We start from the raw sequence: 72,089 nt of genomic DNA on the forward strand, positions 1-72,089 counted from the left end.
CATGCTGAGTAGCGGCTAGCAGAACAGGGGAGAGAAAGCCAGTGTTGACCCATTAGGGAGCTGCATTCCTTTCCTCGCCAGCTTAACAAGGCGAGGAGAAGAAGCAACATAGAAGTACTGTGGAGGGTACATCGCGTGTGGGCTGAGCTCCTTTGGACGGGTGACGTCTGTATTTTGTATACTAAACAATGAAAAACTGTTGTGTAGTAAAAGACAAAAATGGCTCTGCGCACTATGGGGTTAAGATCTGAGGTCATCAGTGCCCTAGAACTTAGAACTACTTAAACCTAACTAACCTAAGGACATCACACACATCCATGCCCGAGGCAGGATTCGAACCTGCGAGTAGTAAAAGACAGCACATTCACTCTGCATCGGAGTGTGCGCTGTTAATGAAAGATCCTGGCAGATTAAAACTGTGTGCCGGACTGAGACTCGAACTCGGGACTTTTTCGTATTGCAGGAACTTGCCCGGGAAAGGCAAAGTTTCCGAGTTCGAGTCTCAGTCCGGCGCACAATTTTAATCTGCTACGAAGATTCAAGACATGTAATGTGGAGTGAGACGATCCGGCTCTTTTGTGCTTGACGTTATGGCATCCACAGACGTCAAGTCGGCTCCTAGATAATTAAATTGTTGTCGACCCTGATAAGGCAGAGTAAGAGCAAACACTACTGGATAATATAAATAAATTCCGTAGTGGCAGAACCAAATTTGCTCGTGCATATGGGCAGAGGACTTAACTGGCTGAAACATGAAATAGGCGGTGGACAGAGACTGTCTGTTTCTGAGGACTGTCACTAAAACTCCCACAGTCGGTTTATTACATTAAAGCTGAGTATGTAGAGAACATTGGGTTCAAAAATGGTTCAAATGGCTGTAGGCACTATGGGACTCAACATCTGAGGTCATCAATCCCCTAGAACTTAGAACTACTTAAACCTAACTAACCTAAGGTCATCACACACACCCATCACCGAGGCAGGATTCGAACCTGCCACCGTAGCAGCAGCGCGGTTCCGGACTGAAGAGGCTAGAACGGCTTGGCTACAGCGGCCGGCGGAAGATTGGGGCCATATTAGATAGATCTTAGATTCTGGAGTGACCGGAGCCGTAGGAGACACTCACCAAGAAAAATTTCTGTTTCTTGCTGGGTGTACTTTGTGGAATCGAGGACTCGACAGGGAGATTCTGGACTCACTGAATTCTTAGGGACGCACTCAAAAAGAAATAGCTCTTTCACCATGTGCGAGTCGACAGCAGATGCTTCCGATTTGGGAGGGTCTTGGATTCTGGACTCATGAGGAAGGCACTCAAAAAGAAATGGTTCAGTTTCCATCAGGACTCCATGAAAGATTCTGGACTAACTGAACTCATAGGGAGGCGCTCAAAATGAAATAGTTCACTTTCCATCGGTGAGTCGACAGGAGGTGCTTCAGATCCGGGAGGGGCATGGATTCTGGACTCATAATGGAGTCACTCAAAAAGCAATGGTTCAGTTTCCATCGGGTACTCGACAGGGAGATTCTGGATTCACTGGACACGTACAAAGGCGCTCAAAAAAAAAAATAGTTCTGTTTCCATAGGCGAGTCGACAGGAGGTGCTTCAGATCCGGGAGGGGCATGGATTCTGGACTCATAATGGAGGCACTCAAAAAGAAATGGTTCAGTTTCCATCGGGTACTCGATAGGGAGATTCTGGATTCACTGGACACTAAGGGAGACGCTCAAAGATAAATAGTTCTGTTTCCATCGGCGAGTGGACAGGAGGTGCTTCAGACCCGGGAGGGGCGTGGATTCAGGACTCATAATGGAGGCACTCAAAAAGAAATGGTTCAGTTTCCATCGGGTACTCGATAGGGAGATTCTAGATTCACTGGACACGTACAGAGGCGCTGAAAAAGAAATAGGTTTGTTTCCATCGGCGAGTCGACAGGAGGTGCTTCAGATCCAGATCAGATATCTACAGTTTTTCTATATATATGATATGTTGTTAAATTTGCAGAATCTTGTAACCTTATCAGTTGCTGATCCAAAGTACATAGAGAGCAGTCGAATTTTCATATATCCCTCATTTCACGCTTTCAGTCACTCCCAAGTACTAGCCGCGCTGGGTAGCCGCGAGATCTCAGGTGCTTCGTCACGGTCCGCACGGGTCCCCTCGCCAGAGGTTAGAGTCCTCCCTCGCGCATGGGTCTGTGTGTTGTCCTTAGCGTAAGTTAGTTTAAGTTAGATTAAGTAGTTCGTAAGCTTAGGGACCGATGACCTCAGCATTTTGATCTTACCACAAATTTCCAAATTTTCCCACGTACTCCCACAATAAAGTGTAGTGAATTTTAATTTTAAAAGATTCCAATACTATGTCAAATAAAGATTACGTGTGTTATATAGTGAAAGATTCTATTTAATTGATTTTTAGGGGCTGAACGTTTCAAAATAGCTCCATATGTAGTAAAAAAATAATCTTTTGCCGTAAATAGATAATTTTTGAAATACCAGAATTTTTTTTGTGACGTTTAGGTAACATTTTGTATCTTCGTAACTATGGTATATAATGAAATAAAATTAGGACAGTATCACTTTAGCAATAACAAAAAGCACTATGTAAAGTTTGTAAGACTGAACAACGTAGTTCATTTAGAGTAAAAAGGAGTATAAATGTTCGTAGCGTTCTTCTGGTAGGCTGAGTCGTTGCGACTGACGGCATCTGATATAGATGCGTCAGCTCCGTCGTAACAAAACAAAACAAATAAACAAAGAAAGCGTATCTCCTGAAGTTACTGAGACGGAGGCTCTCATGGCTCCTTATTTTACTGCCTCTATGATAACACGGAATAGCTTGCTGCGTTACTCACCCGTATGAACCTAAAATTACTTTTAAGTGCATTTAAGGTTCATATGACAGCAAGGTTATTACGAAGGACTCTGTGACATTGAATTAATGGACACAAAAATTTAAACATGAGCCTTTTTTAACAAAACTTTTTCCTACCTAAGATTTTCCAAATGACACTAAATATTTTACGGTTATGCATTAAATTTCTGGCGCGTAGACTTCATAGCAGTACATCGAAATTAATTTACCAAACTTTTTTTTAACAAAAACGATGTTTTTCTAAAAATTTCGCATTTTATCCGTATTGAGAAATCAGTATTTTTAACAAATACAACACCGTTACAAATTTTAAGCCTTTCCCGAATTAACTTTTATTTAAATAATTACATTTAAACCTTCCACCCATTTTTTTGGATAAAACACCTTGCATTATGATTAAGAGAATCGCTAACACGTTACTATGCAAAACTTCGCATTAGCCAGCGCCTTTCAACAAAAATTTTCTCGCAAGACAACATTAACTTCAGAATACATCGTTGACTTAGTACATATTTTCCATCCTTCGCAACAATGACACTATCTTCACTTAATATCCACGAAATCGCTGTAGTCAGGGTCCACGAACACATACTTTAACAACGCCCATTCCTGGATGTATTAGTCAAGAGGAAGGCTGATGGCACATTTGGACACAGTGTGTACCCCAAACCGACACACAATGAATTACACCTGCAAGCCAAACTGCCACCATCTGGGACAGATCAACGGAGTGCTCATAACTCTAGTCCACAGAGCACGTACTCTGTCAGACCCCCACAGTTTAGCGATGGAAATAGAACACTTACAGTCGGTGTTCAACAAGAATGAATTCTCATTTAGAGACATCCAGAAGGCACTTCGACCTGCCAGTCAACCACAGGATTCAGTAGAAGGACCAGAAGAGGCCAAGATGGTGGCATACTTGCTATATGCTGGACCGATTTCTGCTAAGATCAGCAGAATTCTCATGAGAAATGGTATCAAGAAAGTATTTCGCTCACCCAAAAGATTGGGCCAATGTTGGGGAATGCAAAGGATAACCTGGGGTTATGGAAGCCAGGCATTTCAACCTACCATACGAGTGTGGGATAACATACATCGGCCAGACCACCAGGACTGCGGACATCAGGTGTAAAGAACACCAAAGGCACACTACACTGAGGCAGGCAAGCAAATCAGCCATAGCAGAACCCTGTCTAGAGCTCAGTTATTCGATGACTACAGTTACACCAAGTTTGTTACACAGACCCCTAGATACTGTCATAAAAGGGTCCATCGAGATCAAGATTACGGAGAATCACATCAACCGTGACACTGGATACCAGCTCAGCACAGCCTGGCATCCGCCTCAACGCAAAACACATCGAGATGTGACAAGAAACAGAAGTGGAGACCGAGAAAACAGCCACGATACAGAGCACCAGACACTACAGATTTGTCCTGACACTCCCGAGATGACGACCAAGACCCTAAAAGACGTCGAAGTCGGGCGCGGACGGCGGTCGGAACACCAGTGACCAGATGGGACCATAGGAGCCGGGCCTGACGGGCGCGGACCGCGCAAGAAACACTCGACGCGGTGCTAACCATTTACGAAGCGCCCAGCAAGGAACAGAAGTAGAGACCAAGGTACCAGTCAGGATACAGAGCACCAGACACTACAGACGACGATCGCGACCCCAGAGATCGGCCGAGCCGGGCACGGACAGCAATGGGAGCACCAGCGACCAGCGAGGACCATGGGAGCCGCGTCTGGCGGGCGCGGGATGCGGAAGGAACACCTGATGCTGCGCGGACCGACTAGGGAGAGCCCAACACCTTACAGGCATCAATACTGGACTCGATCTGCCCAAGGACCATCATGATCCCCAAACCAGACAAACGTAGGAAACACCATAAATCATACAGACCCATATCCTTCATACTGCACGTGATTGGAAAGACATACGAACGAATAATAACTGACCGCATAAGAACTCACGTTGAAAGACCTATTTCCCCTCACACAAACAGGATTCAGACACAACCGCTCTACTGGCAAACACGTATTTTGACAGTATCTCATTCCTCTTCCACAATACGTTTTTCTACTGTACCAGTATTAAGACTTTCAGATGGTGGTTGTCTTACAAAGGGTTTTGCTAGTAGATTTAAGCTATGCTGCTGCAGCATGTAAACGCTATCACCATCACAGGTTGCTACTAGTTCTCCTTGTCTCCTAAGCAGTCATAGAAACTGGCATTATGTTCGAATGACTGCCTTTGCCGCTCCGCCCAGTCAGCTGACTCGATATTTCCGCTTCTGTCATTGAATCGCTTCCAGCTGCCTCGGTGCCTTCCTCTAAAGCTCCCAGTTAATTGCACCGCTAATCTTATCACATGTGCCTCGCTTCTGTTCTTATTTGGACCAACGGAAAGCCTGAAAACTCCATTAGCATTCTCCACCTCCTCTAGGAGATCTTTTACTCTTTCAAGATAATGTATAAATTTATCATTATTATCCCTAGGTGCTGAACTGATCTTATTTATCCATCATAAGGACAATTAACCCTCTACCCACCACAACAATCAGTTGTTTCCACTATAGTGCACAAACAGGACAAAGCTCTTATCCACTTTTGCACATATCTCTTAATATTATTTTTCTTCATATCGTACTTTTTCCACATATTCCTTAATTTGGAAATTTTGTCATCTATTCTACCTTCAAGTGCTTTTTGTATATTACTTGGTACACTTCCGAAACAAACCCATGAATTTCAGAACTCACAGAACTTTTTACCTCAGTAATAATTTAATTTATTTTGGAATTCATAACAGAACCTAATAACTTTTTTAATTAGAGCTCATTTAATTCATTTTAGTAAAATCTCAGAACACATGCCCCCTATTTTTTCATCATACTATCCTACATTTCTTCAATGCCCTTCAAATTTTTTCATCATAGTAACCAACATTGTTTCAATACTGTCTTTCCGTTTAAAAACTTTGATACTGGCTGACTTCTAGGTTATGGAATAACAACAGGTGTAATTTTAACATGTGCCTCAGATTACGTTTCTCTTTTCACTCCACGGACAGGTATTGCTGTAAAGTTTTCAACCATGTCAAACTTTGTCTCGCTTTTTATCCTCTGAACACGAAGTGATTCGCACCAGGTCATGTACATTATCTGACCCCTCATTAGAAATAATATAATATGCTAAGCCACGATAATTTGCTTGTGATATGTCAAAATTAAATTTACCTGACCTTGCAACAACTGCAGGTCTTAACTCTTTCAAAATGACCCCTATTTTTCGTCATTTATCGCTCTATTACAGCTTCCTGCCAGATTCACAAGATTCACAGTACACATGCACGATAAACGAAGGAAAACAGTACTTAAGTTCTCACTTCCGTCGACTGCATGGCGTGGTGTTACTGCGGTCCGTTCTCCTGGCTCTGCACTAACCTTTTGTTCTGAATGACAGCTCAGATCATTCTTTCTAGATGAGTCTCGCGGCAAAACCCCCTGTTACCCAAGCACAATTTAGAAAGAAAAATTACGTAACTAAAACTTCTAATTATAACATTAGATATAATTACATAGCAATTAAGCTATGGAAGTGATGACATCACCTGCCGTGAAAGCCTTCCTTCTATGATCAAGGTATGGAATACTTCCAGAATTAAATAACAAACTTCTTCCGATCCTAGCTTCTTTTCTGGTGGACTTTTACAAAAGCGTGCTCACTTAAATGTACGTCAGATGACTCGTGGTTCTTCCCAGGCAATTTTCCCACGGCTTGTACACTACTGGCTATTCAAATTGCTACACCACGAAGATGACGTACTACAGACGCAAAATTTAAAAGACAGGAAGAAGATGCTGTGATATGCAAATGATCAGCTTTTCAGGGCATTCACACAAGGTTGGCGCCGGTGGCGTCAACTTCAACGTGCTGGCATGAGGAAAGTTTCTAACCGATTTCCCATACACAAACAGAAGTTGACTGGCGTTGCCTGGCGAAACGTTGTTGTGATGCCTCGTGTAAGGAGGAGAAATGCGTACCATCACGTTTCCGACTTTGATAAAGGTTTATCGTATCGCGATATTGCTGCTCGCGTTGATCGAGATAAAATGGTTCAAATGGCTCTGAGCACTATGGGACTTAAACTCTGAGGTCAACAGTCCCCTATAACTTAGAACTATTTAAACCTAATTAACCTAAGGACATCACACATATCAATGCCCGAGGCAGGATTTGAACGTTCGACCGTAGCGGTCGCGCAGTTTCAGACTGTAGCACCCAGAACCACTCGGCCACCCCGACCGGAACGCCGTGCTGGATCCCAACGGCCTCGTATCACTAGCAGTCTCGATCCCTGAGTCAACAGATGGGGACGTTTGCAAGACAACAACCATCTGCACGAACAGTTCGACAACGATTTCAGCAGCGTGGACTATCAGCTCGGAGACCTTGGCTGCGGTTATCCTCGACGCTGTATCACAGACAGGAGCGCCTGCGATAATGTACTCAACGACGAACCTGGGCGCACGAATGGCAAAACGTCATTTTTTCGTATGAATCCAGGTTATGTTTACAGCATCATGATGGTCGAATCCGTGTTTGGCGACATCGCGGTGAACGCACATTGGAAGCGTGTATTCGTCATCGCCATAGTGGCGTGTCACCCGGTGTGATGGTATGGGGAGCCATTGGTTACACGTATCGGTTACCCCTTGTTCGGATTGACGGTACTTTGAACAGTGGACGTTACATTTAAGATGTGTTACGACCTGTGGCTCTACCCTTCACTCCATCCCTGCGAATACTACATTTCAGCAGGATATATCACGACCGCATGTTGCAGGTCCTGTCCGGGCCTTTCTGGACACAGGAAATGTTTGACTGCTGCCCTGGCCAGCACATTCTCCAAGTCTCACCAATTGAAATCGTCTGGTCAACGGTGGCTGAGCAACTGGCTCGTCACAATACGCCAGTGACTACTCTTGATGAACTGTGGTATTGTGTTGAAGGTGCATGGGCAGTTATACGTGTACACGCCATCCAAGCTCCGTTTGACTCAATGCCCAGGCGTATCAAGGCCGTTATTACGGCCAGAGGTGGTTGTTCTGGGTACAGATTTCTCTGGATCTGTGCACCCAAATTGCGTGAAAATGTAATCACATGTCAGTTCTAGTATAATATATTTGTATTTCTTCTTGGTGTAGCAATTTTAATGGCTAGTAGTGTATTTCACCTAGATCCGCACAACAAAAAACATTTCGAATCTACTTACGTCACTCATTCACTGTCTCAATTACTCCCACCCAGTCGCGTAACAAAATAAAACTCAATATTAATTTTATAAGACGTTAAGTCAAATAAAAGTAACATATATTATAAAATTACAATTTATAGTTAATTGATTTTTAGGAGCTGAACTTTTCATAACAGCTCCTTGGATGTTAAAAGTTAATCTTTTGCTGTTACTAGAATAGTTTTTAAATACCAGAATGGTTTTTTTTATTTTTAAGTACAATTTCCTATCCTCGTAAATATGATAAGTAACGTAGTGGTATTTGGACTGTACGATTTTAGCAATAACAAAAAGCAGAGAGTAGGTAATGCCGTTTATTCAGATACATAGGGAGCGTTCTTCTACACGTGCGACTCGCTGTTACTGGCGGCATCCGATACACGTCCGTTAGCTGCGTTCTCACTATAGAGAAAAACCGGACGCATCTTCTGCAGCTACTGACTCCGAGGTGGTCACGGCTCCATGCTTCACTACAGCTGTGATAACACGAATAACTTGCTATGTTACAGTCTCGGAAGCAAACTCTTTTCGTTGTAAGTTTCACGTTGGCAGAAAAAAATGTTGTTGTGACGGTAGTATTATTTCGTTCTATCCGATATTTCGTTCATGTATATGTAAATAGCGAACCTGGCAATGGTTCGCATTTGGCAAATACGTGGAGCTGACCAAAGTAATGGGATAGTGATATGCGCATATACACTCCTGGAAATGGAAAAAAGAACACATTGACACCGGTGTGTCAGACCCACCATACTTTCTCCGGACACTGCGAGAGGGCTGTGCAAGCAATGATCACACGCACGGCACAGCGGACACACCAGGAACCGCGGTGTTGGCCGTCGAATGGCGCTAGCTGCGCAGCATTTGTGCACCGCCGCCGTCAGTGTCAGCCAGTTTGCCGTGGCATACGGGGCTCCATCGCAGTATTTAACACTGGTAGCATGCCGCGACAGCGTGGACGTGAACCGTATGTGCAGTTGGCGGACTTTGAGCGAGGGCGTATAGTGGGCATGCGGGAGGCCGGGTGGACGTACCGCCGAATTGCTCAACACGTGGGGCGTGAGGTCTCCACAGTACATCGATGTTGTCGCCAGTGGTCGGCGGAAGGTGCACGTGCCCGTCGACCTGGGACCGGACCGCAGCGACGCACGGATGCACGCCAAGACCGTAGGATCCTACGCAGTGCCGTAGGGGACCGCACCGCCACTTCCCAGCAAATTAGGGACACTGTTGCACCTGGGGTATCGGCGAGGACCATTCGCAACCGTCTCCATGAAGCTGGGCTACGGTCCCGCACACCGTTAGGCCGTCTTCCGCTCACGCCCCAACATCGTGCAGCCCGCCTCCAGTGGTGTCGCGACAGGCGTGAATGGAGGGACGAATGGAGACGTGTCGTCTTCAGCGATGAGAGTCGCTTCTGCCTTGGTGCCAATGATGGTCGTATGCGTGTTTGGCGCCGTGCAGGTGAGCGCCACAATCAGGACTGCATACGACCGAGGCACACAGGGCCACACCCGGCATCATGGTGTGGGGAGCGATCTCCTACACTGGCCGTACACCACTGGTGATCGTCGAGGGGACACTGAATAGTGCACGGTACATCCAAACCGTCATCGAACCCATCGTTCTACCATTCCTAGACCGGCAAGGGAACTTGCTGTTCCAACAGGACAATGCACGTCCGCATGTATCCCATGCCACCCAACGTGCTCTAGAAGGTGTAAGTCAACTACCCTGGCCAGCAAGATCTCCGGATCTGTCCCCCATTGAGCATGTTTGGGACTGGATGAAGCGTCGCCTCACGCGGTCTGCACGTCCAGCACGAACGCTGGTCCAACTGAGGCGCCAGGTGGAAATGGCATGGCAAACCGTTCCACAGGACTACATCCAGCATCTCTACGATCGTCTCCATGGCAGAATAGCAGCCTGCATTGCTGCGAAAGTTGGATATACACTGTACTAGTGCCGAAATTGTGCATGCTCTGTTGACTGTGTCTATGTGCCTGTGGTTCTGTCAGTGTGATCATGTGATGTATCTGACCCGAGGAATGTGTCAATAAAGTTTCCCCTTCCTGGGACAATGAATTCACGGTGTTCTTATTTCAATTTCCAGAAGTGTACATATGGCGGTAGTGTTGCTGTCACAAGTTGCAAAAGGGCAGTGCATTGGCTGAGCAGTCATTTGTACTCAAGTGACTCACGTGAAATTGTTTCCGACGTGATTACGGCCACGCGGCGGGGATGAACAAACTTTGAATGGAGAATGGTCGTTGGAGCTAGACGCATGGGACATTTTGTTTCGGGTATTGTTAGGGAATTCAATATTCCGAGATCCACAGTGTCAAGAGCGTGCCGAGAACAGCAAACTTTAAGCATTTCCTGTCACCACAGACAACGCAGTGACCTATGGCCCTCACTCGATGACCGGGAGCGGTGGCGTTTGGTCAGATGTGTCGGTGCTAACAGACAAGCAACACTATCAGCTATAACAGCAGAAATCATTGCGAGACATACGGCGAATGTATCAGTTAGCACAGCGTGGCCAAATCTCGCATTAAAGGGCTACAGAAGCAGACGAACGACGTTAGTACCTTTGCTAACAGCACGACATCGCCTGCAGCGCCTCGCCAGGGCTCGTGACCATATCGGTTGGACCCTAGACGACTTGAAACGGTGGACTGATCATATTACTGGTGTAGGTTGTGTTTACGTGGAATGGACTGGATGTTTTGGTCCAATTGAACCTAACACTGCCGGCAAATGGTTACGTTCTGGTGCATGGAGGCCTTTTGTAGCCATTCATGGCTTTATGTTCCCAAACAACGATGAAATATGCGCCATGTCGCCTGACCAGAACTGTTCGCAATTGTTTAGACGAACATTCAGGACAATTTAAGAGAATCATTTGGCCAGCCAGATCGTCCCTCATGAATCCCATCGAAAATTAGTGGAACACAATCGAGAGGTTAGTTCGTGCTCAAAATCCTACACCGGCTAGGCATTCGTGATTATGGACGGCTATAGGGGCAGTACGGCTCTATATTTCTGCAAAAAACTACCAACGACTTGCTGATTCCATGCCACGTCGAGTTGTAGCACTACGCCGGGCAAAAGGAGGTTCGACACGATATTACGACATATCTCATTTCTTTTGTCACCTCCGGATGTGTCTATGGGGATTGGATGTACGCCGAAATCTTCTTCTTCTCCCCCTCTCTGTCCATCACATCCACGCTCTCTCGGGTCATCTTTCTCCACATCCTCCTCCTCCTCCTCTACATCTACACTCCTGGAAATGGAAAAAAGAATTCTTTGACACCGGTGTGTCAGACCCACCATACTTTCTCCGGACACTGCGAGAGGGCTGTACAAGCAACGATCACACGCACGGCACAGCGGACACACCAGGAACCGCGGTGTTGGCCGTCGAATGGCGCTAGCTGCGCAGCATTTGTGCACCGCCGCCGTCAGTGTCAGCCAGTTTGCCGTGGCATACGGAGCTCCATCGCAGTCTTTAACACTGGTAGCATGCCGCGACAGCGTGGACGTGAACCGTATGTGCAGTTGACGGACTTTGAGCGAGGGCGTATAGTGGGCATGCGGGAGGCCGGGTGGACGTACCGCCAAATTGCTCAACACGTGGGGCGTAAGGTCTCCACAGTACATCGATGTTGTCGCCAGTGGTCGGCGGAAGGTGCACGTGCCCGTCGACCTGGGACCGGACCGCAGCGACGCACGGATGCACGCCATGACCGTAGGATCCTACGCAGTGCCGTAGGGGACCGCACCGCCACTTCCCAGCAAATTAGGGACACTGTTGCTCCTGGGGTATCGGCGAGGACCATTCGCAACCGTCTCCATAAAGCTGGGTTACGGTCCCGCACACCGTTAGGCCGTCTTCCGCTCACGCCCCAACATCGTGCAGCCCGCCTCCAGTGGTGTCGCGACAGGCGTGAATGGAGGGACGAATGGAGACGTGTCGTCTTCAGCGATGAGAGTCACTTCTGCCTTGGTGCCAATGATGGTCGTATGCGTGTTTGGCGCCGTGCAGGTGAGCGCCACAATCAGGACTGCATACGACCGAGGCACACAGGGCCAACACCCGGCATCATGGTGTGGGGAGCGATCTCCTACACTGGCCGTACACCACTGGTGATCGTCGAGGGGACACTGAATAGTGCACGGTACATCCAAACCGTCATCGAACCCATCGTTCTACCATTCCTAGACCGGCAAGGGAACTTGCTGTTCCAACAGGACAATGCACGTCCGCATGTATCCCGTGCCACCAAACATGCTCTAGAAGGTGTAAGTCAACTACCCTGGCCAGCAAGATCTCCGGATCTGTCCCCCATTGAGCATGTTTGGGATTGGATGAAGCGTCGTCTCACGCGGTCTGCACGTCCAGCACGAACGCTGGTCCAACTGAGGCGCCAGGTGGAAATGGCATGGCAAGCCGTTCCACAGGACTACATCCAGCATCTCTACGATCGTCTCCATGGGAGAATAGCAGCCTGCATTGCTGCGAAAGGTGGATATACACTGTACTAGTGCCGACATTGTGCATGCTCTGTTGCCTGTGTCTATGTGCCTGTGGTTCTGTCAGTGTGATCATGTGATGTATCTGACCCCAGGAATGTGTCAATTAAGTTCCCCCTTCCTGGGACAATGAATTCACGGTGTTCTTATTTCAGTTTCCAGGATTGTACATCTACCTACTTAGTCCGCAATCCACCATACGGTGCGTGGCGGAGGGTACCTCGTACCACAACTAGCATCTTCTCTCCCTGTTCCACTCCCAAACAGAAGGAGGGAAAAATGACTGCCTATGCGCCTCTATACGAGCCCTAATCTCTCTTATCTTTGTGGTCTTTCCGCGAAATGTAAGTTGGTCTCGGAGGGTACATCGTACCACAACTAGCATCTTCTCTCCCTGTTCCACTCCCAAACAGAACGAGGGAAAAATGACTGCCTATATGCCTCTGTACGAGCCCTAATTTCTCTTATCTTTGTGGTCTTTCCGCGAAATGTAAGTTGGCGGCAGTAGAATTCTACTTTAATCAGCCTCAAATGCTAGTTCTCTAAACCTCCTTATTCTCTAGGTCCTACTCGTCATTTTCACCCTCTATGCCCATACCCCTCCCTCTCTGTCCATCTCATCTTCCCCGTTCTCACTGATCTAGGGCATTGTTTACTGCTGTAGCCAACGAAACCTCAATTGGGAACTCAAGTCCCTTAAAATTAATGGGTATATCGGTTCAGATCGTTGCTACACTTGAAACACCTCACCTGGTGCTGGATCTGTGAACCGAGCTCGGTACCACAGTGTTTAACAGGACTCGTATTCGATAGGTCGACGTTCCAAATCTACGTCCGGCCATCTTGATTTAGGTTTTCTATGATATAGCAAGTCGATTCAGGCAAATGCCGGGTTGGTTCCTTTGAAAGAGCATTGTCAATTTCCTACCCCATCCTTGAATCATTCCGACCTTGTGTTCCGTCTCAATTCAACTTGATGTCGATGGGAGGTTAACAATTGCCTTGCTTCCCTGGATCTCTGAGAACTGTAGCTTCAATGTCAGTATTTCGCGTGGTTATAATCTGCAAACAGGTAGGATTACAAAGTTTCAGACGACTCAGATTCCACAGTAGCATTCCAATCACAAGTGGACAAGCTGTATATACAGTTTTCCTGTTCTCTCTTAAAACCAAATGAGAGGGATAAATAAATCAACTGATAGATGTGTATAGATTTTTCGCTGAAAATTGTACATAAGGACAAAAAATATATATGTGGGGGAAACAATTTGGCTAATGTTTCAAATAATGTGTATAGATTTTTTGTTAAAAATTATACATAAGGAGAATGAATGTACATATGGAGGAAACGATTTGCCTGTTTTAAATTATGTGTATAGGTTTTTTGTGGGAAATTTTACGTAAGGAGAAAGAACAGATAGGGAATAAAAAATTTGTCTAATGTTTTAAATACATTGCTATCGAAGGTACAATTAAATGAAAATGAAATCGCACATTTTCACAGCTCAATATTTTCTCTTTCGCAGTAGCTTTTGAGAGAAACCTATACATTATTGTTTCAGTAGAAGAGTTTAACGTAGTCAATTATTGTTAATAGATTGCATTACAGAGTTTCGACGATTCAGATACTGTTGTAGCATCCAAACCATAAGCCGACATGCAATAAACGATTTGCCTGTTTTAAATTATGTGTATAGGTTATTTGTGGGAAATTTTACGTAAGGAGAAAGAACAGATAGAGAGTAAAAAATTTGTCTAATGTTTTAAATACATTGCTATCGAAGGTACAATTAACTGAAAATGAAATAGTACATTTTCACAGCTCAATATTTTCTCTCTCGCAGTCGCTTTTGAGAGAAACCTATACATTATTGTTTCAGTAGAAGAATTTAACGTAGTCAAATATTGTTAATGGATTGCATTACAGAGTTTCGACGATTCAGATACTGTTGTAGCATCCAAACCCTAAGCCTACATGCAATAAATATAAATTTCCTGTTTTATGTTGAATCCGGCCAAGAAGAAGAAATCGAAATAGCTCGTAACTGCGTGAAGATTTTGATGAAAATTATATATAAGGAGAAAGAAGAAAACCATTTGTGTAGCGTTTTAAATGCACTGGTATCGTAGCTGCAACTGAGTGAAGTCAAAACTGCTAATTTTAACAGCACAACATTTTCTCTCTCGCACTAGGATTTAACAGATAGCCTATACACTGTGTATTCAGAAAATGTCCATCTGGATGCTTATTAAAAAACCGCATAGGATTTCAAGTAAGTATATCAAGCACTTTTCGTTGGAAGACAATCGGTCAGGAACTACTCGAGATTGTTGCTCATAAAGTTTACCCTGTAAACAGGTTTATCTTCCGTACATATTAAAAATATATATGGCTTACATCCTTCCATATGTGTATTAAAGAGTATCGTGTAAAACGTTGAAGTAAATATATCAAGAACGTTTCGAGATATTTACCAAAAATATTTCTCCTTTATATGATATATGTTCATTTATATACCATATACATTTAAAAAATTTGTAGGCTATGTCCGTCACAACCGTTATTACACATCGTGTGACAATCTGAATTAAATCGGTTAAGAGCTTTCCGAGAATTTGGGTAACATCCTTAAACAACGATCTGTCATTGTGTAACATTACAACGGTTTTTTTATGGTTCACTTGAAATTATTTATGAAGAAATCTTTCGTAAACCCTCAGTGTTGAAATAACACTTCATGGCTAAATGTAAGGAAAACAATGTGCCATGAAAGCAGCGTACACAGTGGCCCGCAGGCCTGTGGGAGTTGTCTCGCTCAAGTGGTTGGCTGCCGCTGCGGCTAGCTGCCGTGGGAGGGGAGGATATTGCCTGGTCGGGCCAAGGCGGGGGCGGCTGCGCTTATAGAAAAATAATCTCCTTCCCCCCGCGTGGAATCCAATTACATCCCCAGGGCAACGCATTTCTGGACAAAAAGTAATCTTCTGTTAATATACAGAAATCCGTAATTGAGGATATAGATCAAAATGACTATTACGAGACAAAGGAAATGAGACCACTAAGCAACAATAATCCGGCGTGCCCCTGTGCGGAGGGAGGCGCTGCCGCGGGCAATTTACATCTCGCGGAAGTTAAGCAGAAACGTAATAATGCCGCTCGTGAGAAAAGTTCCGTTCCCTTTCTGTTTGCCACAGCGTCAGCCACCAGCCACAGCGTTCCGTGTCACTGACCGAATAAAGAAAATACGTGTTTTCAAAATGCAAACTGGTATGTGTCGTGCGCCTGCTATATCTGCCACTAGATACAAAAAAAAATTATGACAAAAAAGGTGAGAGCAAACGTACCTTTCAGCTTGAGAACACGAAAAACGGTATGAACACTATACTAGGTGACAGTAACTTCACTAATGTAGACTAACACGGTCCGTGTTACTATAAGACATTCTCTTGAATAACAATCACGTTCACTTTTCGACGTCTTTGCATCTGAATTGTTCAGCAGTCTTCCTATCTTCTACTTAAAGAATAGACATTAGGAGAAGACATTTAATAGGATACCGTCTACGACATGGAAAGGGTGATGAGACTACTATTGCAGTTATTAGTATTATTTATATTGTCAACAGTAACAATGGTAATATTTACAGTAATAGTTATGGTAGTAGTAAAAAGGCATTCAAATTTATGGGTAGGGTATATAACGCAGCATACAATATACTCTACTTGCATTTGGTAAAGATAAAAGGCACTAGACGGCAATGGATGATGGCTTCCTAAGTACACCTACCACGAATGAACCAAACAAACTGATCGAGCAAATACAGCTCTATTTTCTGGGGCAAAGAGAATTAAAATTAAAACAATGCAGCTTTTGTTTCCTGTGGTTGTATGGGAACTTTAAAAAATGAGGATCGTAAACCAAAACATCCAAGGTTGCGTATTTCTACAAGAAACTAGGAACAAGCCAACATTTCCAACGAAATCCAAGGCCGAAAACTGCAAAAAAATAGTCGAAAGGAGGAAAGCTCGCAGAAAATGAGTAAAACAATTCGGAGTTAAAGGTTAGAGGTGAAGGGAAGTTACAGATGAAGTAATATGATATGTAGCTGTTTGAAACGAAAGAAGAGGTCAAAGATGGGCGGTTAGGGGCCAAAAATCTTGTACTATGAGTGACACAAAATCATATAACTGCCTTTAGAGGCTCCAAAGTTAGATCGTACGCTTAACTGGTTAAACCAGAGATTGGTCTCTTGCCAAGTGGAGGAAAAGCGGACTAAAAAGCAAGAACAGGGATAAAATAAAGCATCTACAACAATATGGAGGATGTCAAAAACTCTCACCAGAATTGCCTAAAAAATTAACGCATCGGAAAGATTCAAAACATCTACATGAAACGAAGCGTTCTCTTAGCAGCCGCCTATAATAGGGTATGTAGCATACGTCCTACTTCACTCACTTAGAGCTATGTTGACCACCGAGTGAGTATCGATACCCCCGCAAATATGCACTTCTCTGTAGCGAGGTCAAGCATGTTTGCACATCTCGTTCGGGTGGATATTCGAAACTGCCAATCAACAATGAGCCACGGTTTTAGCCGCACAGACACACAATGGGCCTTAAATGTGACATTCATCAGAGTCTGCTCGTGTTCTAGTCAGTCTATGCAGGACGTCTGTTCGCTTATCATAGCGCCGTAGATTTTGTGACAGCGTATTTAGGTTAAATTACGGTTAGCGTCATGCGTTTCAGAGTTGTTTGGATCGTTTCGAGTGAAATTCTAGTCTTACCTAATGCTGTTTAAAAACTTCTTTTGATGAGTTCTTATACTTAATCGATGTGCTCGCTCAAGCATTGGTTCATCATGAATGATGTTTTAAATTCTCTTTAAGCAGGAATTTCGTATTATGTCTGTAATACTAGAGAATCTGGTTTAATAAAGGTGGTTCAGCTGAAATACATATCCAGGTTGCTACTTCATGGTTGGATCTGATGGACCAAGAGTTTCATTTTCCAAGTTTGTTATATTGTGCAGAAGTCAAACAGTTAACATAAATTTCTGATGTCTTTCAGTTCTTGATTTGTTTTTGTAACTGACTGTAGTAAAATAAATCGAAAGTTGCTTTACGTCTGAAGGAAACACTATTCGGAACTTCTTTATTGGTTCTAATCCCCATTTTGAATTCATAAAACATACCAGCCATGAGCATAACCGACAACCTTTTAGTGTGTTTAAAACGAGTCCTCCCCTATTATTCTGAACACTACGTTCATATATGAATATGGGACCGGCTCAATGAACTCTTGGTGACAGTAAAGTAAAGCATTCAGTTTCCAAATAATTACTTTTCACTTGGTAGTGTTTTCTCGTTCGTAGTCTGCAATGGCCTGCGAGTTGAATTTAATCTACGTTTCCAGAATGAGATTTTCACTCTACAGCGGAGTGTACGCTGATATGAAACTTCCTGGCAGATTAAAAGTGTGCCGGACCGAGACTCGTACTCGGGACCTTTACATTTCACAGGCAAGTGCTCTACCATCTGAGCTACCCTAGCACGACTCACGCCCCGTCCTCACAGCTTTACTTTTGCCAGTACCTCGCCTCCTACCTTCCAAACTTTACAGAAGCTCTCCTGCGAACCTCTCCTGGTTCGACGGAAAGCTTCTGTAAAGTGTGCTGGCCGAGGTGGCCGAGTGGCTCTAGGCGCTACAGTCTGGAACCGCGCGACCACTACGCCAGAGCCATTTGAACCATTTTTGTAAAGTTTGGAAGGTAGAAGGCGAGGTACTGGCAGAAGTGAAGCTGTGAGGACGGGGCGTGAGTCGTGCTTATTAATCTACGTTTGTTTGACTAGACCACACTCATACTTTTGTTTATTAATCTGAGTCACTACGAGGTATGTTTCTGGATTTTGTATCGGATCAATTTCAGTGTCTTTACGGTATGTTAATTCATTTAGACGGTTAACGTGTTCTGAAGGGAAAGATTTTTCCACATGGTTTCAACTTGAGAAGAATCGTAGACCCATCCTATTGCGCTTTAGTGAGTAAATTGATGCTCTATCAAACTAATTCACATTGCCGTCATCCTATTATTATTTCCTGGATGTCTCGGATCTGGAGTCTCGGATCGGCACATGCATGTACAGAAATCAAACTATGTTGTCGAGATGGGGCCAGATTTCTTTCAGAAAGTCGTCAAGTTCTTCAAAATAATCTGTATAGAAAGATACCATCAGTTCTAGATACCTTTAAGGTAATGTGCGATTTCATTGATTTCATATACTACTATCACTTACCTTAGTATAGGCGTTTTCGTTGTGATGATTCAAAATACGGATCGTATTACAACAGAGAAATTATTTCGGCAGACCGAACTTGGTGTAACGGCGTTTAGTCCTTGTCTCTGTAATGTTCTGTTTCGGAGATACTACCATCACTGAGTGACGTAATAGTCGAATTTGGTCCTCATCCTGACTTTACGTAAGACTAAACTTGTAGACTCTATTAGTACTGTTTGCTGTTATTCTCCCTGCACGTATCTCCGATTGTGCTTGTCCCAGGTCGTCTGCGAAGTAAATTAGAGCCCCCAACAGGTGTTAACATGTGCCTTCTAGCAGTCTGTCTGGCGACTGGGTATGTTTTGAGTCATGGCATCGGCACATTTTGTCACTTGAAAATGTTAATTTAAAATGAAAAATATACCAAGTAACAAGCATACATACAACAACAGGTGTTATAACTTTTATTGACATTGACTTATGAAGTGCTTGTAAATAAATTTGACATACATACATCACTAAACTAGTATGGGGGCTAACTCCATTTATCCAGATAAGCCGGCCGGAGTGACCGAGCGGTTCTAGGCGCTACAGTGTGGAACCGCGAGACCACTACGGTCGCAGGTTCGAATCCTGCATCGGTCATGGGTGTGTGTGATGTCCTTAGGTTAGTTAGGTTTAAGTAGTCCTAAGTCTAGGGGACTGATGACCACAGCAGTTACGTCCTATAGTGCTCAGAGCCATTTGAACCATATCCAGATAAATGTGCTCAGATGGCCTCTAATTTAACAGAAGCAAGTCTGACTATTGCCCAAGATGATAAAAGTCACTGCAAGAGAGTTTTAGTGCCATTGTATTTGTATTTATATTATGACATAGCTCCACGGACGGGGAGCGATGGCACTGCTCTTTGTTGACAAAGGATTTGTGCAGCTGCCGAGGGACAGTGGACTGAAAGTACTCAGCTCGAAACCAAATTGATGATGATGATTTAATATCTAACGTATCGTATGTTTATAAACCGTGAAGATGTACTGCTTACCAGTAATGCTTCCTTCTGAATATTTTAGCAGCCGCAAATCGTATAGCAACTCTTAATTCGTAAATAGTGTTATCACTACCTGTATCAGAAGACTGCGGTAGACTGATTTTGGTGGGCAAGAAGCCCTTGGGGTCCAGGAACACTGTCGAACATATCATGTTGATTAATCGGGTTCCTGCCGGTTATTGGCGTCTTGCCTCACGATATTTCAACTGCATGACTCGCAGTCTTCTTCAGGTGCTGTCTGGTACTGATTCCAGTGTGGAACGAGTCCGGTATTTATGCCTGCGTTGTGCTGGGCGTTCCCTCTGCGGTCCGCGCCGCGTCTAGCCCTCTGTCCGTGGTGTGCGCCCACCAGTAGCAACAGCTGTAGTGTTTCCTTCTGGCCGCGGCTGTTCCGAACGCTGTACGCGTTCTTTGTAATTATTATCCTTTGTCAATATAACTGAATTAAGTTCTGAATGGCGCCCAAGCTGTGCTAGACGTTTTACCTTCCGACTGTCGTCATTTGAGTCCTTCTGAGAACTAGGACTTTCTGTTACCGTGTTGTGTCGTGTTAGGCGTTCCGTCCGAAGTTCTTGCCCCCCAGGAGCGGCTGTAGCGTCATTTTCAGTCCGATTGTGTTCAAATCGTCGCTTGAGACTCGGAAGAGCGTCCTCAGATACTTTGTCTGTTGTCTGAGGTGCCATTTCACGTACGTCCTTAGTTACATGTACTGGGCTGTCATCTCTAATTCCATCCTTATGCTTGTGTCCCTTGGGGTCTGGATGTTGTCTACGTTTCGTCTTCAGAAGATCGAGTGCTGGGTTCCAGGCCGATCTCAGCTGGAAACCGGTGTTCCGGTTAATGAGATTCTCGGCAACCTTAATCTCATAAGATTCATTGAAGACGCTGTCCCAGTATCTCGATGTTTGCGTTAAAATATTGGCATCATTATACTTCATAGAATGATTGAGTTCTAAACAATGTTCGGCAATCGCTGACTTATTGCCTGTCTCAGTCTTTTGTGACTTCGGTGCTCTTTTCACCTGATGTCAACAGTCCTGGTCGTCTGGCCGATGTATGCCATACAACATTCACATGGTACGTGGTAAACGCCCGGTTTTGTAGACGTAGGTCATTCATCACACTCCCTAGCAGAGCCTTAATTTTGGCAAGTGGATGGAACACGCTTTTAATGTTATATGTTAAAAGATGACGAAATTCCTCCAGCTGTATTAAGGTCTTGGTTTTATTGGCAACTAGTTTCGTTGTTGTTACATCATCTTCAGGCCCTAAATACAGCATACCATACATAAACAACCAATGCAAAAACAGTAATTTATGAGTTATTATGCAAAACAATTCTATCATAACCATATTACATAATGGATAATGTTAATCAAACTAAATATATTTTTAGTCATTTCCGTTAAAGTGCCATCACTCTGGACATCAGCCATTTACGTGGTATCACTAAATACAAATGACGCTGTAAATGCACAGTCGTTTTAGAATAGGTTAATATCAGGTATTAAAGAATTGGAGTATATAGAAGCTTAAGCGACAAGCCGTTAATCTAATAGATTATAATATAGGCGTGGAATATAGTAACTGTTATTAGAATAATGAACTATAACAAGGAGAACATAAGCACTGCCAATCAGACATATGTTAAGTAAACTTATTTGTTTACTAGTAGTGGACGATGGACTAGGTAGACTAGAGTTACGTTTGCAAAATTCTGTACTGTCGTCGTACTAAAGTATCAGTGGCGTAATTTACTTAGACAACTTCGTTCCTAACACCACGAAAGAAATGGTAAGGGACCGAAAATATGGTGTGAAACCCAGTTGATACAAGGTAGTCAATAGTGTAAAATACATACTAATCAATTTAAACGATTGCACATCATCTGTAGAATTAATCAACCTATTACTGAACTCAGCTAAGCAGCACAAGTGTATTATCTTATATGCGTAAGGAAAGTAATACACTAAGCCACGAGCAAACTAGATACACGGCCAGCTGGTACGGGCTGGTTAAAGGGGGGAGGGGAGGCGGGGGGAATAGAAAGGGGGCACAAGCAGGACACCTCAGGACCCCGCACCCGCTACCAAGACAAACACCAGAAATCCCGATGAAACGAAATCAAAATCCAAGTAACTAGCGTGCAGGCTAACGGTATATCAAGACCGCACCCCCCCCCCCCCCGATACGCAAAACACAAAGCGCCTTACAGCAAATAGTTGCACTTAAATTTGTGATTAAATCAGAATTAATTACTGTCATTGAAGGAATTCCTGTACTCTCATTAATAGAAACAGTTTCAAACTATTTAAGCACACAATAACAACTGGCCTCTCAGTAACTTGTAAGAATTTATGAAACTACTTATTTAGAATTGGAAACATGTCTCTCAGACACTATTACTTCACATACAAACATAACAGTAATATTATTGCAATTGACAGCAAATATATCCAGGGAAAGTTGGCCAGCTTAACTCCATCGTGTGATATAAATACAATAACCAGGCGGCACTTAGACAAGGATCAGCCAAACTGTTTTCAATGGAGGTTAAACACTGACAGTAGCAATCTACAAACGGAACGTATCAGCACTCCAGGCCCTAGTAAATGTTGATCACCACATCACATATAGCTCTCACTAGAACACTAGGCAAGTTGAAATTAACACATTCAAGGACAGACTCAGTAGGAGTAGCAACGGCCGGCCAAGAAAATGATGTCAACAGCACAGAACCCAGTAGTCGATTACCCTCTTACTTGGTCGACGAAGCCAGCCGCCGCAGATCCTGGTGCCAGGAGAAATGCAGCAAGCGAAGTACACCAACGGCTTCCCGGTAACGCGACCGCATCCACGCCGGCGTTATTCCTACGGCGCCGTCACCCGGGCAAACAGCGCCTTTTAGATGTTGTCTTCCTGCTGCCTCGCACGGCGCCTGTACTATCCGCTAGACTTCCCAAACGACGTTACTGCTAGACGTCCCGAAGTAAAATCCTCCCTACTTGCTAGAGCTTACCCCTCGCTTTCCGATCGGCCCGGTAGGTGGCGGCACTGCGCGCTCTGCGCACTCCACCGGAAAGATGACTCACACCGGCGGCTGGAATATTGCTGATCGAGCCACACGGCTCAGACACCTTCATTCAAAGACCATAATTACAATGAAATCACAGGGACTTGTGATGGTCCCCTGATCATAACAGAAGACTCCTTCATCAAAGACCACAATTGCAGTGAAATCACAGGTATTTGTGATGATCCCCTGATCAAAGTGCGTTATCGTTCTTAAAAGGGTATGTTATCACCACTGATGGCAATGCATACTCAGAAACGTGCTCCATGCTTGTCACACGATAGGTAACGTGTTCTTAAGCAAGGACATTCCTAACAACTTCTGGGTGGACTTAAATGTATGTGAATATCCTACAATACGTCTCCCTGTCGTACGCCAAGCCGGCCGCGGTGGCCGAGCGGTTCTAGAAGCTTCAATCCGGAACCCCGCGACAGCTTCGGTCGCAGGTTCGAATCCTGCCTCGGGCATGGATGAGTGTGATATCCTTAGGTTAGTTAGGTTCAAGTAGTTCTAAGTTCAAGGGATCTGATGATCTCAGATGTTAAGTCCCATAGTGCGCAGAGCCATTTTTTCACATCCCACACTGTCTCGGTCGAATTTAAGCCGGGGAATAAGCAGGCCAGTCTATTCGCTAAATTTCCTCTCGTTCCAAGAGTTCGATGTGGTCACGCATTGTCAGCCATACAAATTAAGCCAGGTACGAATGCACCCCATGAAAAGAAGCGCATTGGGAGGGAGTACAGTGTCTCAATCGCACTGCGTGTACGGCATTCAAAGCTCTGGAGATCATTACGTCCATGGAACATTATGCCTTCCCACGCCATAACGGTTGGACCACAAAATGAACATGTTCGACAGTGTAATTCCTCAAGCTTTCCCGGCGAGGCATTGTCATGACACCTTTGTCATATGGCCCCACGGGAGGGAAAAGCTCGATGTTTTCTTGGACCAACCCTAAGATTAAATTCAGCAATAGACATAAGAAGGAAGGACTACTCCCTTTCCTAGATGTACTAGTTAGGAGGAAGGGAGATGGTACCTTCAGCCACGGTGTGTACCACAAACCCACTCACACCGACTTGGACCTGCACGCCAGCAGTTGCCACCACCCGTCACAGAACGACGGTGTACTCAGAACACTGGTTCACCAGGCACGAACTCTGTCAGATCCGGGTAATCTGGCGACGGAGATAGATCATCTACAATCCTTGTTGTACAAAAATGGGTACTATTTTCGAGATCTTCAAAAGGCGTTACGCCCTGTTTTCCCACAAGAGGTTCCTGAAGAGTTACAAGAAGACAGGCAAAAGGTTGCACATTTGCCATACTCTAGGTCGATAGCTCCCAAAACCAGCAGAATTCTCGCCAAACATAACATTAAAAGTCTTCGTATATCCCTAATTTAAACGGACGACTTGGTATGTCAGCTAGTGTAATATATGTTAAAAAATGACAAAATTCCTCCAGCTGTATTAAGGTGTTGATTTTATTGGCAACTAATTTCGATGCTGCTACAATATCGTCTTCAGGCCCTAAATACAACATACCATACATAAACAACCAATACAACAAGAGTAATTTAAGAGTTATTATGTGAAACAATGCCATTATAACCATATTACATAATGGATAATTTTAATGAAACTAATTATAATTTTGGTCATCTCCGTTAAAATACCATGACTCTGGACATTAGCCATTTACGTGGTATCACTAAATACAAATGAAGCTGTATATGCACAATCGTTTTATTATAATTTAATATCAGGTATTAAAAATTGCAGTAAATAAAAGCTTAAGCGACAAGCCGTTATTCTAATGGGTAATAATGTAGGCGTGGAACATTTTAACTTTTTTTTTAAATAATGAACTATAGAAAGGAGAACATAAGCATTGCCAATCAGACGTATGTTGCGTCAACTTCATTGTTTACTAGTAGTTAACGGTGGGCAAGGTAGACTAGAGTTACGTTTGCAAAATTCTGTACTGTCGTCATACCGAAGTGACAATGGCTTAATTTACTTAGACAACCTCGTTCCTATCACCACGAAAGAAATGATAAGGTACCGAAACAATGGTGTGAAACCCAGTTGATACAAGGTAGGCAATAGTGTAAAATACATACTAATCAATTTAAAAAACTATTTATTCCAATAAAAGTACAAGTTTACACGTTGCTGAAATAATTTCTATGTCGGTGTCTAATCGAAGGCTATGACAAAGGTCTAAAATAATCAATTCCAGTAAGTGTACATAGTCAAACGCACGATCGGTTACATGGCAACGCTCTAAATAGAAGCAAACTAGGTAATGTCAGTTGAAGTAAACGCTCATATGTGTAACCTGTTTGTTGTTCCTCTAATAAATACACACAAACACAGCCACAGTTGATTACGATCAATGATGTGCTTAATCTTTATTTACTATGGGCAAATAGCCTACTAACCAGTCACTACTACAACATGGGGATTCATTCATTTTATTTATCTTTATAATTCAGTTGCTGTATAGATTTGGTAGTTAAAGGTTATCGGGTACCCACTGATTTACATGAAAGGAAAATGAAAGTTGGAAGCACAATTATTTTAACTATAAGACCAATTTACTGATTAAGATAAGCTTACTCTGAAAACGGTAGTTGATAATGTACCATTGCTTATAATGTACCATTGCTTATAAGATTGGTTTCAGACCCGAAATAGTTGACGGCATTCACTCCAAGATTATAAATAAAAATTCTGATCAACTGAAAGAAATAACCCTCAAAGGTAACACAAAGAAAAAGGTACTATACGCAAGTATGAACTTCATTTCTCCCAATTTCTCATATCATTGCACGATCCTTTAATAAGATCGGCATTCAAATAAGTCTTAGAAACAAACACAGACTATCTAGATTACTTACACGAACCGCTCCAAAAACCAGGGATTTATAAGATTACCTGTGACGATTGTGAATGCGTTATGTATAGGGCTAACAGGAAGAAGTTTTAAAGAAAGGTACCGCGAACACACAGCATTGCACACTATAAAACATTTTACATAATTTAGCTAAGGCTTCTGCAGTTTATTGTGTTTTAAACATATGGTTATTGATACCTCTTGCCAAGTTTTATTGTGGACAATATTTTAAGTCAGTTACATTGGATTCAAGTCTTAGTAATGGGAGTATAATGAAAATCCTGCCCGCTTTGTTCTCAGTCTATGTATATATAGCCTCAGGTTTCTTAGCTGTAAATTTTTCAGTAATTCATAGATATTTCTTTTTGTGCAGTTGAAAGAACGTAAGAACATTATATACAACTTTCTATATGGTTGTAACAATCTTTTAAAAAGAAAACTTTACGATTATTTTGAATGAATGTCTGAACTGTGGAATGGGTACTAAACTCGAATCATTGTGTAGCGAGTTGTAACTGCAAGTGATGTGCTTACCCTGTGCTATTGTCAGCAGAAACAGTATACGAACGGTTTGGGCAATGCAGCTCCCAAAAGATATACAGTCACAGCAAAACACATTCAGCCTTTAGGCACTGAATCGTCTGGTCCTGTTCAATCATGGTAAATTTGGTCCCTCTGCATACAACAAATAAATTGAACTGTCTTACCTGTAAAGGAGCAATGGAGTAACGCGATATATTTTGGTCTCTCAAGACAAAATATGCAGCTACAGGCTCAGCATTGTGCATGTTCGCCATAAAACTTTGGAATGTACATGAAATTGTTTTGACTGTTAAACGAGAACATTTAAGAAAATGCAACTTCTTTGAGAAATATATGACCTGGACAGGGAGAGTTACTAACACTGAGTTTTATTGCAAAAAATTACATTGCAAGTTCAGTTCGTCTTTCCAAACTCGTTTGACAACTGAAGCTACATTTTTACTAAATGACCTACAAACAATGAGATTTATACAGCAAATAATATCCAGTCTTACTAAAAAAGAATAGACACAAATCACCAAATTACATATAGTTCTTTTAACATAGCTTACAAGGGAACCTCCCCATCACACACCCCTCAGATTTAGTTATAAGTTGGCACAGTGGATAGGCCTTGAAAAACTGAACACAGATCAATCGAGAAAACAGGAAGAAGTTGTGTGGAACTATGAAAAAAAATAGTAAAATATACAAAATGAGCAGTCCATGTGAAGATATGCAACATCAAGGACAATGGGGGTCAAGGAGCGCCCTGGTCCTGTGGTTAGCGAGAGCAGCTACGTAACGAGAGGTCCTAGGTTCAAGTCTTCCCTCGAGTGAAAAGATTAATTTTTTATTTTGAGTTTATGTGACAAACTCTTATGTTTTAATCACTTTTTTGGGAGTGATTATCACATCTACAAGTAAACCTAAATCGGGCAAGGTAGAAGAATCTTTTTACCTATTCGCTAAGTGTACAAGTTAGGTGGGTCGACAACATATTCCTGTCATGTGACGCACATGCCGTCACCAGTGTCGTGTAGAATATATCAGATGTGTTTTCGTGTGGAGGAATCGGTTGACCTATGAGCTTGCGATCAAATGTTTTCGGTTCCCATTGGAGAGGCACGTCCTTTCGTCTACTAATCGCACGGTTTTGCGGTGCGGTCGCAAACCACAGACACTAAACTTATTACAGAGAACAGAGACGTCAATGAACGAAAGGACAAATCATAACTTTGCGAAAATAAAGAAAGTAAAACTTTCAGTCGAGGGAAGACTTGAACCACGGACCTCTCGTTCCGCAGCTACTCACACTAACCACGGGACCACGGCGCTGCTGAGCTCTCAGTATCCTTGACGTGGCCCATCTTGCGCATGGACTACTCTGTTTGTATATTTTACTAATTTTTTTCATAGTTCCACACAACTTCTTCCTGTTTTCTCGATTGATCTTCGTTAGCCGGCCGCGGTGGTCTAGTGGTTCTAGGCGCGCAGTCCGGAACCGCGGGACTGCTACGGTCGCAGGTTCGAATCCTGCCTCGGGCATGGATGTGTGTGATGTCCTTAGGTTAGTTACGTTTAAGTAGTTCTAAGTTCTAGGGGACTGATGACCGCAGCAGTTAAGTCCCATAGTGCCCAGAGCAATTTTTTTTATCTTCGTTCAGTTTTTCAAGGCCTATCCACTGTGCCAACGTATAACTAAATCTGAGGGGGGTGCGATGGGGAGGTTCCCGTGTTAGAAGCATTACAAAAGTGAAATATCTAACTAGCCTTTATACCTTATCATTTTACGTACATCTGAGGTTGTATTGTACTGTATTGTATGGAACTGGGGACCTAGAAACGACGGAGAGACTTCGTCCCCGCAGTGGTACACAACCCCACAATAGGCTACAGCAGTATACTCACCCCACCGATCCCCCACCAAACGCAGGGTTATTAGGCAGTTTGGCCCCCAGTGGACTCTCCACCCCCCCCTCCTCCCCCGCGAACGTCTCACGCCAGAGTGCAACCCCAATGTTTGTGTGGTAGAGTAGTGATGGTGTACGCGTACATGGAGAAAGTATTTGCACAGCTTTCACCGAGGAAGATGGAAAACTGCCTTAAAAACCATCCACAGACTGGCCGGCACACCTGACCTCGACACTAATCCGCTGGGCGGATTATTGCCGGGGACTGGCACGCCTTCCCGGCCGGAAAGTAGTGCTGTAGATCGTACGGCTAACCGGGCGGGCACATCTGGAGTTACTCAACACATGCAAATTATCGGCCAACTAATCTATACTAGCGCGCTGGCAAAACAAAAAATCACAGTTATTTAACATTTTTACCTTGCTAGCATGAAGGCTTCTGCTTCCAAGTTCAACAGTATTGACATACCTAAATTAATCTAACACTTGGTGGCTTCACAGGGCACACCACAAAAACTGCCCACGTCTTTCGCTCACAGACAGCCACCCACAACTGTGCGCCCAGCGCTCCCATGCTCCAACCCTACAATCTCAGACCGGAAGCGGTATCTTGGGCTCTGCGGTCGTACAAAGTCAGAGATCCGCATTACAAAGCCTATCAGAGACATACATCGTTTATAATATACCAGTTTCATTTTAGTTTACTTTAATGTAAGTATCGTATTCAGGAGCCACGTACAGGTTTGCCCCATTAGACTCCTTTCCCGCTAATAACTGATATACCACAGAAATTAGTAATCACTGCTGTGCCATTACACTTTATATTGTTTCTGCTTGTCCCTAGTTAAAACTGAAAAGAATTCGTCTCAGGCGGGCCTCTGACAGGTCACAAAGATAGGTCTACTATTAAAGACAACAAGGGATATTTCAGACTTGCAGTATACCTTGTGACAGCTTCTTCGAGTAATGTCTACATAAAAAGAAAATAGTTAGCCTCAGTTTTATGGTAGTAAAATCTTGGATCAGTTTCTCATCATGCAGACGTTCTTATCTGTACCCGGCGTTTCCCAGGTATGAAGTTATTTCCATCTTCTGTTAGCCCATCTTTTCCTTCCCCATCTCTCTGTCCATGTCCTCCTGTGCTTCTCCTCCTGCCCCCCTCTCTGTGCATGACCCCCTCCCCTCTCCATCAGTCTGCTCCTCCCCAGTCTGACCATTCACTTCTTTCTCTTCTGTCCATCTCCTGCTCCCCCTCTATTTGACATTCTCCTTTTCTCCCCTCTATCTGTCCATTTCCACCTAACTTATCTCTGCCAGTCTCCTCCTTCTCCCATCTGTGCCTATCTCCTTCTTCCCCGTTACTTTTGTCCATCTTCTTGACCACCATTCTCTCTCCACGTTATCACACCCACTCAAACCGGAGGCTCGTAGTTCTTGTTCCTATGGTATTTCTTTCCAGACTGTAACTAATAGGTGTAGCAAATTTGATTGAAGTCGTTCCAAGGGTTCAGAGTGTGCTTTTTATCTGTCTGTTTGCTCGCTGACTCACATGTCAAAAATATTTTACAGATGTTGGACACATTTCATGCGTATTTGTACACCTTGTTCACATGTATGCCTAGCACATTTTGCAGGAAAATTTCATTTTCTCGCAGATCAACGTTTATGACCTCCTAGCTCCTGAACTTATATGCTGTTCAAATGTTTCAAATGGCTCTAAGCACTATGGGACTTAACATATGAGGTCATCAGTCCCCAAGACTTAGAACTACTTAAACCTAACTGACATAAGGACAACACACACATCCATGCCCGAGGCAGGATTCCAACCTGCGACCGTAGCAGCAGCGCAGTCTATATGCTGTATAAAGATATAATTTTTGCGGATTCATCACGCGATATATGTGCCTACTTTGTGTGATGTGTGTTGTGAACACAGTTAATAGCAACGAAGAAATAAATTTAAACGTACGCATGATGCGGTAGTGTTTCTTCACGTCAGAGTTTATGACGTCGTATCTACTGAACGGAAGGTCGTACAATGACGTAATGTTTCTAGTACACTCAGTGGTATATTGAATACTGTCTGTAAAAAAATGCCATGCCTCATGTACCATTTTAACAGTTTGAACAGCGAAACTGCAGTAAACGAAAACCTTATTCTCCTTTCATCACCTTGCAGGGATCGTCAATAAGTAGTAAAGATTCTAAAGTATGGTAGAGTTAATTGGATATGTCTAAGTGCTCTCATTCCCAATTACTGGATGACTAAGCAATGAGTATTTTTACGCCGTCAGCCATACTGCGTTTTTACACGCCCCTCACCCTCCCCTTTCGATAGATGGTGGTTCTTACCCTCAGAGTTTTTCTTTCCAGACAGTAAATGATATATTTACCAAGTTTGCTTGAAATCAGTCCAGTTGTTTAGGGGGAGATGTGGAATGTACAAAACTTATTGAGTGAAAAGAATAATGACCACCTGCTCAATATCTTCTTTCTTCGGTTTTGGAAAGAAATACGTAACTTAGTCTGCGTATCAGAGAGCCGACAGTTTGTTGATAGGTTCGCGGGAGTATATGGAATTAAATATCTATGCGCAGGCCACGTAATTCACGTAAATAACGGGCATCTGATTTGCGTACGCGGTGATCGCACCCGATGGCAACCCAAATAGGTTGCACAGGACTTAGATAAGGCGAATTTGGTCACCGAGGCTCAATGTGAATTCAATAAAATGCTCCTCAAGCCACTATAGTACGTTTCAGGATCACAAGTGTGGTCAGTTATACTGCCGAAAATGACATCGCTGTCGGGGAAGACATCAAGCACGAAGGGATGCAGGTGATTCGCAGCCGTCAGCGTATCTTCGATTACTATCACAGGTCGGACGTGTGAGAGAGTGTCTCTCATAGGAAAATACTGCTCCCACCTTCCTGCGTCCGTGGCGTGCTGCACGTTTCGAGCCGTCATTCACCTCGATGACATCGTTTGTAGAGACGACCGTAGACCTAGTATAGCAACAACCTGATTCGACCGAAGAGCCAACACGTCTCTATTGGTCGACTGTCGAATTTCGATTGCCCTGTGCCCACTGCAGTCGTAATTAACGATGTCGTTAGGTCGATATTTCAATACGTGGGGATGGTGTTCTGTGGAGCTCCGTGTTTAACAATGTACGGCGAACAGTACGGTGAACAGCGTGGTCTGAAACACTGGTGCGTGCACGAGTATTGCGCTCTTTCGGCAGAAATGCCTCGGATCACCGTATTCCCTACTTATAAAGTCGTGGGCGTCCAACCATTTGGCACCTAGTGGCAGTTTCAATGACATTCTACCTCTTTTCGAAGATGCTCACGACAGGAGCCGGTGCATATCCGACTAGCTTCGCCATTTTCGAGGTAATCGTTCACAGGCTCTGCTTAATAATACTATGCCTATTCTCGCAGTCAGGTATTTCAACGGTTTTCCCTATTTGCATTCCACATCTTCGCTAAGGTAGCCCCTCGTCCGTGCCTACTCGACTTAACATACAAATACAGATGCTACAGAGTCACGTGTTCACAACGCCTCCAGGCAGCATCCGTCGTCGCGGTGGGCACTGGTCATAATATTTGGATTATCAGTGTTCATATGTACACCCATAAATAGTCGCGGTGGGCACTGGTCATAATATTTGGATTATCAGTGTTCATATGTACACTCATAAATAGATGCAAGCATAAGTATATCAATTTTATTATTTGTATGGATGTTATGAAAATGTATCTCCATACGTATGTTCCACAGCTCCCCCTAAGCACATAAACGAATTCAACCAAACTTGGTACACATGTAACTTATTGTCTGGAAAGTGTTGATGTGGGTGTAAGAATCATCTACCTATCAATACGGCGGGGGTGAGAAAGGGGCGTAGCTAGCGACACTGTAATACCCGTGCTTTATCCATCAGTATTTGAGAATAAAAGCACTTAGTGAAATGCAATAAACTTTATGCATAATTTCAAATGTTTCAGAAACGTTTATCCGCAGATAACCTCCACAAAATGATGAAAGAAAAAAGCTTATCGGTTTACGTCGTTTTCACTGTTCAGCAGGAAAACTGCCGCATCAGGCACGAAGTTTTAATTTGTTACTTCTTTAATACCAACTGTTTGCTATACATTTTGCACACAATATTTACATATCCACGCAATGTACCTGCAGAATTATATTATTCTACCGCAGATAGTTCAGGAGATATGTCATGAACAATGAGTTGTGTGAAAGTGAAACTGCAGGAAGAAATTCACTAGAGGTACATGTGAAATATGTATAAAGTTATGTATAAAATACTTTAAAGCTATATCATATATGTGTGACATGCATTTACACAGACAAAGCCATGGGCAAAAAGCTCCTTTCAATCACCTGACTCGATTTCAAGCAGACATTGTACATATACTAATTACTGTCTTGGAAGGAACGTCCTATTGAGGTAGCGGTGATAATGTGGAGTGGTAACGGGGGAGGAAGAGATAGGCGGAGGGTATGAGGACGAGATGGACAGAGGAGAAAGGAGCATATGCACAGAGAAACGGAAATGGAGGAAAGGACAGAGACAAGAGAAGGAAGAGATGGACGGAGGTGCAGGAGGAAATCGACAGGTAAAGGGGAAGAGATGGACAAAGACTGGGGGAAGGGGTTGAGAGACGGATATGGACAGAAGAAGGAAAGAGGGGCAGGCACAGAAAAGAAGAGGCTGTGATGTAGTAAGAAGGAGGAGATGGTCATTAGAGAGATAGACAATGAGAGGAGGAGGAGGAGATTTAATTAGAGAAATCTGAGGATGGGATAGACTTAGGGAGGAGAATATAGAGCATGAATGAGCAGTCGGACAGTGAGGGGAGGGGAGGAGGGGATGTGCGGAATGAGAGAGGGGGGTTTGAGGAGATGGTTAGGGAGGGGGATGGATAGAGAGAGGTGCAAGGAGGAGATGGACCGGAATAAATACGTAAATAGAATTTGGCGGGTACGCAGCCTAGTTAATAAAATATGAAGTCTACAACAGTAAAGGAGTTTTATGTTGTAGGTTATTTATGACGGACTTAAATACACTCCTGGAAATTGAAATAAGAACACCGTGAATTCATTGTCCCAGGAAGGGGAAACTTTATTGACACATTCCTGGGGTCAGATACATCACATGATCACACTGACAGAACCACAGGCACATAGACACAGGCAACAGAGCATGCACAATGTCGGCACTAGTACAGTGTATATCCACCTTTCGCAGCAATGCAGGCTGCTATTCTCCCATGGAGACGATCGTAGAGATGCTGGATGTAGTCCTGTGGAACGGCTTGCCATGCCATTTCCACCTGGCGCCTCAGTTGGACCAGCGTTCGTGCTGGACGTGCAGACCGCGTGAGACGACGCTTCATCCAGTCCCAAACATGCTCAATGGGGGACAGAACCGGAGATCTTGCTGGCCAGGGTAGTTGACTTACAACTTCTAGAGCACGTTGGGTGGCACGGGATACATGCGGACGTGCATTGTCCTGTTGGAACAGCAAGTTCCCTTGCCGGTCTAGGAATGGTAGAACGATGGGTTCGATGACGATTTGGATGTACCGTGCACTATTCAGTGTCCCCTCGACGATCACCAGTGGTGTACGGCCAGTGTAGGAGATCGCTCCCCACACCATGATGCCGGGTGTTGGCCCTGTGTGCCTCGGTCGTATGCAGTCCTGATTGTGGCGCTACCTGCACGGCGCCAAACACGCATACGACCATCATTGGCACCAAGGCAGAAGCGACTCTCATCGCTGAAGACGACACGTCTCCATTCGTCCCTCCATTCACGCCTGTCGCGACACCACTGGAGGCGGGCTGCACGATGTTGGAGCGTGAGCGGAAGACGGCCTAACGGTGTGCGGGACCGTAGCCCAGCTTCATGGAGACGGTTGCGAATGGTCCTCGCCGATACCCCAGGAGCAACAGTGTCCCTAATTTGCTGGGAAGTGGCGGTGCGGTCCCCTACGGCACTGCGTAGGATCCTACGATCTTGGCGTGCATCCGTGCGTCGCTGCGGTCCGGTCCCAGGTCGACGGGCACGTGCACCTTCCGCCGACCACTGGCGACAACATCGATGTACTGTGGAGACCTCATGCCCCACGTGTTGAGCAATTCGGCGGTACGTCCAGCCGGCCTCCCGCATGCCCACTATACGCCCCCGCTCAAAGTCCGTCAACTGCACATACGGTTCACGTCCACGCTGTCGCGGCATGCTACCAGTGTTAAAGACAGCGATGGAGCTCCGTATGCCACGGCAAACTGGCTGACACTGACGGCGGCGGTGCACAAATGCTGCGCAGTTAGCGCCATTCGACGGCCAACACCGCGGTTCCTGGTGTGTCCGCTGTGCCGTGCGTGTGATCATTGCTTGTACAGCCCTCTCGCAGTGTCCGGAGCAAGCATGGTGGGTCTGACACACCGTTGTCAATGTGTTCTTTTTTCCATTTCCAGGAGTGTATTTTTACACTAAATAGAGGCGTTTATTGAGAGTTAGAAAGAAATATAGGTTGGTTCAGGTATGTAGTGCGCGTTATACAAAAGAGATATGATGCCATCCTGTGCAATACAGGGCCACTCACTGGAAGAGAGTGCGTTATGATCGCATTGTTACATATCGCCCTGATTGTTTAGTTACTTGCCTCAATTTTTATTTTCGAGAGAAAGAAGCTGATAAATATACTATCGAGGGTTCAATAACACTTTGGTGGTTTTATGTTCTACTGATTTTTAATTGTATGAACTGTTTTCTGGTTATTAGGCCATCTGAAGATGGTCTAAGAAGCCCAAAAACTAGCTCATATAAACAAAAATCAGTAGAACAAAAAAGCGCCTAAGTGTTATTCAATCCGCAATATGGAAACATTCTATCAAGAAGCGACGGAATAATCCATAAATAAGAAAAATATATTATCATTTGGCAAATATCTCGTATAATGGTGGGGACAAACAAACGGACAAATTAAGCAAGTGGGCAAGACAAACAAAACTTTCCGCCGCTCTGGCGACTTGGCGAGTAATTATTGACTTTTCCTGGAAGTATATGAGCCGAGAGGTAATCTGAACACTCCGCAGAGCCAGGAACTCGGGGCGGTGACATCGTCAAGGATATCCGCGAGAGAAATCAATAGCGCCGTGGAGGCCTTCATTTATCATCTGCCAGAGGGCACGCTCACGAAGTATGGCGAAACGTGTGGAAGATACTTCTTGACGCCCTCACAAATCGAAGAGAAATACAAGGCAACCGTCAGACACGCTAGGAGAATGCTTTCCGTACGAAACTGGGTAAATGCAAAGCAAACAGCATTTATGGATTGAGACCTAACAGAAGACGCTGTTGGACTCAGTTAAAGTTACCCGGAATGAGGATGGGGGAAAAAATTTTAAGACAGTTTGAATCATTGTGTGAAACGATGAACTGAAACACAGTCGCTTTACAAATTTTTCATAGAAATCAGTGTCCATTTATTTAATGATATATACTATTATATTGATGTCATAGAAGTTACATAGATTTAAAAATCACAATGTATTACGTGTAATGAAAGTTAGACGTTTTATAGTTGCTCTGAACGACGAATAAAGTTCCTTACGTCATGCCCGTATGCTATGCGTTGTTCATTATTGAAACTCAATGTTAATGGAAAAATGGAAAATAAGGATTAAATATATTGCATATGGCGTGGCCAGTCGATGAAATACAACCAAAGTCCATAAATTCCCAATGGGTAGTTGATTTGTAAAGTTGTAGAGCACTTTTTTCGAGTCCCTCAACATTGATATTTCTGTAGTCTTCACAAAATAAATTAGGAAAAATTTCTAACGGTTTTGTAAAATCTAGCAAAAGTATATATTTTATTGTCAGACACTAAGGAAGCCCGTACGTTCCGCTGAATTTACGAGTAGTGCACAATATACTAAGCCCAGTTTCACAATCTTGAGCAAGAGAACGAGAAGGAAGGAAGAAAGATTAGAGTGTTATATCTTGTCGACAACAAGGTCATTGGAGTACAATTCCCGATATAGTTGTGATATGAACACGGACAAGATTCAAGAAGCAGTACATGTTATTCGATTGCTGTTAGCCACCGAAATTCAGACTGGACATTAATGAAATAAAGTCTCATTTGGATGCTTTACAATAAAGTCTGTTTTAACCACGTGCGCATTTTGTGCTGTAGTAAGGGTAAACCGGTCACCCACCTATCATACCACCCTCTCCTCATCCAGCCAGGAACCACGAAACGTTACAGGAGGGCACAGCCACAACAAGGGGCAATATTATCAACATTATATTCTGGCAAATAGACATTAATTCACTTCACTTTCTCCAAACCATTCACAAGGACCCGTGAATTCGATGGAATAATTTTGTATAAACCATTCGGTGCTCACTGCAATGAAACATCAGCTAATCCAATACTGTGAAGGTGACAATAATGATTTTACATTCAAAATTTTGCTGATGTTACACACAGCTATAAACAGGGCAATGTCTACTCCACAATGAAACCACTTCTAGCATCACCAGACACCGAAAATACAAGTTTCTGCGAAGCAAGTTGATTGTCTGTTATGCGGAAACCTCAGCGGCAATGAAAATGCATATCATACATGGTTCTAGAGGAAAAAAAGACACGGCAGTGAGCAATTTCACTCTTAAAAAAGTAACATCTGTTTTCTTTAATTACAAGTAGCTGATAAACCAAATACAAATTAAATCAGTATCAATGGTATATAGTGCATAATAGAGTTACATTTTTGGTAACTTGATGCCACACGCGCAGAGGACGGCAGCAGAAACATGAGTGACATATTTTCACTAGTAATTGTCTCGGATTTATATATATTTTCCTGTTTGAGGCAGTAATTGCCGACTTCTTCCGGCAAACAGAATTGCTAGTTTCCACAAAGATACTCTGACTCGGAATCTGGCGGAAATTCCAAAGAGATGCTGGTCTTAATAAAGTATACCAGCAGAAGTACGGCATCAGTAGCCTCAATACGCCATAAGAATGGTGTGTTATGGATGACAGTACGACTCAAGCAGAGTTATGAAACATATCCTAACTTGCTTCACCAAAGAAGGTGAAGTAAATGTTCCTGAATTTGTAAGTAGCTGTTTATGTTTTCTTATTGGCAACGTTACATAGCGCTCTGTATGAAAATCACTGGCTGTGCCGTGTGCAGTCTGTGGCTAGTTTGCATTGTTGTCTGCCATTGTAGTGTTGGGCAGCGACAGCTGGATGTGAACAGCGCGTAGCGTTGCGCAGTTGGAGGTGAGCCGCCAGCAGTGGTGGATGTGGGAAATGAGATGGCGGATTTTTGAGTACAGAATGGATCTCATGAACTGCTATATATATTACGACTATTAAGGTAAATACATTGTTTGTTCTCTACTAAAATCTTTCATTTGCTAACTATGCCTATCAGTAGTTAGTGCCTTCAGTAGTTTGAATCTTTTATTTAGCTGGCAGTAGTGGCGCTCGCCGTACTGCAGTAGTTCCAGTAACGAAGATTTTTGGTGAGGTAAGTGATTTGTGAAAGGTACAGGTTAATGTTAGTCAGGGCCATTCCTTTGTAGGGATTTCTGAAAGTCAGATTGCGTTGCGCTGAAAAAATTGTGTGTCAGTTTAAGCACAGTCCTGTATAAATGTTCAAAGGGGACGTTTCAAATTATAATCAAGAACAACTGCTAACATGAGTAGCTTAGAAGGAGATATTCTCGGTGTAGCGAAGTAGTTTAAATCACTTAATAAAGGCAAGGCCTACGGTCGAGATTCTATACCAGTCTGGTTCCTTTCAGAGTCTGGTGATACAGTAGTCCTAAAACCTGGAAAGTTGCACGGATCACAGCAAAACCGAAGAAAGAAGAAAAGGAACAATCTGCTGAATTACAGAACCATATGGCTGAAGTCGATTTTCAGTACGATTTTAGAACATACATTATGTTCGAACTGTGATGGTTATCTCGAAGAGAACAATTTACTGATAAACAGCGAACACGGACTCAGAACATATCGTTCTCGTGAAACTCAACTGACCCTTTGTTCGCGCGAAATTATGATTGCTACTGGCAAAGGATAATGCCTTTACACCGTTCCTCACAAGCGAAGTCTAATGAAGTGCGGCATAGTCTCATCTGTGCGACTGGATTCGTGATTTCCTGTCAGAAAATCCACAGTTTGTAGTAACTGATGGAAAGCCATCAACCTCTGCCGTTCCAAATCTACATACAAGATTTAGAAGACAATCCTAGCAGCGCTCTTAGATTGTCTGCAGATGACGCTGTCGTCTATCACCTAATAAACTCAGCAGTGATCTAAACAAATTCCAGCATGATTTAGACAAGATATCTGCATGGTGTGAAAAGTGGTAAATGTCTTTAAATATTGAAATATGTGAAGCAATCCATATGAGTGGTGAGAGATATCCTCTGAATTTCTGTGACAGGAAAAAAGACACTATGTACTGGTTGTAAATTCAACTAAATAACTGGAGGATTACAGTTACGTTTAAATTAAATTGGAACGATGACACAGAAATGTGAAGAAAGCGAAACTAAAATATCGATTTATTGTCAGCAAACTTAGAAAATGCAGCTGGTCTCTTAACTGCTTACACTACGCTTGTCCGCCCTCTATTTGAGTACTGATGTACGGTGTGGGACCTGCACCAAATAGGATTGACGATGGAAATCAAAAAAGTTCAAAGAAGGGCAGCTCGTTTTGTATTATGGCGAAATAGATGAGAGAGTGTCACGTTTATGATATGCGAATTGGGCTGGCAGTCATTAAAATATAGACGAATTTAGTTGCGGTGGGATCTGGTTACGAAATTTCAGTCGCCAACTTTGTCATCAGAGTGTGAAAATATATTTTTGGAGCCCAGCTACATAGTGAGGAACGTGGCAGTTAAGCCAAAAAACTTGAAAGGGGAAATGCTAATTCTCAGTCTTGATATAATGGCGCTCAGTGAAGAGAATCTGAAAGAAGTCAAGGATTTCTGGTCAGACGAGTATAGGTAAATTATATAACAAGAGTAGGATTCATTGAGAAAAGGAAGGTAGGGCAGTGTTACTGTGAATAGCTCAGCGACAATAACTGTTCAGGTATACATACAAGCAGAAGAGGAAGAGACAGAGGAAGTATACGAGAAGAATGAACTAGTAATTCGGTGTGTAAAGGCTGGTAAAATCTAATAGTCATGCGATAGTTAAATACAGTAATTAGGGAAGGAGTTGAAGCAAGTGTTACGGGAGAGTATAAGTATGGTAGTAGTGATGAGAGAAGAGAAAGACTGCTGGAGTTCTGGAATAAATTTCTGCTAATAATAGCGATTGCTATTTTCAAGTATTACTAGTCTACTTCGAAAAAGCCAGGAGATAGGAAGCTTGCAGTTAGATTGCATCGTGGTCAGGCAGAGATTCCGAAATCTGATATTGGATTGCGTAATGATCTGGGCAACCGTCATGCTGCAAACACGTACGTTGTCGAACGTCCAGGGCAATATCTTGAAGTAGTACCATTAGTTCCTGTTCCAAAAACGTTCGGTATTTGGGTCTATCCAACGTGCCGTCGATAAAATACGGACTAGTGAGTTTGTTCTCCACGATGTCACACCGTACGTCAACCGACCAAGGACGTTGATGATCCATTTCCCATAGCCAATGGCCACGTTGGAGATTCAAGTAGTCACCTGTTCAATATGTCGGAGGAATACAACGTTGCCAATGGGCTTTCCAATAAGAAGTTACGATATACTGGCCTGTCCTACCTACACTCGTTGCAATGGAGGTAGGGGCCCATGTGCCATTGGATATTCAGGGACCATGAAATACAACTCTGTACCCATTTCCACTCCTCTGATTACTCCGCCATCTGTGGCGTAACGAAGAAAATACTTCAGACAATACGGATGTAGTTTTTGCCGTAGAATTGTAATCTTCAGTAGAAAAGGGGGCTCCATTGAAGATTTCGTAGATGCCCTACGACACGTAGGCATGGGGTGGGTAGCGGTTCGAGTGCGGTAGCGTTCGACGTCCACCTCCAAATACGTATGATAACTTTTTTCATCCGAACTGTAGTTTACGAAATATTTCAATGTCTCCATTTAAAATGAACACCATATAGACAGTTGTATTTCGCTCACTCTGTTAGACAGTCGAACACAAAAGGAAATGACCAGTAGTGGTAGTGTGTACTCTACGCCACGTACGGAATGGTGACTTTCGGAGTATGTTCGTAGATGTAAGTGTTGTTGTTGTTGTTGTGGTCTTCAGTACTGAGACTGGTATGATGCAGCTCTCCATGCTACCCTATCATGTGCAAGCTTCTTCATCCTCCAGTACGTACTGCAGCCTACATCCTTCTGAATCTGCTTAGTGTATTCATCTCTTGGTCTCCCTCTACGAGTTTTGTCCTCCACGCTGCCCTCCAATGCTAAATGTGTGATCCCTTGATGCCTCAGAACATGTCCTACCAACCGGTCCCTTCTTCTTGCCAAGTTGTGCCAGAATTTCTTCTTCTCGCAAATTCTATTCAATACCTCCTCATTAGTTATGTGATCTACCCATCTAATCTTCAGCATTTTCCTGTAGCACCACATTTCAAAAGTCTCTATTCTCTTCTCGTCCCAACTATTCATCGTCCATGTTTCACTTCCATACATGGCCACACTCCATACAAATGCTTTCAGAAACGACTTCCAGACACTTAAATCTATACTCGATGTTAACAAATTTCTCTTTTTCAGAAACGCTTGCCTTGCCATTGCCAGTCTACATTTTATATCTGCTGTACTTCGACCATTATCAGTTATTTTGCTCCCCAAATAGCAAAACACCTTTGCTGATTGAAGTGTCTCATTTCCTAATCTAATTCCCTCAGCATCACACGACTTCAGTCGAGTACATTCCATTATCCTCGTTTTGCTTTTGGTGATGTTCATCTTATATCCTTCTTTCAAGACACTGTCCATTCCGTTCAACTGCTCTTCCTGGTCCTTTGCTGTCTCTGACAGAATTAGAATGTCATCGGGGAACCTCAGAGTTTTTATTTCTTCTCCATGGATTTTAATTCCTACCCCGAATTTCTCTTTTGTTTCCTTTACTGCTTGCTCAATATACAGATTGAATAACATCGGGGATAGGCTACAACCCTGTCTCACTCCCTTCCCAACCAATGCTTCCGTTTCATTCACCTCGACTCTTACAACTGCCATCTGGTTTCTGTACAAATTGTAAATAGCCTTTCGCTCCCTGCACTTTACCCCTGCCGCCTTTAGAATTTGAAAGAGAGTATTCCAGTCAACATTGTCAAAACCTTTCTCTAACACTACAAATGCTAAAAATGTAGATTTGCCTTTCCTTAATATTTCTTCTACGATAAGTCGTAAGGTCAGTATTGCCTCAAGTGTTCCAGTATTTCTGCAGAATCGAAACTGATCTTCCACGAGGTCGGCTTCTACCAGTTTTTCTATTCGTCTGTAAAGAATTCGTGTTAGTATTTTGCCGCTGTGACTTATTAAACTGATAGTTCGATAATTTTCATATCTGTCAACATCTGATTTCTTTGGGATTGGAATTATTATATTCTTCTTGAAGTCTGAGGTGTTTCGCCAGTCTCATACATCTTGCTCACCAGATGGTAGAGTTTTGTCAGGACTGGCTCTCCCAAGGCCGTCAGTAGTTCTGATGGAATGTTGTCTACTCCCGGGGCCTTGTTGCGACTCGGGTCTTTCAGTGCTCTGTCAAACTTTTCACGCAGTATCGTATCTTCCATTTCGTCTTCATCTACATCCTCTTCCATTTCCATAATATTGTCCTCAAGAACATTGACCTTGTATAGACCTTCTGTACACTCCTTCCACCTTTCTGCTTTCCCTTCTTTGCTTAGAACTGGGTTTCCATCTGAGCTCTTGATATTCATACAAGTGGTTCTCTTTTCTCCAAGAGTCTCTTTAATTTTCCTGTAGGCAGTGTCTATCTTACCCCCAGTGAGATAAGCCTCTAAATCTCTACATTTGTCCTCTAGGTATCCCTGCTTATCCATTTTGCACTTCCTGTCGATCTTATTTTTTAGATGTTTGTATTCCTTTTTGTCCGCTTCATTTACTGCATTTTTATATTTCCTCCGTTCATCAATTAAATTCAATGTTTCTTCTGTTACCCAAGGATTTCCATTAGCCATCGTCTTTTTACCTACTCGATCCTCTGCTACCTTCACTATTTCATCACTTAGAGCTACCCATTCTTCTTCTACTGTACTTCTTTCCCCCATTCCTGTCAATTGTTCCGTTACGCTCTCCCTGAAACTCTGTACAACCTCTGGTTTAGTCAGTTTATCCAGATCCCATCTCCTCAAATTCCCACTTTTTTGCAGTTTCTTCAGTTTTAATCTACAGTTCATAACCAATAGATTGTGCTCAGAGTCCACATCCGCCCCTGGAAATGTCTTATATTTAAAACCTGGTTCCTTAATCTCTCTCATACCATAACATAATATGATACCTTCTAGTATCTCCAGAATTCTTCCATGTATATTCTTAGTTTCAATTGGAGACACTCAGCGCACAAGCCGGCTACGCTAAACGCTACGCCACACTGCGTGCAGTATAGCTCGCAGAAATGCAGTATACTATAAATGTTAAGGAATACGTAAGATGACAATGCCAGTCGTTTAGATGGCAGTTTAAATTATTTTCATTCTGGGTGGTTGTCAGCGACCAGAGTATCATTTCTCCTCTCCGACGTACCTGCCGTTAGTGTCAGAAGTGTTGAAACCAAAAGACAACGTATCCCTCGTAAGTGTTCGTGTGCTTCATAGCTGAAAACACTCTTTCCTACCGTTAACCCCGCCGTGCAGACTCTTCTGCGCTCATGAGTTCACTAACTTATGTCAACGTTGTGGCCGGATCTTTTCCTGTTTAGATACTCATCTTTGACCGTAAGGTAGGGAGGCTGTGTGTGTCGTTTGCATGTGAAATTTCTAAAGTTCATTTTGTGCCTTACTCTATTTTTGTCTCATTGGGTATTGTATTATTTGAGGCGGAGAATAAAGACCGACACAACATTCGCCTAAGTGGATGTTCAAAGTCTCCGAGAACCACATTCAGATTGACCGTTTTACCAGACCAACGGCAACCCAACACTCTGCCGAATCGATCGGGATCTGGCTCACCTAATTATCTCGAAAAAAGAACTGACACTGTAGGTGTAAAATTATGTACTTGTCAAGTATTTTCACTAAGCGATGATCAGCCTCATGGACCACAAACTATCAAATATGTTCCTTCCATTTTTCAGAACCTATTAGTGTGTCATTTCCCGTGAGAGTATGCAAGAGCTTAACCCTCTAAGTCTTGCAGTGGAACTCAAGATTGTTGTACCTAGACACTGAGCTGATCGAGTCTGATGAAACTTACCGCAGCGTAAGAATACATCTTAAAATAGTAGAATATAAGGGGACATTCCAGCAGTTATCGTTCGAAGACCGCACAGTCCAGAATCGGTACGCCAATCAAACTTACTCTGGGCGTTGAGGCAGCCATCCCACCGACGCACCAGTTCGAAGATGCCATTTTGGTGAAACTCCGTGTCCTGATGCACGTCCTCGTCCGACAGGAGTAGTGGACTCTTCAAGGCCTTTCTATACGGGACCGAAGGCATGATGGCCCTATGGGAAGAGATCAACTCTCGAGAGTCTCCAAATTTAGTTGGCATAACTTCTGCGTTACGACATTTCGTATGTGGGGACGTGCGTTATCATGAAGTGGCAGTACCCCATTGTCGTAATTTTCTCTCACGTTTCGCCTTCATTGCACTCCGCAATTTCTACAGCGTTGCGCAGTGTCGCTCCCCAGGTTCCTTGAAATCAGTTAGTAATCGGCCCCGGTAAAGGAAGAACAGCGAGAGTATCACCTTTCCAGCAGAAGGCTGCCTCTTAGAACTACGTGTGACACAAGCATGATGGATGACACCACTTTAGAACCTGTTTCGCAGTGGTGGAAGCAGTTTTCTTTGCACGCAACTATGTGCTCAAAGAACCTATTGCTTTCAGCACTGAAACGCATTAGGTGCTTCAGGGAAACAGCCATAGAGTTTGCCGTTGCATTCAGCGTCCTAGGTATCAACTGTTTGCAGACCTTATGATAGCCTAACCGCTGCTGATTAATGTGTTGTAGACTACCGGGGCTCACGCCGCGATCCTTTGCTCTGCACGAATGGTTACGCGCCGGTTCGACCTAATCGAATCATCAGTAGACTACTTGTTGTTGTGCGCAATGGATGAGGCTGGCCTCCCAGCTCGACTGCGGTCTTGTGTCGATTGGCGACCAGTATGGAAACTGGCGCACCATTTCACTTCGGTGGTTTTCGAAAGACATACTGTACCATGCACATTCTTTATCTTCCGATGGATGTCTACCACTATCTGTCTTTTGACATCCAAGAAAAGAATAACAGCACTCAGGTCCTGTTTAGACGAATTTCATAACAACACAGCCATGGTTCACGTTACCGCATTTACCACATGCACGTCGGACAGATACAAATGTCGCACTAATACCGTCCCCACACGCCAGTGTTTATATAACAGCATCGGAATTGTGCTGGGTCGCATACACGCTGCAGCAACGACCTCTAATGGAAACTCTTTGATCTCCCCTTGTATGTACTAATTTTCTTTGTATAACAAGTTCTTAGGAATGCGCGACGTATCGTTACTTCTATGGCGATGAAATATTTAGGAGGGACAAAAGTTAAAGGCCCACTTTGTGTAGCATAAGCGTCTTGGAAAAAACATTAATCACCCGCAAGGGACATCACGCAAATGCCGACTTAGCTTATATAACGATTCCAGCTTACCGAGGAATGGAATCCATATGTCTCTTTAGGTATGTCATACAGAGCTGAAACCACTCATTGAAGCTTAGATTCAGTACAGCTACGAAGTAGCAGGGTTGCGGTGGGATGCCTGTGTGTTTGTCGGAGGAGGAGTGGTTGCGTTCAGCCCTGTAAACATGGCTGTTGACTTCGTTGATGACATGGTGGATGACGGGAAGATCCAAAGTATACTCATCCATGAACTTCATGAAAGTGTAGGATAAATTACAAATCTAGGACAGCGAAGATACTCAAATAAAGATCCTGTTTTAGTTCATGGGAACCCTAGTGAGTGGGTCCCAGCACGAAAAACACCACGAAAAGATCACAAACGACGTCCAACTTGTTCTGTATCCTTAATTAACTTTCGGTTGAAGGCCTGATTCAGCGCCGGCTGGTGTGGCCGAGCGGTTCTAGGCGCTTCAGTCTGGAACCGCGCGCCCTCTACGGCCGCAGGCTCGAATCCTGCCTCGGGCATGGATGTGTGTGATGTCCTTAGGTTAGTTAGGTTTAAGTAGTTCTAAGTTCTAGGGGATTGATGACCACAGAAGTTAAGTCAAATAGTGCTCAGAGCCATTTGAACCATTTTGAACCTCATTCAGCCGTCAGTGCCTTCGGTGCCTTCAATAATTTTAAAACAGACAAAACCAGATCATACCACACACCTCCGGATTCCATATTGCTGGGTGCTGAGAATCTGCGAATAATGATGTTTTTCGTGGACATCAAGCCTTGTCAGGATCGTAGTATTGGTCTGTTAGTAGCACGCTTGTTAACACGAAAAGCAAAGACCATGTAACCATAGGCACAGTCATAAAAAATTGACATACATTTTCCAGTATGTCTAATCATACCGTAGTTATACGTTAATAGTATTGATGTAACGGAGGATGACATTAAGGTGGATGGTCGACCGCGGAACTGTAATAATGACTGAGACACCGGAAAACACCTTAAAGCCTTCGTTCACTTATAAGGGGCAGGAATCGCGTAGCCAAACAAAATATCTACCATTTTGTTGCTGCTGTTCTGTCATCGCCTCAAATTGAGGGTTAAGCCCCTCGCAAGACCAAAGGCTCCACTCTTGTCAGCATAGAAATAACGAGGTCAAAACGTGCTCCAACGAGAGTGTGCTGCTTCGAACACTGCATTCCGGTAGATCTATATACAGTAAGAGATAAGCATCCGCCCCTGATAAATGTCCGATACCAAGGGCAGTGAGAACCATTTTGTCTCATCTTGGAGTTGGAATGGAAGAGCCTGACTTACCACAGCTTGTTGTTGGCCTCTTCTATCCACTGTCTTTCCGACTCAAACATCACTCTCTTTGTTACCCACGACACGATAACCTGCAACGGGACATTAAAATGGTACTGTGGTATTGTCCTGGCATGCTGCTTTCGTTGCTCTGTCAGCTTTCTCATTCCCCTCGACTCCCTCTGATGAGGAGAATAGTGTCCGGGGCGATCTGGAGTGTCCTATGTTAGGAACATTGGCCGAACGCCCTGCATAGTATCAGACTCTCACTGTACGTAGTTCACTTCACATGTTCGCTCGTAAACTACATGAGGTGGACCTATATTTACTGAACAAAAACAAATCCTGTTGGGCTCGAAATCGACTGTCATTGACAAGGCGTAATAACAGTTTCCAGTCGTTGTCATTTTACGACCTCTTATTGTTACGCCGTGTTACGTCGATGCGAGTGGTGCACCATTCCTTGTGCACATGTTAGACTGCCTACACTAAAATCGGTCAGACAGATTCCCGCTGTGGTCACTGGCACATCCAGACTTGATAGTTCCTTTCTTCCATTTCGCTTCACGTTGGCTCATCTGAGTCCATTTACTTATTTATTTCTTTTTGAGTCCCCAGTCTTATGACTGCTTTGTTGCTGCCCGCCACGAATTCCTATTCTGTGCCAACCTTTTCATGTCAGAGTAGCACCTGCTATCTACGTCCTGAATTATCCGCTGAATATGTTCCAATCACCGTCTTTCTCTGTTTTAACCGTCTGCAGCTCTCTCCATCACCATGGAAGTTACTGTGTGCTGTTTTAACAGATGCCCTACCATCCTGCCACTTCTTCTTGGCAGTGTTCTCCTTACATATCACGTAGATTCTATCACTGGTGGAGGATCACGTGATCGCCTGATGCGGGTTAGGCACCACCTACAGCTCTACAAAGCGACCAGTGTGATTTTTTTTAGGAACTGACTAACATTATAACCAGGCAGTTGTTCTTCACAAAGAGTCTTTTGAGATCTATTAATTTAAAAGTTCAGTGCAAACAATGTCATGGGCAGGAACTTTAAGTCATCACATAACCTATCATGATTTTTCTACCCTAAGTTTCGAGAAGAAATTTTTTTAATGATTCGAGGCAACATTCGCCAGTGCGAGTGCTACCACTCTTTCTTTCATTAATATCTCGACTCGTTAACTCCACCTTCTAGTTGGCTCTTTGATATTGTGCGTCAAATTCAGTATTTATCCGGAGTCAGCTGTCGGGAAGTTTTATTGCTGTCAATGCTTCTGCTGTTCGCTCGCTTACAGCTCACAAACGAAAATTTAAAATAAATATCGTTGATTGACGTGGTTATCTGTTGCGCAGTCCTCTGTATATTATTTTCACTAGAATGCAGCTTTATGAAACGCTTGAAAAATATGACTCCCGTAAAGGAATGGCTACGGGTTTTGTAATCAGCATGGCAGTGAAAGAGTTTAATCTCCGTCATAACAGATATGCTACAGGAGCTAGATGTTATCCGCATTAAATGAACTACAACTCACTTTTATCGAGTCCTAGATCGAAATATTTATAAAAGACTTATATACTATTTTCATCTCTTTTAAAAAGAACTTTCTCGTTTATTGCTCATCACTCAGTTTTTCTGACAACTTTAGCCACAAACTTTTATATTGCCGTGACTGTACGTTTATGAAGGCATTTTTTTTAACATTCGAAATAACAGAATACTTTTTTAGATATTAAATTCTATAAAAAAAAGGGGACCTTTTCCCTAAGCTGTCGTATTCAGATCTTATTGAGGCTACTATTCCAATCTATTAAATGGGATGATTTAATTTTACTCCGGTTGTACAAACTCATTTACATCTCCAGACAAATTACACCAATGAGATAAATCAGTAAGCTATGATGAAGACGAGCCTGATACTATAATAAAACACATTAAGGTAACTGCAGATGGGTATGATAGCGCTAAACCGGTCGAGTAAGTAAACTAAGCTTTTGAAAGCACTTTTACTTCACTAGTTCTCCATCAACAACTCTTAAAACACTACAGTGGTTTAAACCCCTCTCCCCCAAATTATAGTGGAAAATTACGTCGTCATTGACAGTCGTAGTCTCAACATGTACTCAGAAAGTCATCCACCATTGGCAGAAGAATAGCTCAAACGACGGTGAATAAGGAACGCTGAGTAACCATCATTCCAGTCGAGGATTCGGGTCTCATGTGGCCCTCATCCTACGGACAAAAAATTTTTTTTGGGCCATCAGTCTTCTGTCTGGTTTGATGCAGCCCGGCACGAATTCCTATCCTGCGCCAATCTTTTTCCGTCATAGTAACACTTGCAACATACGAGCTTAGTTACTTCCTGGATGTATTAAAATCTCTGTGTTCCTTTACAGTTTTTACTCTCTACAGCTTGTTCTAATGCCATGGAAGTTATTCCCTGACGTACTAACAGATGTCCTATCATTGTATCCCATCTTGTTGTCAGTGTTTTCCATTGTATTCGTTTCCTCGTCTGCTCCACGGACAGCCTCTTTATTTCTTGCTTTATCAGTCAACCTAATTTTCTACATTTTTTATGGGACCACATCTCATACTTCGATTCTCTTTTCTCCCGGTTTTCCCACAGTCCATGCGTCACTACCACTCGCTGCTTTGATGCAAACGTACATTCTCAGAAGTTTCTTCCTCAGGTGGGACCTATATTTGATATTCGCAGACTTCTCTTTGCAAAGAATGCAGTTTTTACCAGTGCTAGTCTACTATTTACGTCCTCCTGGCTCCGTCTGTCATGAGTTATTTTGCCGCTTAGGTAGCACAATTTCTTAACTTGATCTACTTCGTGATCCTCAATTCTCATGTTATGTATATCACTGATGTCATTTCTGAGGCGAAGGAGGAGATTAGTTTTTAACATCCCGTCGACAACGAGGTCATTAGAGACCGTGTTCTCATTTCCGCTACTTCTCGTTACTTTTGTATATCTTCGATTTACTCTCAGTCCATACTCTGTATTCATTAGAGTGTTCATTTCATAAGCAGAACCTGTAATTCTTCATCAGTTATACTGAAGATAGCAATGCCATTAACGAAGCTTATCGGCCGGCCGGAGTGGCCGAGCGGTTCTAGGTGCTACGGTCGCCGGTTCGAATCCTGCCTCGCGCATGGATGTTTGTGATGTCCTTAGGTTAGTTACGTTTAAGTAGTTCTAAGTTCTAGGGGACTGATGACCACAGCAGTTATGTCCCATAGTGCTCAGAGCCATTTTGAACCAAGCTTATCGTTGATGACGTTTTACCTTGAATTCTAATGCCACTTCTGAACCTTTCTTTTATTTCCGTCATTGATTGTTCGATGAACAGATTGAACAGTAGGGCCGAAAGACTATATTCCTGTCTTACACCCTTTTTAATCCGAGCAATTCGTTATTGATCTTCGAGTCGTAAGGTGCCTTCTTGGTCCTTGTGCGTACTGTACATTACCCGCTTATCTATAGCTCACCCCCATTTTCCCAGAACTTCTAACATCGTGCACCATTTGATGCTGTCGAATGATTTTTCAAGGTGGACAAATCGTATGAACGTGTTTTGATTTTTCTTCACCCTGCTTCCATTATCAAGCGCAACTTGAAGACTACCTCAGTGGTGCGTTTACTTTTCCTAAAACCAAACTGATCGTCATCTAACAGATCCTCAATTTTTTTCCGTTCTTCTGTATATTTTTCTTGTCAGCAACTTGGGTGCAAGAACTGTGAAGCTGATTGGACAGAAATTCTAGCACTTGTCGGCTGTTACTACCTTCGGAGTTGTGTGGATGATATTTTTCTGGAAGTCTGATGATATATCGCCGGTCTCATATATTCTACACACCAACGTGAATAGTCGTTTTGTTACCACTTCCACCAATGATTTTAGAAATTCCGATGCAATGTTATTTGTGCCTTCTTCTAAAGCCCTTTTAATTTTTGACTCTAGTATTGGATCCATTTTCTCGCCCTGTCGACTGTTCGCAGCTCTGGATCACGGGTTCCCGGGTTCTATTCCCGGCCGGGTTGGGGTCTTTCTCTGCCTGGGGGTTTGTGTTGTGCTCATCATTTCATGATCATCATCATCATTCGTGACAGTGGCTGGATTGCTTTGTAGAAAAACTGAACCGTGTAGGAATTGGGACTTTGTACGGGCGCTGATGACCGAGCAGTTGAGCGCCCCACAAACAAGACATTATCATCATCATTCCTGTCGACTCCAATTTCTCCTTCTATAGAGTCATCCAACACGTCCTTCCCCTCTTCTTCTGTAGAGTCATCCGAGAAGTCCTTCTCCTCATAGAGGCCTTCAGTATACTCTGTCAACCAGTCCGCAGTCTCCTCTGCATTTAACAGCAGAATTTTCATTGCACTCTTAACGTTACCGCCAGTGCTCTTAAATTCACCGAGGATAATTTTGGATATTCTATATGCTGGGTCGATCGTGCCGACCATGATCTCTTTTCCGAATCTTTCGCATAGTTCGTGCACCCTTTCGCCTTAGCTTCGGTGCACCTCTAATTTATTTCGTTCCTAAATGGCTTGTATTTCTGTATCACTTTTGTACTTCTTTCTGTAGTCGATCAATTGAAGTATTTCTTCTGTCACCCCCATGGCTTCTTATCAGTTACCCTTTCTGTACCTATGTGTTCCTTCCCAACTTCTGTGAATGCCCTTTTTAGAGACGTCCATTCCTCTTCAGCTGAACTGCCTGCTAAAGTATTCTTTATAGCAGTATATAGAACCTCAGAGAACTTAATGCGTATCTCTTTTTTCCCCAATACTTCTGTATTCTAATTCTTCCTTTACAATCCAGTATCTGATTTCAGAATCTCTGCCTGACCATGATGTAATCTCACTGAAATCTTCCTATATTTCCCTTAGTTTTCCAAGTATACCTCGTCCTCATGTGACTCTTGAATAGAACCGAAATTTATTGCAGAACTCAATATCCTTCCTTCTCATTCATTTCTACTACCAAGCCCACAATTTCTTCTGCTCCTTCCTCTAAAGGCGCATTTCAGTTCCGGAAGACTATTAGCTTTTCGTTTCACTTTACCTGAATTACTCATTCAAAATGCTGATATACTTCATGTATGTTTTCATCTCCTGTTTGCTACGTCAGCATGTATATTTTAAATATTTTGTTGGTGTTGGTTAGCTATTCATGCTGACGAGAACTATCCTATCACTGAAGTTTTTGTATGTCCATGCTTTTAACAGTACGTCTCTTGGGCGACGGCCGTTTACTATCGTGACAAAAACAAAAACACCTACAGCCATCCTTATGATTTTATTTTATTTTGTCGCTACCAGTTTCGACGTTTCATTGCGTCTTCTTCAGGCTGTCTTGATGGGGTAGGCGTTGATACGATCCCCATGCATAACCATCAGTTGCCAGCAATACTGGATTCGCAACTGATGGGTTATGGAGGGGGACCGTATCAACCTGTACAGCATCAAAACAGCCTGAAGATGACGCAATGAAGCGCTGAAACTGGTAACAACAAAATAAAATTAAATCATAAGGACCGCTGTAGGTGTTTTTTTTTTGTCACGATATCACTGAAGTGTTCACAATAACTCAGTCTCTGCCCATCTTCATATTCATAACGAATCTTACTTCCCTTACTATCGTTATAACATTTTCTGTTGCTGTCGATATTACCATGTACTCATGTGACCAGAAATCCTTATGTTCTCATTTTACTTCAGTTACTTCTACTACCAAGATAGAGACTTTGCATTTCCCTTTTCAGATTATCTAACTTCCGTAGCACATTCAAAATTCTGACATTCCACGCCCCAATTCGTAGAACTTTATCCTTTCGCTGATTATTCCATCTTTTACTCATAGTCGTCTTCCCCTTGGCCAATTCCTTCATAGAGATCTGAATGAGAGACTAGTCCGGTTTCTTTTAACAATGGTGAGATCATCATGAAACTCTTTCATTAATGCTGTGGTTTCCATTACCTTCTGCGCCATCCCGTTGATCACTGCTGATTCTTCCATCTTTCAGGGCCAGTTACACACCATAAGGGCAAGAGAGTGCTCTGAGGCTGTGTCCGCTCCTCCGCCCCCTTTGACAGGGCCGTTGGCAGAGTGAGAGTGACTTCTTATGCCGGTAGTATTTGGCCACCATTGCTGATGATTTTTTTCGATCGCAGGACTGAAGATGTTTTGGTTAGTAGTCACAGGAGAGTGGAACCTTCTAACGGCATTGAAATATGTCGCCCAATGATCCGTAACAGGCCCATCCGAAGAAAGTCATCTGAATTCTCAGTATTCGGTACCAGCCGAGGCGTGTTACTTAAATGTGGCGTGTACCACAAAGTGGTAAGTCAGTCCCACCTGTCCGCAGCTCGTGGTCGTGCGGTGGCGTTCTCGCTTCCCACGCCCGGGTTCCCGGGTTCGATTCCCGGCGGGGTCAGGGATTTTCTCTGCCTCGTGATGACTGGGTGTTGTGTGCTGTCCTTAGGTTAGTTAGGTTTAAGTAGTTATAAGTTCTAGGGGACTAATGACCATAGATGTTAAGTCTCATAGTGCTCAGAGCCATTTGAACCACCAGTCCCACCTAATAGTGCAAATACAGCAGGAACAATCGCACTTGAAACAGTATTAAAGGCGATTACCGAATTACAGACACCGCAACGCATGATTATGAAACTTGGAGGTACTGCGTTGAACACCAACTTCAATTAAATGGGAACTTTTTCGTACATTCATGCGAATAGTGCCCCAGTAGGACAGTGAGATTGTTTGTTTATATGTGATGTCAGTATTCTACAGGAATAATTTGGATCAGATGCAACCAAAAGAGAGTTGTTATATATCTCGCACGATGGGAAATCAACTGTCCAGCGCACAGCGTGGCTTCAAAATGGGAGACAGACACCACACGAAAAGTTTATTTGACGTTAACATGGCAGATAGAGGGAGAAAATTTGCGTGGGTACAGTTTGAGGGTATCACATATTTTATTAAAGGAGAGAGATCTTGAAAAATATTCCCTGAGCTTTGAGAGGGGAGAAGTATGTAGCGGGGCTGACATCCACGTCGCTGCAAGGACGTCCAAAGCGAAAGGCCTCCGCCAGACTGGGATATACACAAAATTTTGCACCATCAGCAAATTACCACGGCTGCCTCTCCCCCCCCCCCCCCCTTAGCACGTGCCATTTTATTTTCCGAGGTCAAAGCACGAATGTCAGCTCGACGCAGATATGGCGCATCGACGTCAGTAGAATCTATATGAATACGTAAACACACGTGTGGCCTCTACTCTCTGCTAAATATCGGACTACCATGCACGACAAAGAAAAAAGAAGAAAAGAAAAGAAAAAAGACAAACCGATACGTCCGGGCGCTGCTCTTAAACGCGATTTTTATCGCAAGTCACGTGCAGGTGGCAGTAGGATGCGGGCTGCCAACCCTAATGTTTTAATCTGGTTTAGCAGGTAAATGCCGTGCGCTGCGCGTCGCGGCGGCCGCCTTTGTGTCGCGCCACTGATCCATATTTAATGAGACGGCCCCGACAAAGCGGGCCAAGACACACGAGCCGCCCGCCTCATTACCTGCCTGCAGTGTTGCCACACTCACCTGTCCAACGTCATTCCAAGCAGAATAGTTCCACTCCTATACCCACACCTTCACCGATGTGGGGTTTCTTCCTTTTCTTACCATTTAGCTAAAGTGTCTACGACGGGATTCACTCCATCGCGTCATCCTGCAACATATGTATCATGTTATCTTATCATAACTAAAGCATCCAAGTCCTCAAACAGCTTCTGTCATAATTTTCAATGTCAGTAGTCAATTATAAATTTGTCTCTTGACATCACTTGTTTCAGTTTAACATTGTAAAATCCAAAGTTAGTACCTCACCCTTCCAAAATTTCAAAAAACATTTCCTCACGTTTCCTGTTTTAACAGATGCAAAATACAATTAGTTTCTGAAACAATCTACTATTGAATTTCACGTTTTTCTACGTATTTTGTGTCTTACCAACATTAATTTTCAGTTTTTTATATCATTTATGAACCACGCTGTAATACTGATGTTCAATTTCAAGCATTATTTGAAGACAACGCCTTTTTATCTTCTTCTGGTAATTTTTTTTTCACGTTGGTTGAGTGTATGTCATCGTGCACTAAGTCCCTCCATTTTCTGTCGTTTATTTTCATTCCTCCTCCTTATTTCTGTCATTGATTTGCCTGCCAGTAACCTATTGTCCCTCAGTACGAACAAGTTTTTCAACTCTTGGGCATTTTACAAGTATGTACCCTCAAATATAGCTTGGAGTAAGTGACAGTACTCGTTATCTTCCACATGCCTGCCAAACCACGTTTCATGTTTCACTACGATCTGAAGTCCTTTTCTTCTTCCAAATCAGACACTCCAATCACTCGAAAAAAGAAATACTCCGCACAGTAACTCTCTGAATGGCCAGCCCAGTTGGCCGTGCGGTCTAAAGCCGTCGGCACACGGACCGTGCTGTCGAACGTTAACGTTGAGGGTGCCAAGTTCAACGTACTGCTTAACGCTCAGGAACGATGCTACTTGTGCATACGGTACGTGGGCCGCAACGTGGTACACGCGATCGCAACGCACTCCAGCGGCAGTTGAGGGATGTTTCTAGTTGGTAAATCACACTGTTTACTCCATGGGTGATAGTAAAATTCCCACATTACCTCTATTAAAACGCACATTTCCTGCATCGTCCACGAAAAGGAAAGTATCATGTCCAATCAATAGGAACACAGGCTTATAAAAGTTCCATTATAAACAGTGCGACACCAATTTGCAATACTTCTTCACATAAGATAAACATTAATTCATCATTCCCACATTTTAGTAAAACCCCAAGGTCAGTCTTACTTGATCACTGTTCCTACCCAGTAGCAGAATCTTTGCAACACGTGAATTACGAAGCGTTAAAGAAAAAGGAGCAAAATAGCTTTACACAAGTAGCGCAAGTTGTCCTGTAGATCAAGCCAATCGAACACCCAAAGAAAGGTGAACTTATATTTACATAACATCAAAAATTTACTATTTACTTATATTAAATTAATAATAAAGTAAAAGAACCTAATAAAAACGTAGATGTTAGGAAAAAAATTTACATACTGGCGAGTCGTGAACCACCGCCCAAACACAATGACACTTCAGTCAGTGACACTACTCACCACGCTACACCAGCATCATAAAACTTACTGCCGTTTCTCGAATCTTACCAATGTTATCACTTGCTGAAAGCGTTAATCGTAACTATGTCACTAACTGAAATTTAATTATAACAAATTGTACCAAAAACTATGTGTTCTGGTTGAGTCCTCAGTGTATTGCTGCCTTCAAATAGCCTACTCTCATAATACGCAAGTTAGAATATTTTTTTGCCACGAATATGATGTTTCTCATTATTTTATTGCAGCGGATCACACAGTTAATAAAGGGTTTTCCAGTGATTCTCAATTTGCTGGTGCTCAGAAACGGCATATATACATATAGGCTTGAAATGAACTCGAATATGGCGCCTCACAACTCTGTGCTGAAGGGAGACGGCGTGTGTGTGACGTAGGTGGCGTTGCGCCATCTCATTGGTCAACGCTCAGACGCACGCTCAGAATATCTAACATGCCAGATATTGCTCTGCACGTTCGGAAAGACTCCCGAACGTACTATTCCACGCTATGGCGTCAGAAACTCGGCACGCTCATCGCTCAACGTTCGGTTGCACGCTCCGTGTGCCGCCGGCTTAACGCACGGCTTTCGGGGTGGGAAGGAGCGCCTGGTACCCGGCACAAATTCGCCCGGCGGATTTGGTCGAGGTCCGGTAAACCGGCCAGTCTGTGGATGGTTTTTAGTCGGTTTTCCATCTGCCTCGACGAATGCGGGCTGGTTCACCTTATTCCGCCTCACTTACACAATGTCGGCGATTGCTGCGCAGACAAGTGCTCCACTTATGCGTACGCCACCATTACTCTACCACTCAAACATAGGGGTTACACTCGTCGGGTGTGAGACAGTCCCTGGGGGGGTCCACCGCGGGCCGAACATCACAATAACCCTGGGTTCAGTGGGGGGCGGCGGAGGGGCGAAGTGGACTGCGGTAGTCGTCGTGGGGTTGTGGACCACTGCGGCTGCGGCGGAGACGGAGCCTCTCCGTCTAGGTCCCCGGTTAACATACAATTCAATACAACACAATACAACCCTCTGAATCCAGCTTCTGTTGTTCGGAATTTCACTCTGATTATAGCAATAGTTTTCATTCTATTAAAATTAAATTCCACGACGATGTGATTATAACCGGACGGTGCAGTCACCTGAATCGCTTTCTGTAATCTTTGTATGTCTGTCCACAAAAATAGTGTGGTACTTAATTTAATGGAAATGTGCGAGATGGTATACTACAGGGAGGCGCGTAGGAAGTGTATCACACCCTCCATGTCGTACTTGGCCATCCCCTTGCTATGTCTTTCGTACTTAAGCACTAACGCGTGTGATACCACTTCAGATGTTTCTAAATTATTTTTCTGGCGCCAGCCTGCCCTAAGTTTTATTCTTTGAAGACGTAACAAGAAATCGTACAGGAAGCAAGTGACCATATCATGTAACTGGAAGACTACAGTCTATGTATAAAACGTTCTCGGATATCTTGGTACGTTATTTCAGTGCAAAACCTCCATCTTTCTGTGGTTACCTCCATCATCTTTATCATGAGCAACTGGTTGTCCAAATAGCTGCTTTGACGGATGTATATAGCCAAAATACGGCCTCTTATTGGCTGGGAATTACCTCATGCTGGCGCAGATGGCGCCAGCATCCATGCGCAGAAAAGATTATGTCCGCTGTCCTGGTTGGAGAATTTCTCGCACATTCTTATCTAGACAGCCTCTTCAATTACAGAACTACAGTATGTAGGCGCCTGCGACATAACTTCTGTTTCTTCAAACAGTATTCTATGTTCGTTTGTGAGACTGTGTACATAAACTGTGGATTTCTTAAGTTCTCGATTTTTAATACGTCGATGATCTACACACCTGCAGGAAACGGTGTGGCTGGACTTACCGATGTAACTACTTCCACACTCACACTTGTAAATCCCAGTAATTCTGAGGCGGGTCTGTCCCTAACAACACGTCACATTTCCTTTATCTTGTTAGGAGGTCGAAAAATAGATCTGATACCTCGTCTTTCCAGGATTATGCTTATTTTTCTGGATATAGCTTCACAGAAAGAAAGGAATGCATCCAGTGGCTTATCACGTGGATGTTCAACATTTTCACGTTTCCTTTTCTTGGAGACCGCTGACTTCATACAACATGAGCCAAAGCCATTCTATCAGAACACATATTTCAGATGATTAATTTCGGAATCCAAGTTGTCCTCAGCAGAAACAGTTTTTGTTCTATGTACCAGTACATTTAATGCTACTCCCTTCTCGACTTAATGGTGAAACCTCTGGGCCCTGGGATATACACTCCTGGAAATTGAAATAAGAACACCGTGAATTCATTGTCCCAGGAAGGGGAAACTTTATTGACACATTCCTGGGGTCAGATACATCACATGATCACACTGACAGAACCACAGGCACATCGACACAGGCAACAGACCATGCACAATGTCGGCACTAGTACAGTGTATATCCACCTTTCGCAGCAATGCAGGCTGCTATTCTCCCATGGAGACGATCGTAGAGATGCTGGATGTAGTCCTGTGGAACGGCTTGCCATGCCATTTCCACCTGGTGCCTCAGTTGGACCAGCATTCGTGCTGGACGTGCAGACCGCGTGAGACGACGCTTCATCCAGTCCCAAACATGCTCAATGGGGGACAGATCCGGAGATCTTGCTGGCCAGGGTAGTTGACTTACACCTTCTAGAGCACGTTGGGTGGCACGGGATACATGCGGACGTGCATTGTCCTGTTGGAACAGCAAGTTCCCTTGCCGGTCTAGGAATGGTCGAACGATGGGTTCGATGACGGTTTGGATGTACCGTGCACTATTCAGTGTCCCCTCGACGAACACCAGTGGTGTAGGGCCAGTGTAGGAGATCGCTCCCCACACCATGAGGCCGGGTGTTGGCCCTGTGTGCCTCGGTCGTATGCAGTCCTGATTGTGGCGCTCACCTGCACGGCGCCAAACACGCATACGACCATCATTGGCACCAAGGCAGAAGCGACTCTCATCGCTGAAGACGACACGTCTCCATTCGTCCCTCCATTCACGCCTGTCGCGACACCACTGGAGGCGGGCTGCACGATGTTGGGGCGTGAGCGGAAGACGGCCTAACGGTGTGCGGGATCGTAGCCCAGCTTCATGGAGACGGTTGCGAATGGTCCTCGCCGATACCCCAGGAGCAACAGTGTCCCTAATTTGCTGGGAAGTGGCGGTGCGGTCCCCTACGGCACTGCGTAGGATCCTACGGTCTTGGCGTGCATCCGTGCGTCGCTGCGGTCCGGTCCCAGGTCGACGGGCACGTGCACCTTCCGCCGACCACTGGCGACAACATCGATGTACTGTGGAGACCTCACGCCCCACGTGTTGGGCAATTCGGCGGTACGTCCACCCGGCCTCCCGCATGCCCACTATACGCCCTCGCTCAAAGTCCGTCAACTGCACATACGGTTCACGTCCACGCTGTCGCGGCATGCTACCAGTGTTAGAGACTGCGATGGAGCTCCGTATGCCACGGCAAACTGGCTGACACTGACGGCGGCGGTGCACAAATGCTGCGCAGCTAGCGCCATTCGACGGCCAACACCGCGGTTCCTGGTGTGTCCGCTGTGCCGTGCGTGTGATCATTGATGTACAGCCCTCTCGCAGTGTCCGGAGCAAGTATGGTGGGTCTGACACAACGGTGTCAATGTGTTCTTTTTTCCATTTCCAGGAGTGTAGACCAGTGTGCGTCGGTTTATGTTACACTGAGTGGCCGAGAAGTGCATCCGATTTTCGTTGTAGCAAATATCTAAAAACGGCAGTGGAATGCCTCGGCAAGCAGGCCAGAGTGGTTTAGGTTGCGGAAAGGGGCCAAAATGAGGTTGCTGTCAGTTGCACCCAACATACAAATTTTATTTGTCCACACAAAATATTGCTCAAGAACTCAAAACACTCGAAACTTTATCGACCTCCATGATTAACCTTAGATCGGCGAAAGGCCACACTCAAATTCCAAGGTGCAAGGCCAAAGTAAGAAATTGACTTAGAAGATTCTTCTGGAGGTGTCACCCAAAAATATTTTCTAAACCTTCAATCTGAACAGGCTGAAGGCCTTAGCACTTTAATTTAAATGGAACTCGGCTGGAGGCCGCATATTAAGCAATGTGAATGGTTGCCATCCAACTGCAGAAGGCCTTAGCTTAAAACAATTGAAGCAAATTCGGCTGAAGGCCCAATACAAAACATCACAATCGTATACCTTAAGGGCAAGACAAGAGCATTAATTTGAGTGATATTAAAACTCGGCCGAAGGCCACACATCAACACAATAATTTAACAGCTTAAGGCCTTACAAGATTCGATATAAAATTCGGCGGAAGGCCCCTATAAGAACAACAACTTCATACCTTAAGGACAAGACAAGAACATTAACCCAGGATATGTTAAAACTCGGCTGAAGGCCACACATCAACCAAATAACTAAAACTGAAACAGGGAGGTTACTATGTAACAGTCACGGAACGGCGCTCAGATGTTCCAAGGGTCTGTCTGCAGTTATATCACTAACGCTCGTTTAGGCGAGACAGGCAGCGTGACCAACAATCTCTTAATCCGATGGCAACCCAACCGACAGACAGATGACTGACCAATCGACCAATCAGTTCCGCTCGACGCAGCAAGCAAAACGACCACATGATTTCAATACAACGACACACAAAATATTGGCGCCCACAACGACCAACAACACCTCAGCCGTCGAACTCTGCTGCTCCGTCGCGACGGCACTGGTGGTGCGTCTCAAACTGACTTTCATCCTTCGGACGGACGACGTCCCGGAGACACTGTCTCGGACCCAACCACGCAGAGGTAACACAACCGACGTCTCTGCACAGGAAGGAACCGACCTAAATACACGTCGTCGATGAGACGACCGACTGAACGACCAACCAACGGTCGTCCCCCACTGATACTGACTGTGCCGACCTCACTGGGGCTCCGTCCCCGACTGCACTGCTGCTGCATCCCGACTGCCCTCCTAGTCCTCCTCCAACTGACACCCACACACACGACGACCAGAAAATACTATCGGTCACGCAGAGAGAGTACGACAGCGCACTTACGGATACGCGCTGCTGCTACTACAGCTCATGGGCAGGCAAGACAGCAATTCTGTGACACCAGTAATTGAAATTAAAATGACTAGGCGGCCCTACGGTAAAAAAAAAAGATGTTACATAATAGATGGCACGAACATTAGCCACTCACGGCTCAGACACCCTTCCCATGGATGAAGAGGAGCCAAATTTAATGCACGCTCCTCAAAATGTTCCATAAAAATGTTGGTAATTGCTGAAGATAACGAAGAGACCACAGGCATTCTGTCCGCCATTTCATAAAATTTACTGCCGTACAAGAAGTAGGTGTCGTCATAACATGTCGGAACAGTTTCAGCGTTTCAGGAGGAAAACGCTCTGCCAACCGTCTCAATATTTTCTTGAAAGGAACATTTATAAATAGTGAGACCACATCCCGGGTGACTAAAATACCGTTTCGGCCAACTCAGATGTATTTAATTTTCTTAATGAACATCTGACGTGATGTTCAAAAAGGCCAACTATCGGAATCATCAACTTAATTAAATAGTTGGTTAGCCTGAAGGTAGGAGACCCAATAGCGCAAACATCTGACCTCAATGGAATACAGTCTTTATGGATTTTAGATAATCCGTACAGACTAGGAGGTCTAGGAGCTTGTGCTCTAAGATTTTTGATGACATCTTCTAGTAAATCGGAATTCTTCAGGAGCTCCAACCTTTTCATACTGAATGATAAGAGTTGGTTAGTGTTTAAGGTATATGTACGCGCTGTCATCCAACAACGACGCCACTTTGCTTTGATATTCAGTGGTGTTCAAATCAACCATGGCACTTTCCTTGTCAGCCAGATGAACCACGGATTTTACCCTGAACTGACGTGCCCAGAAGAACAATAATATTTTATGTAAAATTGTCGTCGTGAATGTCTTCGTTCTTAGTGCAGTGTATGTCACATACATAACAGTCAGAGGCAGACTGATATCAGTTCATCTGTATAACTCGATGTATCTGATGGTCGATTCATCCAAACGCGTAACGTAAAAGTAACTAATTCACAAGCTGACTAAGTGACCTATTCATCGTTGGTGTGGTGCTGCTCAAAGTTGTACTCTCATTTTAACAGGCAAAAAAATAATAATTTTCTACCACATTGGTTTTTCTTCCACTCTAACGCAAGGCCGATGGACGAGTCAGATTATTTGCACGAGAGGTTTCTACACAAGCTTACTGCATCTTATAAACTTCTGTAAAGCGGAAGGCGACCTACTCAGTGTCCTAGAACTTACTTGACGCTCATATAGGCTTCCAAACTGAGCGCCTTCCTCTCATGTCTTGTCCGCACGTATCTCCCTCCTGCTTCCCGACGCCTCTTACGTTCTACTCTGCAGTCTGGCTGCATGCTTCTTCTCCTTCTTCATCCTTTTCTTTGCGTTTATCCCGCGCCGCAGGGATATATAACGTTTATCCACAGGACATATGGTCCGTAATTGAAAAAGTGTTGTGATGATTTCACCATTCGCAAAAGACTCCGGAATAGTTCCCCATTCGGATCTCCTGTAGGGAAATGCCACGGGTGATGTGACCATGAGAGAAAGAGAGAATAACCAACGAAAGGATAACGTTCTACGAGTTTGCGCGTGGAATGTCAGGAGCTAGACCGTGGTAGGGAAGCTCGAAAATCTGAAAAGGGAAATGCAAAGGCTCAATCTACATACAGTACGGATCAGTGAAGTGATATGGAAAGAAGAAAACGATTTCCGGTGAGATGAGCATAGTGTAATACTAACAGCTGCACAAAATGTTATAGTGGGAGCAGGATTCCTTATGAATGGGAATATTGCGCAGGGAGTGTGCTACTGTGAAAAATTCAGTGATAAAGTTGTTCTTATCAGAATCGACAGCAAAGCAACACTGACAAAGATAGTTCAGGTATACATGCCGACGTCGCAAGCTGAAGACGAAGAAATAGAGAACGTAATTGAGGAGTTCAAAGGGTAATACAGTTCATAAAGGGAGGTGAAATTCTAATAGTCGTGGGTGACTGGAATGCAGCTGTAGGCGAAGGAGTAAAGAAAAGGTCACAGAAGAATATAAGCTTGGGACAAGGAATGAGAGAGGAGAAAGACTAACTTACGTAACAAACTTGAGCTAGTACTAGCGAATACACTGTTCAAGAACCACAAGAGGAGAAAGTACAAGTGGAAAAGGCCATTTGATACAGGAAGATTTCAGTACATTACGTCCGAAATCAGATACTGGATTGTAAGGTGTACGGTGTACGCAGAAACATATGTGAAATAAGATCTCAATGAAGTTGTGATGAAGAGTAGGCTGAAGTACGAGAGATATGTCAGGAAGTGTTTTTTTTTTCTTTCTTTATTGTGATTTCATTTCCCTGCCCCATATGGGCAGGGGAGGGCTGTCAGCAGCACAATCCGCCGCTCTTCAGCTGATTCACATGAACTTAAAATAAGAATAAAATGGTACATACATAAGGCGATAAAGGGAAACTGAAAACAGAATAATGGGAGAAAATGGAGGTAAAAATATAGACTAACACGGAGACGTTCATGGAGGACTGTTAATAAAAGTCTACATAAAGTTAGAAACGTCCCCTTAGAACAATTGTACACGACTGTGGTTAACCTGACACACAATATTATTTAGCGCAACGCAATCTGACTTTCAAAAATCCCTACAAAAGAATGGCCCTGACTAACATTAAACTATACCTTTCACAAATAACTTACCTCACAAAAATCTTCATTACTCGAACTACTGCAATACAGCGAGCGCCACTATTGCCAGCTAAATAAAAGATTCAAACTACGGAAGGCACTAACTACTGGTAGGGATAGTTAGCAAATGAAAGATTTTAATGAAGAGCAAACAATGTATTTTCCTTAATATCATCACAAGTCATAATATATGTAATTTCAAAACTCCACCATCTCTCTCCTCACATCCACCACTACTGGCGGCTCACCTGTAACTGCGCAACGCTACGCGCTGTTCACATCCAGCTGCCGCTGCCCAACACTACAATGGCAGACAACAATGCAAACTAACCACATACTGCACACAGCACAGCCAGTGATTTTCATACAGAGCGCTACGTGGCATTACCAATATAAAAATCTAAACAGCTTACTTACAAGTTAAAAAACGCAGTTGGCGATTCTTCAAAACTCTGAGAAGACACTGAATGGACATGCACACTTAAAAGTCGGCCACAGTTGTAAAAACACTCCGAACAACACACTTACAACCCACTTGGAGCACACACGACGATGAATCAAACCGCCAGGCGAGACCTGCCGAGCGAAAGTGCTGAGAGGATGGAAAAAGCGGCGAGAGCAAGGGGCAGCAGGGGAAGCGGCCGGATGAAGAGAGGAGGGGCATCAGTGAGTACACGAAGAGGCAGGAGACATGTGGGGCTGGAGACGAAGAGGGAAGACAGGGCAGGAGGGAGTGCAGAGACACTGAAAGGAGGCACAGGAGATGGAGGGTGGGTAGGAGGGGGAAGCTGCTCGGGAGGAGGGAGGGGGAGGAGAGGGAGCCCTGAGGAGGAGGCAGGAAGATGGGATTAGAGTTGGTAGGAAGGGTAGATGTCAGGGTAAAGCTCGTCATCCAGGAAGGGTAGATGGTGGAAGTTGCATTGGGAAAGGAGATGAAGGTTGCGGAGATGGAGAGAGGGTGGGACACAATGGTAAAGGCAGGGCAACTGGTTGGGGGTGGAGAGGAAGGGAGACACCTGGAGGTGAGGGGGATCAAGGCGGCGAACAATATTTAGTGTGCGGATGAGTTCAAGGAAAAGGAGATGGTGGGGGAAGGGGACGAGGTCATAGAGGATGTGCGTGGGGGACAGAAGGCAGGTGCGGAAAGCGAGGAGGAGCACATGGCGTTAGAGGATTTGGAGGGCGTTATAGAACCGGGGAGGGGCGGAAATCCAAGCTACGCTGGCATAACAGAGGATGGGGTGGATCGAGGATTTGTAGGTGTGAAGGATGGTGGAAGGATGCACACCCCACGTCCAGCTGGACAGGAGTTTCAGGTGGCGGAGGTGGTTGTGAGCTTTGTTTTGGATGGTAAGGAGATGGGGAGTCCAGGTGAGGTGGCGGTCAAGTGTGAGGCCAAGGTATTTGAGGGTAGGAGTGAGGTTGATAGGATGGCTATAAATGGTGAGGTAGAAATCATGGAGGTGGAAGGAGTGGGTGGTGTGGCCTATGATGATCGCCTGGGTCTTGGAGGGATTAACACAGAGGAACCACTGGTTGCACCAAGCGGTGAATTGGTCAGGGTGGGTTTGGAGGGTATGTTGGGACTGTTGATGGGGATCAAGGGAAACAAAAATAGCGGAGCGAAGGGAGTTAAGTTGGAGGGAAAGAAGATTGGTAAGGTTAAGGAGCTGGTTGTCAACGGAGAAGGAAGGCCAGAAGCCACAATGGGTAAGAGGAAGGAGGTGGTGCTGCTTAAGGTGGCAGTGAATACAGTGAGAGAGGATGGCCTTGAAGACTTTACTGAACACGGAGGTGAGGCAGATTGGACGATAGGAAGAGGTATCAGAGGGGAGTTTGTTAGGTTTAGGGAACAGCAGGACATGGGAAGTCTTCCACAGGTTGGGGAAAAATCCAGTGGAGAGAAGGACATTGTACAGGTTAGCAGGAAGGATGGAGGGGATTCCTTGAGATGACGGTAGGTGACGCCATCATGACCGGGGGCAGTGTTGCGTTTGGAGCGGAGTATGTGTGTGATATCTTGTGCTGTGATGGGAGTGTTGATGTCTGAGGGGGGTAACCAATCCAAGTACTGGAAGCTAGTGGCGAGCGGGGGGGACAGAGGTGTCAGTGCAGTCAAGGATGGTGGGGAAGATGGTGTAATCAAAATGGGGATCGTCAGGAATGGAGAAGACCTCGGATAGGGGGGAAGCAAAATGGTTACCAGTACTTGGAGGAGTTGAGAGGGAGGGTAGAGTTGAGGCATGTGCATGTCTAGCGCCAGTCCCGGCGTTTCTTTGCCCTACAGAGGTTTCGGATATGTCGCTGTAACTGCCAGTGGCGGGTGAGAGTATTCTGGTCATGAGTGTGGAGGAAGGAGCTGTAGAGCCTGCGGGATTCACGCAGAAGAAGGATGGCCTCTGGAGGAAGCGTATGGCAGTGAGGGTGGATGAGTTTGGTAGGGACATGAGCTTCCACAGCGTCAGTGATGGTCTTCTGAAGGAAGGAAGAGGCATGGGTGATGTCATCAGGATGGTGAAAGGTGAGGGTGTGGCTTTCGACCTGTAAGGCAATGGATTCCCGGTAGGTATCCCAATTGGCATGGTGGTAGTCATGGACAGACTTTGGGGGGGCAGCTGGGTGGGTGGCTGCAGTGGCGGGACGGATAGAGGAGATGGTGAGATGGACAGGGAGATGGTCACTGCCGACGGGATCAAGGACAACGGTGATGCGACCAAGGAGGTTAGGTGAAGTGAGAGTAACATCGAGGGTGGAGTTACTTTCAGGACGGGTGTGCTGTGGGAGAGGAATAAGATCACCATGGAGGGTGGCAAGGAACTGATGCCACCGCCGAAGGGTGGCATCGTCATGGTTGTGGATGTTGAGGTCAGCCCTGATCACATAGGTGGAGAAGGTATGGTCAACATGGGAAATGAAGTCAAAGGGGAGAGGAGCTGTGGGGCGGATATAGATAGTGGCACAGGTGATGGTGAAGGAGGGAAGAAATACGCTGAGGAAAAGGTGTTCGGTCGGGTCATTGAGGAGGGGTTGTTGCCAGACAGGGAGATGCCTGAGGTGGCCTATAGAGACCCCGCCTTGGTCTAGGAATAGGGGATTGTCATTGTGGTGAAGGAGATAGGGGGAGGTGTGGACAACATGGAGTTGTAGGAAGGTTTCATTAAGGATGAAGGAGTCAACCTGGTGCTGGTAGAGGGTATGCATGAAGAGGTATTTGTTTGCAGGGTGGGAGCGAATGTTGAGGCAGAGGATACGATACTGTTGATGCGCCAGGAGGTTGAGGTGGGAAGGGTGTGGGAAGGGAAGAAAGGGGCTTAAACAAGGGGGTCAAGGTGGGTGAAGGTAAGATGGGCCTGGCTGTGGGAGTAGGTGGCAAAACAGAGCTGGTTGCAAGGGAAATCTGCTGGAGTGTGTGGAAGCGCTGGAAAGGGTGTATGTTTTGCAGGATGATGGTGAGGAACCGGATGATGTCTTCTGCTGCAGGTGGAGGGTGGAGAGAATTGTTAGGGTGGATGGATGGGTCGATGGGGTGAACGGGGACAGTGAATTCAGGGTTGGTAGGAGGAGGCTTGGCTTTGCATTTGGAGGAATATGTGGGGTGAGGTTCATTGCAGGTGTTGGAGGAAGGGGGGAGGCGAGGTTTGGACACTGTTTAAGGAAGTGGGAGGCTTTACAATGGGGGCAAGTGCGTGGGTTCTTGCAGTGTTGGGTGAGGTGATTGTTGTACAGAAGACAGCGCTGGCAGCGGTAGGATTGAGGGGGGGGGGCGGCAGTTGAAAGTCAGGGCTCCCTGCGTGAGGAGGTGGTCGATGGAGGAGGGGGACTCTGTAAATATACGCATGAGGAATGTAGGGCCAGAGGATTTGTAAATTAGGCGGCACAGCGGACTTCCAGGGCGGGGTGGGGATTCAGTTCCGCCAACACCTTAGCCTCCGTGACCACAGGGCTGAGTTTTGTGATGACGGCGGTGAGCGTCGTTGGACGATGAGGTGGTTGGGGCTGACGAGGAGAGGAGGATGTAAAGAATGGGGTAAGGGATGCATGGGGCCCAAAGATGATGTGGGGAAGACGCCAGAGGAGATGAGTATGGAAGGATGGAGAGACATGATGAGAATAGAGTCTCTGTGAGGGATAAGTTGGGTGATGGGTGCTCTAGGGATGTACTTCTGGATTTCAAGGGTGAGGGAGCAGGCATCCAGGAATTTCGGATCAGGGTTGGCTAGGATGAAGGTATACAGGCAGGGGGCTGGAGAGAGGGATGTGGGATGGTATCCATGGCAGGGTAAGTGGGAGATGGGGCAGGTAGAGGCTTTTTGGATGAGGCAGTAGAGGAGAGGTCACCAGTGGGCCATTTGGAAGAGTTTTTAGCGGATGTTGTCTGGGAGGAGGGATGAAGGACTGGATGGATGGGGAGGTGGTAGGAGGCAGGGCCCTCCAGTGAGGCAGTAGCACTGGATGAGAGGGTAGTGCGATCTGTGACGGCGTCTGTGGCGCGGCGGGTGGTGACTCGGGCAGGGGAAGCAGTGGTAGTTGCAGGGGGGAGAGGGGAAAAGTCGTCTCGGCGGGCGACAGGAGTGGGAGGGGGCGTGGGAGCAGGAGCAGGGGCAGGGGCAGGAGCAGGTGCAGGTGCAGGAGCAGGGGTAGGAGCAGGAGTGACATACAGGTGGGATTACAGTGATGGGGAGGAGATAGATGGGGAGGAGACTGTGAGTAGGGGAGGTGGATGAGACGGGTCAATCCCAGAGGAAGCACTCCATGATGTGACAGTGGGGGCAGGAGGTGTACATGGTGGTGGTAGTTGGGGTGTTCATGTTTGCAGGCAGTCTCCACGGGCGACAGGAGACGCCGAAGTACCAAGGGAATGAAAACAGGGGGTTGGCGACGAGCACTGGGCGGCGGTGAGCACAGGGAGACGGTGGCGGCGGCTGGCGGCGGCGGCAGCAGTAGCAGCAGCGAACACCGAGAGACAGCGACCAGGTGGCTGTGGTGGCGGCGGCGGCAGCAGCGTTGGCGGCGGCGGGCAGCAGGACGGCGTGCAGACGGGCAACAACATAACAGGCACGGTTGGGGCTCTTCCACGTCCAGCCGGCAAGGGTCATTATAGAATCCGGAGTGGGGCCAAGTACGCTCCGCAGCCGGTGCGAGAACCACTACCTGCTGGGAAACCCCTCGCCGCCGGGTTCGCTGGCATCTTCTCTTGGGCGCGCAAATGCTAAATCGACTAACTGCTAGAATCCAACGCGCATTTGAATTAGCAACAGCCGAGGCTTTTGCAAAATAACGACGGGCTGTAAGCCTTGTGAATAAATAACTGAACTCTAATAATGTGTGACTGGTATTCTCGACGCTTGACAGGTTCCCGTCAGCTATCCCGACTTCACGCAGAGGTGTCTCAGCTCCGCTCTCTGTAGCGCTAAGGGCTGCGGCATTTCTTCTTAAAACGGTTCATCTTCCCGCGAACTGTTTCCCTGTGCATTAGCTGTATCAACTAAATCCGCATGTAGCTTTACATTTAGCTCTTCATATCATAACCTGTTTCAAACGCGAATAATTTCTGGTGTACCTTAAGTCTTTTTTCTCTGAAGGGATATTATTAAGGTCATTTGGAAAACGCAATTACACAACGAAAAATACAGGAAAATCATAAAAGTATGAGACTCATGCCCGCCCGGCCAGCCCTGCGGTCTAACACGCTGCTTCCCGAGCGGGAAGGCGTGCTGCTCTCTGGCAGGAAACCGCTCTGCGGATTAGTGTCGAGGTCCGGTGTGCCGGCCAGCCTGTTGATAGTATTTAGGCGGTTTTCCATTTTTATCGGTGAATGCGGGCTGGTTCCCCTTATTCCGCCTCACTTACACTATGTCGGCGATTGCTTCGCAAACACTGCCTCCACGTGCGCGTACCATGCAAACATTTGGGGTTACACTCGTCTGGTATGAGACGTTCCCGGGGGGATGCAGGGGGCCGAAAATAACCATGGGTTTGGTGTGGGGTGGCGGTGGGGTGGGTGGACTGCTGTGGCCTGATGTGGACTTGTGAACCACTGAGGGCTATGGCGGGACGAAGCCGCTCCGTCAGTTCTAGGTCCCCGGTTCAGTAAACAAAACACACACAATGGGGCTCATACTTTCATCTATTCCCACATAGGGTCGCCTAGAACAATGACATACTTACATTTTCATTTATACTTAGCATTTTGAGTAGTTGTCCATCATGTCGTGCGACTGCCTGTTATTTAACATGTTAATAACTTATTTTACCCTATATAATACGACTGGTGGTTTACCACACATTTCGTTAAACTTGACGCATCGAATCTCTACTGCAGACGCTAAGGTTCACATATGAAAACAAAAATTTTAAAAAATTATGGCACTTCATAACAGGCAACCCTGTTGATATGCCCACAAAAATCGCTGGCAGAACAGGTAATTAGGATTGTGGAAAGGGCCAAATAAGGCTGGGGTCAGTTTCACCTTCTAATTGTAACTTATTGTAATTTAATAACAGATTTACAACCAAAGCAGCACATAGCCAAACCTTTACCAAATGCAACTCTAGAAACATGAAATCTTAAAAACCAACAAGATAAAAATCCAATGAAAATAGCAGTAAAATAATTTTAAAAAAATCTACCACAGCTAAGTGGAGAGCCTCAAAGCAAAGCATATAGAACAAACATATGCAAGTGCAATATAAATGGCTGAAGGCCACAATTAAGTTCCAAATTTTAAAGTATTAGCATAATCTTTAAAGGCAGAAGGCCGCAATGTTTAAGCTTGAAAGATAATTTTAAGAATAAGGTTACAAGACTAAAAGCCCACACTTAATTTTGCAAAAGTTTTAACAAAACAGAAAAGATAACCATAAGCCTTAAAATTGAAGTAGCTGGAAACAGATAATTAAACACCGGTGGGAAAGACAATAAAGACAACAGCCCTCAGAAGCCTCCAGGGAGGCCGGTCTGCCCTCGTTCACTTAGGAGAGACAGGTGGTGAGTCCAACTACACTTGATCCGTCGGAACCCAACCAGGGGACAGCCACGGGCCTCGCTTTCTATCAATCACTACATGAGAATTCTAACACAAAAGGTTACAAACGTGATAATTCTTAATAAAGTATGTATTAGCTGTCAAAATTACACACCATGGTGGACAGTAAGAACAGGTGAGGAAAGGACGCTGCCTGAAATTACGTTAGTGGCCAGGGCAGGTAACCGGAACACTAACGTCCACAAGGCAGAAAATTCAGCTGGTGCTCTCGAATTGTAGCCAACCAATATAGTTAATTGCACCACATGGCGGCTAAATTTCATTACTAGAAACTCTCGGTGTTGCTCACATGAAAAGCTCCCCAACAGCGAACCACCGAAACGAACCACCACAACATGAATGGACTTGGCTTGGGTAGTTGGAACCACAACTCAACTTTAACGTCCTGGATCGGTGAACAACGAAGCTCGTAGCGCTCGGACAGCTCCACACATGCTCCGACACTGCGCAGGGACCGCCAGCGGACCCAGCCGACTGCACTGCCAGGAGATAACTTCCCTGGTCGGTAGCAACGACCGTCCACCTCAGAATGCCGACAACATCTAAAGCAGTCGTCAGTGGAAATAACGCCACTAGACACGTAACCTGACAAACACTTGCACGAAGACCTGAACGATACCCAACAGTAACTAAGCTCACACGAAGTCAGATCGGTAGTCAATACACACACACACACACACACACACACACACACAAATTCACACAGGCGACTAATGAACGATCGGTGAACCAAAACGCGTCGTCCGGTAGGGCGACCGACCGACGATCCACCAAGACCGTGGCCCAGCTCAAGAGATGGGTCGTGGCAATGGTTGGGCGAGCCATGTCGACGTGGACCTCACTGCTCCAACCCGATTGCACTAGTTCCGCATTGCAACTCCCCTACTGGCAGGTCCGGACTGTACTCAAGGCGCGTTCCAACTGACTGGCAGACCGAACTCTCCACCCGAACTCTCAATCCGAACTCTCTACCTACAGACAACGAGCGGGAAGTAATAACAAAAATGGTTCAAATGGCTCTGAGCACTATGGGGCTTAACAGCTGAGGTCATCAGTCCCCTAGAACTTAGAACAAACTAACCTAAGGACATCACACACATCCATGCCCGAGGCAGGATTCGAACCTGCGACCGTAGCGGTTGCGCGGTTCCGGACTGTAGCGCCTAGAACCGCTCGGCCACTCCGGCCGGCGAAGTAATAACAGCCGAGCAAAGATACTACGAGAGGGGATATATCTTTAAACGCTGCTAACGCCGCTCATGGTCAGGCAAAGCAGCAGCTCAGTGACAGCAGTAATTTAAATTAACGTAGTGAGATGGAAGTACATTAAAAACAGGATGTAAAATACATTACGGTGGGAACATGGGCCACGCACGGC

Source organism: Schistocerca cancellata, chromosome 5 (assembly GCF_023864275.1).
Source record: "Schistocerca cancellata isolate TAMUIC-IGC-003103 chromosome 5, iqSchCanc2.1, whole genome shotgun sequence".
In the NCBI taxonomy this organism is placed as follows: Eukaryota; Metazoa; Arthropoda; class Insecta; order Orthoptera; family Acrididae; genus Schistocerca; species Schistocerca cancellata.